General features: G+C 33.3%; 2 protein-coding genes across 3 annotated transcripts; one reads left to right on the top strand and one right to left on the bottom strand.

The window, feature by feature from the left end:
• Nucleotides 1-7,650: 7,650 nt before the first annotated feature.
• LOC143229266 (uncharacterized) lies at nt 7,651-11,124 on the top strand. The gene is made up of 3 exons (XM_076461378.1): nt 7,651-7,801; nt 9,358-9,615; nt 10,254-11,124. Exons 1-3 carry the CDS (start codon nt 7,754-7,756, stop codon nt 10,647-10,649), a joined length of 702 nt encoding a protein of 233 aa, XP_076317493.1. The 5' UTR covers nt 7,651-7,753; the 3' UTR covers nt 10,650-11,124.
• A 4,495-nt stretch (nt 11,125-15,619) lies between these two features.
• Nucleotides 15,620-34,936, bottom strand: LOC143229265 (uncharacterized). 2 transcript variants are annotated; one of them, XM_076461377.1, is made up of 6 exons: nt 34,753-34,936; nt 28,902-28,977; nt 25,590-25,633; nt 18,353-18,826; nt 17,571-17,768; nt 15,620-16,174 (listed from the first exon to the last, which is right to left on the bottom strand). In XM_076461377.1, exons 2-6 carry the CDS (start codon nt 28,963-28,965, stop codon nt 16,037-16,039), a joined length of 918 nt encoding a protein of 305 aa, XP_076317492.1. In that variant the 5' UTR covers nt 28,966-28,977; nt 34,753-34,936; the 3' UTR covers nt 15,620-16,036. The 2 variants fall into 2 exon arrangements, with proteins under 2 accessions (XP_076317492.1, XP_076317491.1); XM_076461376.1 differs by having other exon boundaries at nt 17,571-17,771; nt 34,753-34,935.
• Nucleotides 34,937-72,089: the final 37,153 nt, after the last annotated feature.

The following is a 72,089-nucleotide window of genomic DNA, read 5'->3' as shown; positions in this document are numbered from 1 at the left end:
TAACCTACAAGTTAAAGATGTCAATACTATAATCTATACTGGTGATTACTGCAGAATATTATATGTCAATGCACCTGAAAACTTTGATTATAATAAAACAAACTTTACAGAAAAGTAGTTATTACTTATCAAACAGACAAAATAACAATTGTTTGTTGTTAGACAGATATGTAACTATTAAAATATTACAAAGTATTTATTAACTGTTAATTAACAAATAAAAAATAGAAACCTACTGTTTGTTCACTTCATCCCGTTTGTGAGTGGATAAATAAAAAATGTACTTTATATCGCACTATAATTAACGACGTAATAAATATTTATAAAATAGATCCCAAGATGTACAGCAGTAAATCTGAAGGATTATAGCCCTAAAAACAAATTTGTATATCCGTGATGGACACAGCATAGTCCATTGTGAAGTTTTGTGGTTAACCACAACAAACCAATTATAAAATAATGTTTTAAAATTAATGCTTAATATTCTTTATATCGGCTTGATTTAATCAAAAACAACTAGTATTCTTCAAGCTTAAACTGTTCCCACTTCCACTTTAATTTTTTTTTGTTGGTCTCTAATTTTTTAATGTTCAGTAAAATTATTTTTACCACCCGGTGCCATGTTAGTGAACTATTATCGCTATTGTATTATTTTATGAATTGTTTAAGTTATCATTTGAAATACAGCGATATCTCTCTTAGTAAAGGGTAAAATATATATGTTTATTTATTTTAGTTAGTTAACCACCTGGTTAATTTTAGGTTACTACAATCGAATTGTGGGATATAACCATCAATCCTAAAATACACATACGACCCCAAACTGCAGAACGTGAATGTTTTATGTCTATTTTACAACAACAAAACACAAAGCATGGACATTTTGATACATGGTTTGGTATGCTAACAATAGACCACTGGTTTCAAACTTTGTTGAACTAAGAAAAAACTAATTCCAATCTCAAACTTTAAATGTCACTTTTATAACACACTTACAGCCTAAAAGTGTAGAGCTCGATTTTACAACAACAGGGAGCGTACCATGGACCATTTTGTGACACGGTACTAAACAACCTTCTGTTTAGCCTTTATGAGAATGTATTTTTAAAGTACTAGGAAAACTCGCGCAAGAAAAAAGTAGAATACTTGTTCGACTACTTTATATATACCTTATAGTATTTTAACTTGCCATACGGATAACGAATATAGAATTAAAACATTAAATCAAATACAGAATCACTTTTGGTTTATATCTTAAAAACTCAAATATAACTATTTATTAAGACTCTTAGATCACAAAGATCTTGGACAATTTATATTATATATTATAGAAGCTAAACATGCAACATACAACGGCCTTAAAATACGACACCGGAAGAAAACCCAGAAGTCTTATTAAAATTCACAGTAGACTGGGATATATATATTTTTTTTTCAACATTCTACTTAAGAAGTTGTCAATTACGGATTTCAAATTAATGTGTTTACACTTAACATTTCAGTTTTTTTAGGTAAACCGAAAGTCATTGCTCAGAAATACAATAATTTGTTAGATGGGCTGTATGATAAAGACAGAAATGCCCCTGAAATTTTAAAACTACAGAACAACTTTAAAAGCTAGCTAAGTATTAGGATCTTATTAATAAGCGTAATGAACATTTTTATCACAATTAATGAGAAAGTTGTCTATTGGTTATGACTAGTTGCAAATGCATGGTACATATTTAGCCGCAACTTCAAACGTTATCAATCTACAAAGAATTATAAAAATATTACAAGGTTAGTGTGTATTTCATACTTCTTTACTATTATCTATTCATTTCTGTTTTTACTTATACTAGTAACTCGTTCAATGAAACAACGACACCTGAAGGAATATTCTTTTTATTTATGATTCGTCCTGCAGAGAGATAAAACTATTATGTTCATTTGGAGGAAATATGAAGGTAATTTTATTTTTCTATAAGAAAGTGACGCATATGGTTGTTGTAGAAGCGTATTTTAGAGGCTGGAGGTGTAGTGACGTTTATAGAATGGTATCTATTAACTCCATACCCTTACAAAACTTTTACCTTCCATATGCTGGTGCAGTTGGCCCTGACTACTGATCTATGTATCCCTTGACGAATAGTGGATTAAACAGGTGGAGTAGCCATACATTCACCAAACTTCAATTTATAGATCATGTATCGGATGATCTTATGGGACACCCTCAAGTGACTTGAGACTCCAAACGGACAATGGAAACAGATCTTTCAAATTACGAATCGTAAATATTTCAATACTTTATCAAATCTGTAATTTAAGCATGCAAGGTCGACGCTAGTTTATCCATGCTGTCTCCATTGATCATACAGTATGTTAGATGGATATTTTAAGAATTCAGAAAACATAAGATCACCTCTACTAAACACTCACTAACGAACGTCAACTCAATAACTACAACTTGCTTTTCAGATCGGATGACCAACTGATCGTTAGATGTACGATTTACAAAACAGTGAGCTGAAAGTGTAGTTGATATTATTTTACAACAATAATTTCTGTCTGTTTTTTTCTAAAATATTATAAATAAAATTTATTCCGTATTTGTTTTGCGAAATGTAATTTATAATATAAGAAAACATTTCTGTTTATTTCTGTTAGAGCAAAGCCACGTTAAGTTATCTGCTGTAGTACGTCAAGGAGAACCGAAACCTGAAATTTAACATTCTAAATCTGTAAATTTACTGTTATCCTGTCGTCATTAATAAACGTCCCTCGTGTGAATAAGACAACTTCTCCGATTCTTTTATTTCTTTTCAAATAACATGCTATTAGTTTTTATTGTTTGAACAATATTAACTACCGTAGCTTTTGTGACTTTGATTCATTATATTTTAATATCATGTTATACAAGTCAATCGATCATGGAAGCAACAACAATATTTATACTGTTTAGTTGTATAATTTTGTGAAATATTAATAAAAGAAACCTCTATAATGTCGAAAACAACAATTAAATTCAGCATTTTTAGAATAATAAAGTCCTGTAAAAACACTTAAAAACAATACGACATGCGAGAAAAACATTTAAAAATACTCTTTTTCACTTAGAAACGTATTAAAATACTTTTTACTGCAAAACGAAAACATTAAAATTATGTTTACAGTGAGAACATGATTTAAAAAGTAATGTAGCAGTCGAACATAATAAAAGCATCAATGTACGCTAGTAAAACACATTAGAATATTGTTTACAATAACAAAGTAAAATAAATTATTTACAGTGAGAAAAATCAAAACACCATAAAGTGAAAAAATATATTAAAACTTTTCAATAAAACAATCTTTACAGTAAAAAAACATTAATAAAATCTTACAGTAGGATAATGTATTAAAATATTTCTTACAATAAGCAAAATTAAAACGTCTCTTATACCTAGCGAAGACATTACAACATTAATTTCAGTGGTAAATAATCACCATAACACCTTTCAAGTAAAAAGAAATCTCACAGTACCTTTTCAGGAAAAGAACATAGTGACACATTTGTTACCGTATAATAACACATTAAACACTCCTTGTAATAGGTCTGTTTTGTTCTGAGTTTCGCTCAAAGCTACATGAGGCCTGTCTTCATCAGCTGTAATAAACTAGAGGAAGACAGTTAGCTAACACCATCCACTAACAACTCTTGGGTTACTTTCTTCCCAGAGAATAATAGGATTGATCATCACTTGTACACCCCTTACGGCTGAAAGGGAAAACACCCAAACTGTGACTCGACTGTTCTAAACCACTAAGTCTAGCTAGTCCTACTTTGTAGCAAAAACCATTAAACACATAATGGTAACTAAAATTCGTTAAACTATTTTCTTACTAACAGCACACAATAAATGATTTCTTAAAGAGAGGGAACTTTTTAAAAGTATTTGGTTTACTGCGAAAACACATACTTCTTAGAAATACAGAACCCATTAAAATATTTTTGCCATGATAACCGCATAATAAACAATTCTTATAGCGAAAGCATTCCTTAACATATTTTTACAACAGAACATAAAATCAAGACTTAAGATTCAAATAATTAATTTAAACCAAAACAATTGTAAATAAACTATTTTTTCATTAAAAATCATTAAGTATTTCTTTCAGAGATATGCGAGGTCTGTTCAAAAAATACCCGGACTGTTTGAATTGCGCGGCTCCAGTTGGTTCCAGGGGAATCCACTTGGTGTCGCTAGGTTTGCACAGATCAGCTGATTACGACGTCATTTCCCGATTGCAGATATCTTCATTTGTGTATTAGCTACGCGGTTTTAAGTGAAGTGCGATTTCTTCGTTTGGCAGATTTCAGAATGAATGACCTGAAGGAGCAACGACTTGCTGTGAAATTTTGTGTTAAACTTGGAAAATCTGCGACTGAAACTTTTGCTATGCTTAATATGGCTTATGGTGATGTTGCTATGAAGCGTACGGCATGTTTCAAGTGGCATGAACGTTTTAAGGATGGTCGACAGCCCATTGAAGATGATGAGCGTCCTGAACGTCCTTCCACGTAAACTGACGACCCGCACGTCGACAAAATCAACACTCTGGTGCGGGCAAATCGACGTCTGACTGTCAGGGAGCTTGTTGAAGAGTGTGGGATATCAGTTGGATCTTGTTACGAGAATTTGACCGAAAAATTGAAGATGCACCGCGTTGCTGCGAAATTTGTGCCTCAGAACTCGTGAGTTTTTGGCCAAACACTCGATCACTGTTCTACCCCACCCCCCCTACTCACCTGACATTGCTCCTTGCAATTTTTTCTTGTTCCCCAAACTCAAAAGACCCTTGAAAGGAAGAAGATTTGAGACGATGCCAGAGATTAAGGCAAATGCGACGAAGGAGCTGGAGGACATTATAAAAGAAGCGTACCAGGACTGTTTCAACAAGTGGAAACACCGTTGGGATAAGTGTGTGCGTTGGGGAGGAGAGTACTTTGAAGGGGTCCCAGACCTGTAACTTCTAAATAAAGTACATTTTGTTTAATGACGTCAGTCCGCGTATTTTTTGAACAGCCTTCGTAGTATATGAAACTTTATAATAGTAAAATAATAATAAAAGCATTGTTTACAGTCATAATAAAAAAACAATTTTAAAGTGATATAATACGTTACATTCAGAAACACTGGCCATTGAAAAACGTTTGCAGTAACAAAATACAATAAAATTACCTCTTATAAGAAGAGACAACATTAAATTACTTTTTTCAATCTCAATTCATGTTTAAAAGAAGATAGTTCCTTAAACTCACAAGTGTTAGAATTTTTATTCTTTGAACTGTCTTAACTAGCGTTAATTTTAACTACTACTGTGTATTAGTACCGCACTGACTATTATGCTATATAATACAAGGGGTTAGGGGTTTGTTTGTTTGTTTGGACTACACAACGGGATAGCTGTGCTCTGACCACCATGGGTATTTAAACCCGGTTTATAGTATTTTAAGTCAGCTGACCTACGGTTGTACCACTGAGTGGCAAGGGTAGGGAGACAAGCAGCGAAGTGTCTATTCTTTAATTGCACTACAATATAAGATATTATTAAAACAACTCGCAGGATATATTAACGTTACATTATTTGCAAAGACAGAAAATATTACCATATTCTCTTTAAAAATAGGACAATAAAAATACCTCTTACTATAAGAACACTTATTCAAATAATAAAACACATTAAAAAAGACAGTTCGATAATACAATTATCACAGTAATAAAACATATTAAAGTCCTTCTTGCAGTTAAAAATATATTAAAATATTTCCATGTAAGAAGAACTCATCAAAGTACGTCTTAAAGTAATTATATTAAAATACTTCACACAATAAGAAAGCTGAATAAAATATTTTTTCAGTGCGAAAACACAATGAAACACTTTTGCGTAAAAAATACATATTAATAGAATTCTAGTTATAGAGATTTCCTACGGCGAATAGAATAAGTTAAACACTTAGCACTACGACAGAACACACTGAATAGTTCTTACAAAACTAAAAGGCCCAGCATGGCCACGTGGTTAAAGAACTTGACTCGTAATCCGAGGGTCGTGGGTTCAAGTCCCTATCACACCAAACATGCTCGCCCTTTCAGCCGTGGGGGCGTTATAATGTGATGGTCAATCTACTATTGGTTGGTAGAAGAGTAGCCCAGGAGTTGGCGGTGGGTGGTGATGACTAGCTGCCTTTCTTCTTGTCTTAAACTGCTAAATTAGGGACGGCTAGCACAGATAGCCCTCGAGTAGCTTTGCGCGAAATTACAAATAAACAAACAAAACAAAACTGAAACAAATGCATCAGTTATATTACAAATACTTACTACAGAAGAATGAAACAACTTTAAAACATTTCTTACTGTGCGAAAACTCGTGCAACATTTCTATTGTTACATTAGTAAGAAAACAAAACTAAAACATTTCTTAGTATAAGAAAATAGATCCAACATGTGTATTATTACAGTAGTAGGAAAACATATCAAACTAATTGTCACAATAGGAAAATAAACAACATTCCGATTAAAAGAAGACACAATAACACTTATTATAGTGTTACTAAGACGATGTAAAATATTTTTTAAAATACAAAAGCAGATTCAATGTTTGTGGAAATGAGATAACACAATAACACACTTATTACAGTAGTTCGAAGAAACATTAAAATTTAAAACATATTTTTAACTATCCTTGTTGAAAGAAGTTATAATGTATTTTATTATGTGGAAAGTACTATGGAACATTTCTCACAGTAAACACTTAAGACAGTAAATACATTAAGACACTTCATATTCACACTGAATAATTACTATGTCGTTCCAAAACATCTTATACTCATCTCTGCATACAAATTTCAAAATTGTGTTTCTAGTTGATCAACGAATCATATAATTATCGTCTTGACTTTAGTTTTATGTCTACAAAAATAACTCATTTTTATGGAGCGAATATTTTGACATTCTCAAAATTGTTAAGACTGGAAAATGAATTAGTAAACAATTCCGTTTAAATAGATGAAATGAAACATGTTCAAATGTGACATACTTTCATGTGTTTTCGAACCTACTATAGTTAAATAAAACCATTTTTTTTTATTGCAACACCTTTCACAAACGTACAACATCCAAGCCCTTAAGATAGCGTGAAGTGTCCTCGTTTTACAGTGGGACAGTCAGAACCACCTCTTGGTTCTCTTGTAGGTTTTGCTCCCGTTTATCAGGGACCTTATGAATAATTCACTCAGACCTATTCCAAGAACGATGTACTTCTTTGACCATCTCTACGATCCACTTCAATAGTGCACTTGGAACCAGGAATTGTGAAACCACCGTGTTTCTAGGTAAGCTGTCAGTGGCGTGTTTTATTTTTCTTTCCTCGGGCCTTGGGCAGAGTAAGTTTTCTCACTGATATATTTATTTCTCTTTGTATTTCCCGTTTAATGTATGTTGATTTGACCCGATTTTTTTTTCTTTTTCTCTTACCCTGCCTGGGTATTTTACTACTCTAAGGATATATCTCACCGTGGTTTACTTTATTGAATATTTCATATGAAATAGTAGGAGTCTGCTGACGTATTTGGAACGAACTCTAGAGCCCCGAGGAGAAGAATACGTTCTGGTGAACAGGAAGATCTCCTTAATGCCTAACATATATTCCAAATTAGGTGAGTGGTTAGCATTATATTAAGTATAAAAACACCAGCCACACACACGCAATTTACGAGTCTTAACACCAAGCCATGAGGTTTCTTATAATTCTTCTAGCCGCCTCTTTAGGCCTATCTCAGGTTAGTATTATATTAAGTAATATCATAATTTTAGTCTAACTTTAAGCCTATCTCAGGTTAGTATTATATTAAGTAATATCACATATTTTAATCTTACTTTAGGCCTATCTCACGTTAGCATTATATTAAGTAATACCACATATTTTAGTCTTACTTTAACACTGCTATACGTAAAACTATAATTAATTTCACGCTTTTTAGCGAGTACTATACATATATCCATGATACTTATTATTTTAATTTATAACTAAGATGACCTGAAGCTGTCCTCCAGCGTGTAAGTGGTAAAAATCCAGGCTTAAACGCTTAAATCTGGAGTTCAGTTTTCCGCGATGCAGACAGAGGAGATATCTGGCTGTGTAGTTTTATACTAAGAAACCCAGTAATGACGACATAAAACAATAACATGACCATTATTTGTAAAAACTTTATTTTTAGCTGTCCCATCAGGGGATTTCCTTCTAAGTTGGCCATATAAATCACATAATAATTTTTTATTATCGCATAACTTTTAACGGGCACTAACTTTGGGTAAGTAAAACGTAAGATTTTTTTATAGTGAAAATAGTTTTTCGCCATCAAATTCAACGTTACACATTGCAGTGTTATAAGTCTAATCAGAATTTGAAAGTTAGCGTAATTAATTGTTATTTTACGTAACTATGCATCTGTTTCTTCATGGTCTTAGCTACTTACTCAGAAACCTGAAGTATTATACTTTTCAAAAGCTCCATCTAACGATTAGTAACATGTAAAATTATAAATTCAAACTTACAATAACTAAAGCGTAATTAATACATTAAGCAATAATATATTAATTTTTAAGAAATACCCATAACTCGAGAATGATTCTCAATGACGAACCTATACTTTGGTAATTATCATGCTAGAAGTAAAGAATAGCATTAAAAACTTACACTGTTGTCATTGTCGTGATAGAATTAAAGACCAATCAATACAAAATAATACAATCTTTGTTGTGCCACAACTGAAGAACTAGCAACATAAAATGTACACTATTGTCATTATCATGTTAGAACTGAAGAAATTACACCTTGGTAATTGCTATAGAAGTGAAAAAGAGATATGCCACTATTTGCATAATAGTTTTTTTGTTGATAGAACCGAAGCACATACAAAGCAATACTGTCTGTTCTAATAGCTGTACTTATTATTGTAGAACAAAGAACAGAAAGATCAGGATATACAATCTTATGTTATTATGATAGAACCGAAAGACGACAAGGGAAGAGCATACACTTTAGTCAGAATTAAACTAAAACCGTAGGACAGGAACAAAAAGTGAGACGTGTACTTAATTTCTGACTATGTTAGAACTATAGAACAGGCAGAATGGGATGTACAATTTATTCATACTGTGCCAAAGTTGGCCAATGATTTATATTTTGGTGTGTATGTTTTTAGCAGTTAACAACTTATTTTGTTTTGTATTCACAAGTTGATACTTTTATATAATTTATTAACATGCTTTCATCACTTGTAATATTGGAAAACTTGGCCAGTGTTTGTTCGTAGTTTTCTTGTAAAACTTTTAGGCTGATTACGGCGACCCCTCGAGTTTTACCATACCTATTGTGTACAGACACCACCAAGAAACGATTCAAACACTCGATGGAAAACCAGCAGTGGCTGATGCAGCGATTCCCGCGCCCTCTGAGCAGGATCCAGATGGTGATGGTATTGTTGGTCAAGCAGGAAGTGACTACCCGGTGCTGAATGAAATTCCGGATACCGACTTTTCGTGTAAAGGTCAGCTTCCCGGGTACTACGCAGATGTAGATACCGGATGTCAGGTAAGACGAAAATTGAAATGCAAAAACAAATACGCTGAAGTGTAGTCCATTTTGTGTTTAAAAAAAGAGCAGGTTTGATAGGTTTGATATCAAAGAATTAAATATGGATACAAATACTAAGAGGTTTCTAAAATCAAGGTTTTAAATCACAATCACTGAAATTCAGTAAATTGTTGTTGTTTTGAATTAAGCACAAAGCTACACAATAAGCTATATGTGCTTTTCCAGCCACGGGTATCGAAACCAGGTTTTTAGCGTTGTAAGTCCGCAGACATACCGCTGAGTCACTGGGGGGCAATGCAGTAAATAAGACTTAGTCTAAACTTTATTATATAACTTTGAGAAACTTGTTTAATTGTAACATCATAAAACTAGTTACTGGAAGTTAGTACACACACAGAAGTATACACTTAGTCTTTATAATGACTTTTGAAGTGAACAAAGTAATTAACAACTACCACCTTAAAACTAGTTGACAATAATCATGTACGTTCACTTATGGTTATTATGTTTTCTACGTTCGAGAGATAAGATTGAAAGTGATGTGTAGAAAAGTACAGAACTTGACTTCTTATAGCTTTTGTAATGTTTTGACTGATGCTATGATGTACACGTTATATATATATGTACATAAAAAGGTATTCCACTTCTGTTACGGAGAGGAATTCCAAGACAGCTTTCTGTGTCCAAACGGTTCAATCTTTAACCAAGAAACCTTCACCTGCATGTGGTGGTTCAACGTGTCTTGTTCCCAAGCTACGAGTTTCTACGGCCTGAATGCTCAACTTTATATCATCCCAGAACCTGATTCTCAGACGAAGACGGAACTTCCTACTTCATCACCAACACCTCTTCTTCATCCAGTTCAGTCAGTGACCAATCAGGCCAAAAATCAGCGTGACGGAACAAGATACGTGCTCGTTAAAGTTCCAGTTTCAGAAGATGGTTATCCCCACCTTCCTGGAAATATTGCCGAGCACCTTAGTGGGTTACAGTTGGCGAAAGATCATCGTGGTAACGGATACGGTCGATGAGCCTTAATTAGCAAAATGTAACAACTACTAGATAACCCCTATCATTTGTGAATCATCATCAGACTTAACGACTGCTGATGAGTCGTACTAACATTAATTTTTTCCCTTCCACATAAATTATAAATATTTTATTTTTTTAAAAAGTACCCATCTTCTAAATCAAATACTTGATTTATTTAGTGTTGTGCTTTATTTGTTCTTACTATATTGATTTGTTTATATATACGTGTTGTTTTTCTCTAACATAATTACAGTGAATCTTTAATTATACAGTTGTTACTGATCATTACACACCTGAAACTCGAAGGAAATACTTATTCGAAAAGTGTTGTCCATTTTATTCTGTAATTGAAATGAAGTTTGTTATTTATGTGTGATCATAGTTGTTCATTATTATTTTATAAATGACATGGGTATATGTATTTTATTGGTTTATCTTGCATAGTGTGATTTAATAAATACTATTTTGCATGCATTTTTATCTTCACGTTTATTTTTATTTAAAAACTTTGGGTATTCTGGCTTGTTTTTAATTACTAGTGTTTTAATCAGGGGCGTAGCCCAGGGGGGGTTGGGGTTAACCCCTTCCCCCATGGACCCAAACTTTTTAGACAAGTTCAGTTGCCACCTGTGAAGTTTCATAAAGATCCATGATTGCATGGCAGATAATTGCACACACAACAAGTGGTCAAATGCAAATTTCTGATTGAACACTCTTTTAATACAACAAGTTTTGTCAGAACCAGAGAAATACAATCGAATATCTATAAAAGGCTCAAATGCCTGTTCGTTCTTGCCAGGACATATACAACAAGTTTGGTTCAACTTTAATATCACGGTGAATGTATAATGGTGCCAGGCCATTTAATCGATCTTCAGTGGTGGTATTTTTCAAATACGTTTTGAGTCTTTTGAGAGTTGAAAACAAATGCTCCACTGAGCTCGTTGACACAGGCAGCGTGGCAAATACTTTCAACAGTCTAGAAATGACTGGGAACATTTCTGTATTGCACATTGCATATGAATCTATGACATTTTTTGGTCTGTTGTTTGCAAGTGATTTGTACCAAACCCTAAGTTCACCTGCTGCAACTAGTGAGGTGCTGTCAATGTCATCCTTGTATATATTAACCAACTCTTTAATTTGGTCACTTTGTTGTCCTGTAGGTTCTGCCCTTCTGTTATAGATTCTGATGGTAGTAGACACCTGAAATTTGTAAGAAGAGTTTTGTGACTGGAGAGACGGTCACATATTTGTGAAAGAAAATAACTAACAAATTGTACAAATACAACAATACGAAAGTACTCCTCAGGGCTAGTGGTTTGTGAGTTAGCACGGTACATCTGTCTTTTAGCCTGCCTTGGCATTATGATGTCAATTTGAAGCTCACAACACAGAGTTTGAGCCTCACAGAAAATGTTAAATTCATTCACAATATTATTTCTGAGTGAACGGATTAAATCTTCCACTATTTCTGCGTGATGCATCGCAGCACCTAAATCAATGTTCTGTTGCTGCAGTAAGTTGCACAGAGGTAAACTAAAGGAAAACAATTTAGCAATGATAAGTAGAGTGATGATTAATTCTGGCTGTGTTATAAACACAACCTGATATGGTCTCAAGGGCATCTGCAACTGCATGGATTAATTCTAGAAAGACAATGACTGAGTCATGCCTCTCAACCCATCGGGTGGGGCAGAAACCTTTCAAACTTTTTTTTTATTCAGGTGCTTTATTCTCCACCGAAAGAGCCAAAACGTTGTTTCGTTTGGGTGTACTGAGAAAGTTTTCAATGCTATAAATTACTCCCATGCAATTTTGCACAGGAACTTCTTTACAAGCATCAGAAATTGCCAAGTTTAAGGAACGGGCACTGCAGTGTACTTAGGGTGCAAGTGGGAATTTATCAGTTATGTGTCTCTGAACACCATTGAATTTTACACTCATAGAGGTAGCACCGTCGTACCCTTGTCCTCGCAGGTAAGCCATGTCAATATCATATTTTGTCAGATTGGTTATGATAACATCAGCCAAGTTTCTGCCTGTCACATCATAAACAGGTATAAATGGCAAAAAATCTTCTCTCATTGCAACAGAGTTGTCATTGGCATGCAAATATCTAACACACAGCGAAAACTGTTCAATGTCTAAAATATCTGTTGTTTCATCAGCTAATATTGAGAAACACTTTGTAGCATTGACCCTGTTGACCAAAGCATTAAGAACATGAATATTACAGGCATTGATGATTTCATTTTGAATTTGAGGACTCAGATACGTAGCATTCCTCTTTGTACTCTTAAGGCTTGCTGAAAGCTTAACATCACCCTTTGCCCTGTAGCGCAAAATTGTCCGAAAATTCCCATAATTATTTATGGGCTCCTTATCCGTTTCACCAACAAACTTTGGACCAGGATCATATTTTCCCCTCAAAGCTAAACCCTGTCTCCCACACAGCAATACAGTATCAATAATAGGCATTAAATATTGCCGATTTCTGTTCAATTTCTTGCTTGTAAGTTGCATCAAGCTGCAAGTGCACAGGTGAACTTGTGTTTACGACCTGTAGAAAATTGTTAGCTTTTTCTTTGGTGTCTTGGTGGTACTGTTTCAATTCATGTATCTTGAAGTCTTCAACAGCCTTCTTCCAGTTTGTGTATGGAAATTTCACTAGTTGTCCCAATTTCTGGTTTCCAACACCAGCACCATCAGGAGCAAAAAGATAGCAGTACTTGCAGAAAGCACCCTTTTTGTGTTGACTGTAGAGTAGACATCTCCACTGTGAAAGCCAACGATGCTGAAAACGCAGCTTTCTTGGCCCACACTGGGGGAAAACATAATCACTCCCTGGCTTCCACGCATTCTCAAGGAGGCATTTTTTTTTGTTTTAGTGTTTATCCAAAAGTGACAGAAAGACATAGTTCTAATTAAGTTATTTTGCACATAGGAAAGTTTGTTATAAGAGTACAATAACCTCGACGAGAAAGGCTTAGAGCTGTACTTCACAGAGCAGACCTAACATCCTGTGGCTGTTGGCCTACAATCACTAGCAGCAATGAATATTCAGTCTAAAACTCATCAGAGTGTTTGTATGATTTTAATACAAAATTAATATAATGAGGAATCGACTTACCTGTTTACCAATGCTGACATCATCAGAAATGTAATTTCCAATGTCCCAGACTGTACCTGGTAGAAGGCCACGGTGATTACTTTGACAATTCAGTTGACAATTCTGATTCAACCTGATTGGCTGCAATAGACTGATCAGGTTCAACCTCATGAATAGGTTTAAAGAACCCATGCAGTGTCTTTTGCTTTTTCAGGCTTGACATAGTAAAAGACTGTTTATTGCAACCTCTGTTTGTCAACATCACATTCACAGTATCATTGGCGTCACCTATAGTGAATGATTCACTACAGACAGCGCCAATGGTACAAGGTTAGTGCCAAGGTGCTGCCAGTCTGCCACGGTGCCACCCACTGTTTATTTGTGAAGTTAATTCTTGAAATCACAGGGAATCTAAACATACACTGTCCATGATATTTAAATACAGATTATAGACACCATACATATATTTTGCACTCTCCTGAGTAACTCTATATTTTATGTGTTGATGACAAGACTGTAGGCCTACTTTGCTGGGCCTAATAACTTTAAGTTATATATTATATATATAGGCCTATATATTTATTTATGATTAAAAAAATAAGACAAACACCTCAGTGTGTCATTCTGAAATTTGCCAAAAAGGTTGTCTCAGAATTCAGGCTTTTCTTTTATGTTTTTATTAAAAAAATTTCCAGGGGGACATGCCCCCGGCCCCCCTAGCATGGCTTCGCGCCTGCGGCGCTGGCATCAAGCACTGGTAAACCCAGTTTGAGTGTTTCTACAAAATAATGTAGAAAATCTATTCTTGAGATAGCATAAAATTATGACAAATATTTCTTCTACGAAAAATCTAATCCAATCTATAACTTCTACATAATAATGGGTATGATTACAGTTTGAAGGATATCAGTACAATATTCACTCGCAACTAGAATCTGAAATCCCACAAAATACACACACACATATATATGTATGGCATCACCTCTTTAAACGTTGATCTATAATTTTTTTCTTTGCTCCTCTTTAGGTACATCCGTTTGAACATTATCTTAATATTCGTCAACTTATTTCAATATGAACACCATTACAACATACTCGCCCTCTCAACCGTGGGTAGTTATGATGTAACAGTCAATCCAACTATTTGTTGCTAAATGAGTAGCACTAAAGTTGGCAGTAGGTGGTGATGACTAGCTTGCTTTTCCTCTAGTTGCGTTTTTCAACGTTCTTGTCATCCCATTATTTACACTTTAGCTCTACAAATGACCAAAATTTTGTGTTTTAAAGTTTATTTTTGTTCTACAAAAAGTTGTTATATTGTATAAACGTAAGATGCATCTTTATCACATTGTTAAAAGTTTTAGTAACTAAAAATATATCCAACTTTTAATATTTTTTTTACATTTTATTCACAAACTAAATTATTGCATATTAACAGGTATGAAGATTAAGTATTAAAAATGTATATACTTAATATATATATTAACAGAAAATATATAAAATAGTTATTCTTAGCTATTTAATTGTAGCTCATTAAACACTTTAGTAAAGTGGCTAATGTTACCACGTACAATTAAAGAATGGTTAACAACTTCTATGCCCGAGCTGAGAAAAAACACCGTTTTCAAGTCACAGAAAGAACGCATTTCTTCATTTTGATACCTGCAGTTAACTCTATCGGCACGGGAGTTTTTTTACTGCGCATGACACAAAGGTTTAATGTCTTACATTGAAAATTGTATTAATTACATAAGTAAGTAATGTACAAGAACAAAAATTAAAGGATTTGTCCTTAAGCCTTTGACGTGGGAATAAATATTTCAGAAGCAATTTGAAAAGAAACTTTATTGATGTGAAGTACCCAGAATAAAATACACAATACCCGTAACTGCAGAAGCTGTGTAATAAGTTAAATATTCATGTGACAAAAACTACTAATAAAGGAAAAAAATATGAAAGTGATAAAATGTGAAAAAATGTTATTCTGGGTGTCATTTTCAAAATGAACAAATTGCTCAAATGACAATTGAATATATATATATACAAACCAAATCTTGATTATCTTCTTTTAATGAATAATTTCTTATTCATTGGTTTTCATAGTTACCATATTATTCATTCTGCTATTTGTACGAATCTAAATTGAGAGTTCTAACCCTAACATTTAGACGATTTATCTTGGTTAGTGGAAAATCAATTGAATACGAAAAATCTACTTTTTTCAATTGTGTGATACTTAGAAGCTATTGCCATCTGTTGACAGGTTTTGGAGTTTCAATGTCGGAGGACCAACTCACAGCTGACGTTATACCACCAGTCACAGATTCCTCGTCGTTCGTTAAATATTGTGCCGTTTGGACACAGAAAGCTATGTCGAAAGTTATTATAGCCTCCAGGACATAGGTGCCAAACCTATAAGAAAACATCAGGAAATATTAATTTTGTGCATCACAAGAGTACCAGAGATTTATTTAATAATTTATTTGCAATGTTATGTGCCTTGCCTCGAACACTTGAAAAACACCGTTTTTTTTATTTCTAGCCAAACATTTTTCTAAACTTCGATCAAACTATAACATATTCAAGTATTGTTTCGAATCTAAAACTTTATATTTGGATGTATATTAATATAATGCTTATTTGTTAGGCAAAACATTAAGCAAGAAAAATTGTTTGTTTGTTTGGAATTTCACTCAAAGCTGCACGAGGGTTATCTGCGCAAGTCGTCCCTAATTTATCAGTGAAAGACTAGAAAGAAGGCACTAGTCATCACTGCCAACATTTAGCAATGAATAATGGGATTCGCCGTCACATTATAACGTCTGCATGGTTTAAAGATCGAGTCTGTTTAAGAGGACAGGGCTTCGAATTCCCGACCATCAGATGCAAAGTTAAGATCCCTAATCACCTGGTTATGCCGGGTCAGTATTTTGAAGTTGACAATTCACATTCGATGAACTTAAATAGTATGCATTTGTGGCAATTTGTTCATCAAAATTGGTTTTTAGAAGGGAAATAATGTTATTGTGTTAATTTGAAATATATCTTGAAATTTTCTTTTAGTTCATTGACAGGGTTAATGTTTATTTGATAAATTTTAAGCCCAGCTATAGTATACATTGTTTTTCCATAGGCTAAAAAAAGTATTTTTAGCAATTTGCTTCGAAAACACAACTAGATGAAATTAAGAAAACCAACAAAAGAAATGTTTATTGAAACAGAAAAACAAATTAAGGTCGTCGTTCTTCAACATGTAAGGCGTGTACACGTATTAAAAATATATTATTTGCTTGATTGTTAGTTTCTTTCGAATATTCACGCAGAGCTACGCAAGAGATATCTGCTCTGACCCTTTTTAGTTCTGAGCTGATATACTGGAGGAAAGACAGCTAGTCAACGGCACCCACACCCAACTCCTGGAGTATTCTAGTCGAATAGTGGGAAATGACTGTCACTTCTATAATTTTATTAACTATGGTCCCAAAGTGCGGATAGAATTTTTTTATGAAAAAAAGACACAAATCATGGGATTTCGAATTCAAAAAGAGCACACTAACCAAAAGGCTATTACACATAGAAAGAAGGATATGAGATCCATTAGAAAAGACTGAACAATGTTAGTGAAAAACCTTTTCGAAAATGTACAAGGTGGATAATTTGTTGATAGTAAGTCGTCATAAAACGTATATCTAAAGATAAAATATGAAAGACAATATACATGAAACAGATTTGAAGAAACTACAAGACAACCTGGGTTATTCAATACAGTAGTTGAGGCAATATATACCTTAAGTAAATTAGTACTCACTTGACAACCTGTTTCTGGATCAGCGTATCTCCCTGGAATTTCTCCACAAACAAATCCGGTAGCTGGAATGTGATTAAAGATAGGATAGTCCTTACCAGGTATTCCCTTTTTTCGATGGGCTGTAAACCTGCTGAAGGTCTTCTCTTTAGTAAACCCGAAATTTTTATTCCTCAGTTTGTTGGCGCTTGAGTTAAGAGACTGCTGTTAAAAATGAAACAATATCTGTTTTTTTTGTTATTATTTGTTTTAAAATAAGCAGTTGTCATAAGTTAAGATAGATTTTAAATTTATTTTCTAAAGTTAACAGGCCACTGTCGAATTATAAAATTCTTTATATACTAAAGTACATTAAAAGGTAGCTTTAAAATCGAGCAGGAAAAAAGAATTTAACTAATTTCTTTTAACCAAAACAAACACGTTTCTAAACTTATTCTTCCTTTGTTTTCATTTATTTTGTATCTTAATACTATACTATGAGGCTTATGTTTGTGTATTAATACTGAAGCAGTATTGTACAAAACAGGACAAGACATTTCAGTTAAGTTACTATAGCCAATATAACAGTACGTTACCATTGTGATTAATCAAACGAAACGTTCAAAGCAAAATATAGTTTCAAAGTTCTGTAATGCTACACACAAGCCAGTTCAATGTGTTTTCGATATACATCATACACTATTATCTCTAACTTTTTTATATTTTTATAATGTTCCAGTTTACTAAATAATTAATTGGTTTTCTATGTTTATACAGTTGTCCAATTTACTTTCTTAAACTCTAACCTTGTGCTTTCTTTTAGATAATATTTGTAAATTTCTGATTTTATAAAGCTCTTTAATGTGAGAGGGCGCTTCTGTTGTTGTTATGCGCCTTACTGACGGTTCTGGCACAAACCCATCCAAGCTGTACATAGCAGGCCGCGTTGGCTTTGGTTGTAGTAATTTCAGTAACGGTTTAGGTGTGGTTGAAGACGGGATGAGAGGACTAAATATCCGCGAAGGTATTTTTCTTCTAACAGGCCAAAAAATTAAAGGACTGTGTACTGAAGACGATATATCGAACGGATCCTCATCATCAGCATCATATTCAGGGTTAACAGTAGAATTGCTAGTTGTAGTAGTAAAGGTTGGTGCAGAGGTAGCGGGCTTAAAACTAGGCCGGAAATTAAGACGAGGAGGAATAATGGGGAACTTTCGATCTCGCCTGGAGAAGATGAATCTTGTAAAATTAGTTTTGGTTTCTTTTTCATCAGATTCCTGTAACGATAAAAAATAAAATATAATAATATCAAACAATTTTCTATTTATGACAACGCTATTATACTTATGTGTCGACGTCATTTTTTTTTTGAAGCTGCTGAGCGGAGGAAAAATTAAACAAAAAGAAAAAGGTGGTACCTCGATTTAGCTGTGTATTATATTTAGATGGATATCTAGTAATACTTAAAGAGGTAACGGAAAAGAAAGAGGTGATCTTAATATTGGTACTTTGTTTATTTGCAGTTAACACAAGGTTAAACAACGGGCTATGTGTACATTATTCACCACTGGTATAAAATCTGGTTTTTCGCATTACAAGTCCTCATACTCATCGCTCTGCCATTAGGTGGCAGGCAACATTGTTGGTGGTGTTTTTTTCAATGTTAAGTTTTTGTATATGTCACGCCTGATTCCTGGAAAGATATTTAAGGTATTTATTTATTGTTTATTTACAAACTAGAGAAGTTTAGCTTAGTGGAGTCTTGATTGTATGGTACCGTCCCCAGTTGTGAATAATCAACTACAGAAACTCAACTGACCAGCAACAACCATTATTACAAAGTATTGTGTACCCCATCGTGGATCGAGATAAATATGAGAGCTAATAATATTAAAATATTCGTTTTTGATACCAACGGTGAGCAGAGCACTAATTACCCACTATTTTGCCTTGTGCTTTCCAAAAATCAAACAAATAAACAATAGTTGTGGAACATTTTTAAATATATATATATATATGTTACTACTATATATTTTAGCACCAGCCATCTAACGTGATTAAAATTATTTTGACAATATTACCTCTATTACTCCAGTAAACTTGAAGATGTTGGCACTAAGCCTTGTAACAGCCCCTGCTCTCTTCCATAACTTCTTATTTAAGATCACTTTAGTAATAACGATAATTTCACTTTTATTTTAATATCTTCCTTCCCTTTCGATAAGATTTAGTGTGTGAACAAAACCCAAAGATTAACTTGACAGTTTTTTTTCAAAATTAATAAGATACACCAGATAGATGAAAAAAAAATTGTTTATCTTTAAATAGTATTCAACACTAATTTTGCTTCTGGAAGAAATGCATGGTCTATTGAGTGCAATTCTTCTCTCTAGGGTAATATTCTAGTATATGCTGGTTCAAAATTCGTTATTCAAATAGAATGCTTTACCTCTACCTTAATCCACTGCTTTTTGTCTAGTTGTTTTTTGAAGGCCTAAGCTTTATTGCCCACTTCCATATTTCTGTCATCTTGTTTCCAGTATTCCACTGTACGTATTTGATTGGCTGGTAATTTTTGGTTTATAGTAATACTGCTCAAACAAAGCCAAAAACACAGTTACTTCATTTGGCTCCTTCTTTATTATCATCATGACTTTATGTTGCTTCATCTGGCGATTACTTATTTTTGTTGCTGAAGCAGATACGTTGATTCCATACTACATGCTGGTCACGGCTGTTGCTTCATCTGGCGATTACTTATTTTTGTTGTTGAAGCAGATACGTTGATTCCATACTACATGCTGGTCACGGCTGTTGCTTCATCTGGTTGGTGAGGCTCCTTTGCTTCACTTTCTGGGTGGAAGCGTATATAGTGGGGGTAATATTTCTTATTAACTTCTCTCTCAGATTATCAATATGTGCAAAAATTGTCATGCTGTGGTCTATCACAATATCGAGCATTGTTAAGGTCAAACAGCCTATGGTGAAGAACAATGATGTCAGCATACGCTTTTGCATGATGTGTGGGATTTTATTCGACACGAGTGTTGTGGATCTATTTAATTTTGTTCATCCTTTTAAGTAAGCAGAAAATCTCTCCCTCTCAGATCTTGTACGAGTCTCTTTTTTTTTTTTTTACTACCTTTTCCACTAGTTTTACCTCTACATTGACATTTATATTAACATATATTAATGTGTTTTTACATTCATTGTGTGATAGTGTTCTAAGGATTTGGACATCACTACCACTGAGAAGTTTCTGAGGTCCTTCTCTGTTGTCCCTTAGTGGTACAGCGGTATGTCTGCGGACTTACAATGCTAGAAACCGGGTTTTCATACCTAATTTTGATACCTACGTTGTGTCTAATTACAAATAAATAAATCTTCTATGTTTTCCCTTTCATCACTGATAAACTGATTATTTCTACTAACTCTGCATGAAGAGAGAATTGTAATTATGAAATATATTAAACCTTCTGGACCTGTTTGTAAACTCATTATTTGTTACTTGAAAGTTCTGACTAATAAATCCAGTGACGTTGGCATTTCTGACTGTGGATACGTTCGTTCTCTGTTAAACTTTGTTATCAACTTCGTGCCACTGCCATCTCACCTACGCTTGACCATTTTCTTATAACTGGCTTATGTACCTCTGCAAGAAGTCTTTAGTCTTTTCTTTATTCCTCATAAGGCAAACAAAATGCATCCTAGTTTTGTATTCGAAAGTTAATATATAGTTTGAGAGACTGAGTAAATTAGTAATATAATGTAAATAATTTAATGTAACCGAGTAATATAATTGAAGTTGCTTTCATTTTGGGGGTGTCATAATCGGGCCTGATACTGATGTAATACTAAGTAACAATGATAATGTTGTTTCATTTTATATACTTTGTACTCAGGCACTAAGGAGTCTTATTAATCACTATTTAATTCATATGTATGTTCCATACCAGAAAACAGTCCCTCTCACTATAGGCTGTGATACATTGTAAGAGTAACAGTCAAACCCTTCTCGTGGATGGCTTGTGGATGGCTGACTACATACCCTTTTGTTAGTAGTTTACAATTAAAAACAGTAACATATATGCATTTAGTAGAACTGTTATAAATACAAATATAATATATGTAATCTACACTATTGCAACAAATAAAATGTAAACCTAGTGTAATGTTGTTTATTAATTATTTAACATAAAGTGCACAATCGAAGTAAATAGATCTAATTTGATAGAAATCACTTATAATAATCACAGGAAATTAGAATGAATATTAAATAGACTACAATTAAGAAACAATTCTGAAAATTTAGCTTAGGTAATTTTTACTCACTAGTGTCACCTAGTGATCCTTTTTATAAATATATCAATTTCGTCGTTTCTGTCATATTCCACAACACGTTAAAAATATTCTATAACATATATTTTGAAACCCAGTACCTCATATTTTACAACAAAAACTAAAATTTCATATTATTCCAGTTCAGGGTAAGTAACACTACGTATACATGTATTCTGTTACAACTGTCTCTTACTCTCTTTACACATGTAATTTGTTGTACTCATATTTATGTAGATGTCATCTACTGAAAGTATATCATTTTTATATAATATTTTAAAACTATATTTCTCCACACGTGTTTTTTAAATAAATTCTTGACTGGGTTATTTTACATTACTAATATAAAGTTAGTTTGTCTATTACTAACCACAGTGGGTTATCTGTTCTTTACCCACCTAATTTTTAACGTCATAAGCCCCCAGACTTTTTTCTGAGTCATCAGGACAATCCACATATAATCTTTTAAAACTATTTATCTCTCCCTTTATGTTACCTTCTACAACTATATCTGTTTATATATAATCTGTAATGGATATTTCTCTCTACAAATAACGTGCTACATCCATATTAAAACAATATCTATTTATAATTAATTTGTTACTACAGTATCTACCTACATACAATCTGCAATGCATGCTGCAAATAGTTCATTGTAATGATTCTAGAGCTAATCTCAAGTGAACTTAACGAAATATAAACATAGGCTTATCACGAGCTAATCATTAACATTGCGGCGAGGTAGTTTTCTAGATAATTAGAAATGTTTTAAATCCCCCTTTCTAAACCATTAGTTTTATTTATTGAAAAGCTGACTCCAGCTTGAACTTTGAAGCATCAATCAGAGAGAAGGCAACAGCACCCTACCAACAAACATCCACGCTAAAGGATTTGCTGTCACTCTTATAACACATGCATACCTTAAAGTACTGAGGTTATTTTGTGATATTGACATACAAAATAAATCTTAGAAGTATGAGTTACAAACCAATGAGCGTTTTATTAAGAAAATTAAGGTTTATTTGTACATAAATCTGTTTTTTTATATATAAAACGACTGCAAAAAAAGAGCATGTAATATTAGTACCAAAAATAATAAATAAATTATCGCATTACACCATAATTAAACTTGGGATTTATAAATAAATTAGGTAAGTTTGAACACAAGATAGCTTGTGCACTTTAACTTATAAAAGGTTTTTGGTTTATGTTTACTTTTATTTACATTCTGCGAAAAAGCTCGAAACGTTATTTCTATGGCAACACAACCTCTGTTTACCAGTCAAATATTTTAAGCTAGCAGTTAAGAAAATCACCATCTATAGCAGAATATTTTTCTTTCTTTTCGTCTTCTTTTCATTCTTTATTTTTTGAATTTCGCGCAAAGCTACATGGGGTTTATCTGCGCTAACCGTCCCTAATTTAGCAGTGTAAGACCAGAGTGAAGGCAGCTGGTTATCACCACCGACTACCAACTCTTGGGCGATCATGATTGGTGTGATGAGGATTCGAACCCGCGATGTGTCTTCTCATACATTTTTGTACTCAAGTAGGAATTTGTCTGTTTTTTTTATTTCTCGTAAAGCTACGCGAGGGTTATCAACCACCTCCAGCTCTTGGACTACTCTTTTACTAATGAATAGTTAGATTGATCGTACCATTATAACGCTCCCACAGCGAAAAGGACGAGCATGTTTAGTGTGACGGAAATTTGAATCCACGACCCTCAAATTACTAGTCGAGCGTCCTAATCCTGTGGTCATGCCGGGCCCAAGTAGGAATTTTCTTGAAGGAAGATTGGATTCGTTTTCTCCAAAGAAACAAGCTTTGATCTATATTTAAATCTGGGAATTTAAAGTTATGGTTTCAATTACTTATTTTGCTATTAATTTCGGCACAAACAACGTTTCTATGTTGTGTTCAGTGCCACTTATTTCTCTACAAAGCGGAAAGGTTCTAGATATAATTTTCGAAGTAGCAGGTAAAATAACTCAGAAATAAATAACATCATGTAACACAAATTTTGTTCCTGAATATTATGTGTTATTTCTTAATTGTTTATGTTGTAAAAGTACAGAAAATGGCCATTATTCCCTTCAAACATTGCTTTTGTGACCTGGATAATGAAATTTAGAAATTAACTTATTTTCTATGTAAAAACGGGCAAATTTGCTCATTTTCATTACATAAGATCTAAATAAAAAAACATATGAATCAAGATTTGCATGTGTATATACTAATGTTATACAAAAATGAACATAGATGTTTAGAAGTGAGTAATTTCTCGAGATTTGCGAGTGTAATGTAAATCACTTTCACGTATCAGTCCCTAAATATAGTCTCCCATCATGTTTTCGTTATACATTCCTTGGTAGCGGCGTTCAAAGTCCAGTATATCTTGGTGGAAGCGCTCGCCTTGCTCCTCTGTTCTCCTTGAATTTATCAAGATGAACGTCAAGGATATGAACTTTCAGGATCATCCTGCAGCCCATTTCGCCGCAGTTCTTCATCAGACCCTCAACCAGTTCCACATAATTTTCGGCTTTGTTATTGCCCAAGAAGCCCCTACCAATGCAACAAAGCTGCTCCAAGCTTTTCTTCCTTCCTACTGAGCTTCTTGGGGAATTTTGTGCACTCTAGGATCTTCTTTATTTGTGGTCCAACGAAGACACCAGCTTTGACCTTTGCCTCAGACAGGTTAGGGAAGAAGTCTCGAAGGTACTTGAAGGCTGCAGACTCCTTATCAAGAGCTGTGACAAATTGTTTCATAAGACCCAATTTTATGTGCAGTGGTGGGAACAACACCTTCTGGAGGTCCACTAGTGGCTCACACTTAACATTGTACCTCCCCACACAGAACTCGATCAGCTATGATAAAATGGCCACATACATAGCAGAATACGTCTGGAGAATGCTTGCAGCTTTTTGGTGCCACCTCTGATAAAATCAGATAGGTCTATGTGTTCACTCAGGCAGCTAGAACTAAACTGAAGTGGTGAGTGGTGAGCCCCTGTATATATATTACTGTAGAAAGTTTTAGAAAATTTTAAAAGGTTCTTGAAAATTCTCGTAACTTCTACAACATTCTAGAAAATTCTTATAAATTCTACAGCTTTATAGAAAGTTCTTGAGAAAAAAATTCTATATCAGCTACTCAGCACTGAATCTACCTAGAATATTCTGGAAAATGGGTAAATTTTAAAATTTCATTATCCAGGTCACAAAAGCAAACTTTAAAGAGAAAAATAGGTCTTTTCCATTTACTTTAGGCATAAGCACTTAGGAAATAACACTTTCTGCCCAGGAACAAGAAAAAGTAAAAATTTTGTTACATAGTGTACTCCTTTTGTTATTATTTTCCCCTAAACATATTATCAAAAGACACGCACAAGAACCAATATTTTGGTAACAGTTTACGGAACATGACAGAAGCAAGGAACCAACTTCTATCGTTTGGGTGAACAGTTCGTTGGTTTTTACTGGTTAGAGAAGTTTAACGACAACAGAGACACGATGCTGCCGTCAACCTCGTATCATGGAACAAAAAAAACTATTTAATTTTTTATTTTATTTTATTACAGTTTCACACTAATTTTACAAACTAAAATTTTCATTTGTCGTCTACTTAAAAAGAAACATATATTAAATAGATCACGATGTATATCATACTTAAGACAAAAGCTGATAAACTTGTTTACTTACCACAGACGATTTTTCTTCTGCAGAATAACGACTTGCCACGACACCTATAGGCAAAAAACATAGTATGAAAAATAACTGGTTAGCCTTTGAGATCTTTGGCAGACCTAATTTTATTTGGAAAAAAATCTATGTAAATATTATTGCTGTGTTTAAACTTTTTTTCCGGGGATTTATAGGATACTGAAATTTTCTCTTCTTCCCTTTTTTATTTAAGTAGAAGTTTTCTACCTGTGTTATAACTTGTTATATCTTTTATTGCCTGATTACATGGATCAAAAAATACCAGTCTGTTTCTAAAAACTACTGCACAAGGAGCTGTTTTGTTAAAGCAACTACAAAATATTGACATTTAAGTCTTTGCCCCAGGCATAACACTGAGGATATCAAAGCAAAAATATTGTTTTTCAAGTGAACACGAAAGAACGTAAATAATTGGTAACAAGCCTTTAAACTTCAAATTAGAACTCAAGTTTAATGTCTCCAACCTTTATCAATATCAACCCCAAGGCTTAACTCAGATTACCGTATCAACTTTTCCGACACTATAGTAACTACCCTAATAAAAGGAACAAAAATATTGCTCTTATACTCAAAACGAAGCTGGAAATGAATAGTTATATATTGGGTAACTGGAGTATTAAAACAACACAACAATATTTAAATGTTATATTGTAGGAGTGGTTTGTTGTTAATTTTGCTTAAAATATATCAATGTTAAACAGACATCATTTACAGTAATCAGATTAGTGATTTTTATAAAAGTTCACATGTTTTGATTATTGGAGTTTTTCATTATTGTGGTCAACTAAATACTTTTCCAAGTAAAAAATATTGATGAATGGAGTTAAATGTATACTTCAAGGAAAAAAATGGAAATTCCAACAGCAAAAAGAGAGATATAAAGATAACACAATTCTCGAAATCAAATGACAGCTAAAAGTTAGAATATTTTTGAAAAAGAAACTTACTATCCTAAAAATTTAATCTTAAATCGTAGACTAGCAATAAACACAATAAATCTGTGAATCAACTAAAACTTATAGTCTGATTATACAGTGATCATCCTAAGAATCAAGGCTCAGCATGGCCAGATGGATAAGGCGCTCGACTCGTAGTCTGAGGGTCGTGGGTTCGAATCCCCATCACACTAAACATGCTCACCCTTCCAGTCGTGGGAGCGTTATAATGTTACGGTCAATCCCACTATTCATTGGTAAAAGAGTAACCCAAAAGTTGGCGGTGGGTGGTGAAGACTAGCTGCCTTCCCTCTAGTCTTACACTGCTAAATTAGGAACAGATAGTGCAAATAGTCCTCGTGTGGCTTTGCGCGAAATTCAAACCAAACTAAGAGTCAAGTCGTGTCGTCCACTATAATGGTGTATCAAACATATAAACATTTCACTAGAATCTGAATGCCAAATCATAAAGTGACTGGTAAATAAAGAAACATTTTCCACGAATGTCAGACTCAAACTGTAATAATTTCTGTCTAAAAGTATTGTGAATAAAGAAAAGTTTGCACAAGTTACAACACTATATTTGCACAAGTTACAACACTATAATATAATTTTTCTGAGTTAAGAACCATTTAACATAAATCCTACCCTCAAATTATAAGTTTAATCCATTGTTTGAATGTCTACTGAGACAATTCGCACATTCTGAAGGTTAAATCCAACTTTAATGATAAAACAGAATTATGTCCCACAAATTTAGAAACCAACTCAAAATTTACAACATATGTTGTTGTAAATACATTATCCTCTCTCACAGAAATAAAGATTTCTGTTTTTTGAAGTTAAGCACAAAGTTACACAATAGGCTATCTGTGCTCTGCCCACCACGTGTATCAAAATTTGGTTGCTATAGTTTTAAGTCCGCAGACACACTGCTGCGCCACTGGTGGGCAAAATGAAAATTAAGGATTTGTTTTAATCATTGAATACTGACCAGAAAATATCGTATTTCCATTTATGCGGACAGATGAATAAGTTTATACAAGATACAGATAATTCTTAACATCACAAGTTTTAACATCGCATATTCATGACTGTATGATTATTTCTAACTGAGCTGCTAAAATAACTCGTTTAAATGGGTCATTGAGTTTAAAAACATCGTGAATCTCTGTTGATGATACATCACCTCTGGTCTACATAAATATAGTTTGGAGCAATTCATAGAAAGATTACGAAAAGAATTTTAACTACTGTCAGTAAAGCTCTTACACTCCTAACAAGTGATGGATAGGTGTGGAAAACCACGCCATTAAGTCATTAAAATTGACCAACATAATCGAGTTGGTCGTATTGTATCGAGTTACATGTCGTAACATGTTTACATACAACACAGCCTGAAGTGTTTCATTGTCTTAAAACTTTAATGGTACTGTGATTCGAACGATTACTGCTTAGTATTAACATAAAGAAAAGCCGAATGAGGTGATTTTTGGTTGAATGTTTTAGTTACTTATAGAACAAAGTTACCTGAGTCCTAGCTTAAAGCTTGCCTAATTTTCAGTGTACTAACTTCCAATAACAAGATACTTAGCAATTGTTAAAGTTTGAAATTTAATGCAAATAATTTTAGTTCGAATGTTTGAACCTTGATAAACCAGACCTAGAAATATAACCGAATTGAAATAGAATAATTCACAACTTAGTTGTTGTCGTAAAACGACCAGTAACTTTGTAGGATTGAAAAAAAATATATATATATATGTATGTTTTCCTCCTTCCAATTTGAGGTAATTTCTGTTATGATTAGTATACGGTTATTGTATAGTAGGCTGGAATAATGTGTGTGTTTTTTGTCTGTTTTTTTATTTCGCGCAAAGCTACTCGAGGGCTATCTGCGCTAGCCGTCCCTAATTTAGCAGTGTAAGACTAGAAGGAAGGCAGCTAGTCATCACCACCCACCGCCACTCTTGGGCTACTCTTTTAGTAACGAATAGTGGGATCGACTGTCGCATTATAACGCTCCCACGGCTGAAAGGGCTAGCATGTTTGGTGCGACTGGGATTCGAACCCACGACCCTCGGATTACGAGTCGAACCCCTTAACATACTTGGCCATGCCGGACCCTAATGTGTGTGAGTTACTATTGTACACGGATTGGTGACCAGTCAGTTTCTAGCGTTTTGTGAACTAAGTGGTATGAAAAATAAATGCAGTCAGTAACATGGATGTTTAAACCGTTTTAGACATCCTTATCCCTAAAAGAAAGAAAACACAACTATATTACGAGAAAATGTATTGATAATACGTTTTGTATATTTGGTATTTTAATAAAAGTAACAATATATTTACTCACATAAAGACATCAATAGCATCAACCAAAGCGCAGTTCTTAGCATTGGTCTGAGAGCCATGATCATTGGACGCTTTTCCTGCAGAAAATAAAAAACAGGCATTCGTTATCCGATGATAACTCTAAAATAGCAGCTATTTTAATATATTTCATATTTTAATGATATATGTAAGGTTCTATTTGTATGCTAAATAATGTACACCTAGTGTGTGGAATTATAAAAATAAATCAGGAAACATCAGAATGAATGCCTTAGGCTAAACACGTTTCTTTCCTCTGTTGTTGGTTGTTATTATTCATGACTCAGTTCATTCATGCAATAAACATTCTCTTTGATATGGTTACTAAGTCACAACACTCAGATTTCACAAATATACATATAAACGAAACGGGGTTTGTTCCATACGAACAGAATAAAATCACGTAACGAATAATAGAAATTATTAAACTAAAAACTTTAAAAAATAATATTTAATGAAGTAGAAACTATGTAATAGCAGAAGTAAACAAGCATTTAGTTATTTTTTTACGTATATTTTAATACGTTAACATGAATAGTGGCGCTTATTGAAGTTAAGATTAATATGCAGTGCACCAAACTTACATTTCAAGCAACCAGCCATTGATTTATTAACACCTCACAACTAATAAGAATCAAACATCAACCAGCCATTCATTTATTAACACCTCACAACTAACAAGAATAAAACAACGATCAACCAGCCATTGATTTATTAACATCTCACAACTAATAAGAACCAAACAACAATCAACCTGCCATTCATTTATTCTTTAATTATCAGACAAACCAGAAGAATAACATTCAATAGGAAAATGCAAATGATGGCACAAAACTTTTCACATATTTGTCATATCTTATAATAGCTTAGAGTGTTGCCCATGATATGTCATATTCTATAATAACTTACAGTGTTACCCATGATATAACGTATTCTATAATAACTTATAGTGTTACCCATGATATGACATATTCTATAATAACTTATAAGTGTTACCCATGATATGATGTATTCTATAATAACTTATAGTGTTACCCATGATATGACATATTCTATAATAACTTATAAGTGTTACCCATGATATGATGTATTCTATAATAACTTATAAGTGTTACCCATGATATGACATATTCTATAATAACTTATAAGTGTTACCCATGATATGACATATTCTATAATAACTTATAAGTGTTACCCATGATATGACGTATTCTATAATAACTTACAGTGTTACCCATGGTATGACGTATTCTATAATAACTTATAGTGTTACCCATGATATGACATATTCTATGCTAACTCACACATCTCCAACTATCTCTTTTCAACTTCTGGAGCTAGCAACAGGACCAAACTTAGCAAGCAGATTCGAGATGGCAGGATTGTTCTTATCTATAAGGTGTAGTCTCCTAACTGGGGAACTAAAATGCCCCTGGAAGGTCATACAAGCATTGTTGGTATCTAAAAATTGTTTTCTCAGGGTCGAACACAAACCTGGCACCAGAATTTGTGTTCGTGCTCTCCTCCCTCGGGATTTCGAAGGTACCATTGTGTATATTTATTTATTATTATTTATCTAACTCTACCCACAGTTTTACTGACGCGTTGCATTACATTACGCAGTTAAGACATGTTGCACGATGTACTTACGTTTTCGTGTATCACATGCTGCCCTTCTCTGAAAAGGTATTATGCATGCTCTAACCTTGTGATACGTTACGTAATGCTCAACAGTAATGGTGTGTTACGTGGCGTTCTAGATCTGTAGTATATCACGTGATGTATTGCATTTATGGTGTGTTACGTGATGCCTTACCGTGTGAGTGTGTTTTATAATGTAATGCAGTAATGGTGTGTTCGTGATACCCTACCATGTGAGTGTGTTTTGTAATGTAATGCAGCAATGATGGGCTCTGTGATGTCCGACTGTGTGAGTGTTTTATAATGTCATGGTATGATAGGTGACGTCCTATTGTATGGGTGTGTTTTATAATGTCATGGTGTGTTATGTGATGTTCTACTGTGTGAGTGCGTTTTATAATGTCATGGTGCGTTATGTGATGCTCTACTGTGCGAGTGTGTTTAATAATGTCATGATGTGTTACGTGATGCCGTGCTGTGTGCGTATGTTTTATAATGTCATGGTGTGTTATGTAATGTCCTACTGGGTGAGTGTGTTTTATATTGTGATGCAGTAATTGTGTGTTACGTGATGCCCTGCTGTTTGAGTGTGTTTTATAATGTCATGATGTGTTACGTGACGCCCTACTGTGTGAACGTGTTTTATAATGTCATGCAGTAATGATGTGCTCTGTGATGTCCTACTGTGTGAGTGTTTTATGATGTCATGGTATGATAGGTGACGTCCTACTGTATGAATGTGTTTTATAATGTCATGGTGTGTTATGTGATGTCCTCTGTGTGAGTGTTTTATAATGTCATGATATGATAGGTGACGTCCTACTGTATGAGTATATTTTATAATGTCATGATGTGTTACGTAACGCCCTACTGTGTGAATGTGTTTTATAATGTCACGCAGTAATGACTTGCTCTGTGATGTCCTACTGTGTGAGTGTTTTATGATGTCATGGTATGATAGGTGACGTCCTACTGTATGAATGTGCTTTATAATGTCATTGTGTGTTACGTGATGCCCTGCTGTGTGAGTGTGCTATATAATGTCATGGTGTGCTACGTGATGTCTTGCAGTCTTCGTGTGCTACACGGTACCTTTCAGGTCTGCTCTGAAACGGGCACTCGATTCACTATCGAATCATTTCTTTGTAAAAGCTCGCCCTTTAAATCATGGCGAAGTTATAATATGACGGTCAATTCTACAATTCATTGGTAAAGAATAAATAATTAAACTAAGGCGACCATATAGGTTAATTACCATGACAACAACTACAGTTATTGTATGTTACATGATGCTCATCAGTTATGGTGTGCTACATAGTGACTTTTACTTATCGTTTGTTACATGATATCTTACAGTTACAGTGCATTACGTGATGTCCTACAGTTATAGTATGTTTCGTATTGGCTTACATGTGTGGTGTATTGCTAAATATCCTACAGGTAACATGAAGATGATCCTAGGGAGGTCGAAACGTTTTCCTCTGCTTATTAATAAAATTGTTAATAGCCATACCAGCCGTTCTGAGATACATTTTTATTTCAAGTGGGTTCTCGTCATCAAGGTCCTACAGTTTTGGTATGTTATATGATGTCCTACACTTATGGTGTGTTACATGAAACAAAATAATTGTGATGTCTTTATTAACGCTTGAAAAAAAGAAGCTCAGTGGTTTGTAGTAAACTTATTGGTGTAAAACGTTAAACATTGTTAAATTAATACACTTTCACTCAGATTAAAACATTGTTAAATTAATACACTTTCACTCAGATTAAAACATTGTTAAATTAATACACTTTCACTCAGATTAAAACATTGTTAAATTAATACACTTTCACTCAGATTAAAACATTGTTAAATTAATACACTTTCACTCAGATTAAAACATTGTTAAATTAATACACTTTCACTCAGATTAAAACATTGTTAAATTAATACACTTTCACTCAGATTAAAACATTGTTAAATTAATACACTTTCACTCAGATTAAAACATTGTTAAATTAATACACTTTCACTCAGATTAAAACATTGTTAAATTAATACACTTTCACTCAGATTAAAACATTGTTAAATTAATACACTTTCACTCAGATTAAAACATTGTTAAATTAATACACTTTCACTCAGATTAAAACATTGTTAAATTAATACACTTTCACTCAGATTAAAACATTGTTAAATTAATACACTTTCACTCAGATTAAAACATTGTTAAATTAATACACTTTCACTCAGATTAAAACATTGTTAAATTAATACACTTTCACTCAGATTAAAACATTGTTAAATTAATACACTTTCACTCAGATTAAAACATTGTTAAATTAATACACTTTCACTCAGATTAAAACATTGTTAAATTAATACACTTTCACTCAGATTAAAACATTGTTAAATTAATACACTTTCACTCAGATTAAAACATTGTTAAATTAATACACTTTCACTCAGATTAAAACATTGTTAAATTAATACACTTTCACTCAGATTAAAACATTGTTAAATTAATACACTTTCACTCAGATTAAAACATTGTTAAATTAATACACTTTCACTCAGATTAAAACATTGTTAAATTAATACACTTTCACTCAGATTAAAACATTGTTAAATTAATACACTTTCACTCAGATTAAAACATTGTTAAATTAATACACTTTCACTCAGATTAAAACATTGTTAAATTAATACACTTTCACTCAGATTAAAAACTTTACAATACACTTGATAAACATGAAGAGAAACCACGACTTTCGTAAAACTTAAACAGGAAGGATTTATTTAAATGAGTTGAATCAAATCAATTTACCCAAAAGGCAGAAAGTAAGAAAACTAAAAATAAACACGACATAATAAAATTCAGAAAACGGAAAAATAGTTTTATATTTAAGTGTCTAGCAATTTTGATATATTGAGGGAATAGTCAAGTTGTATCGTATCAATCGTGAAACAGTAAACGTTATAAATATCTCACAAAAGATTGCTTATTTTTGAATTTCGCGCAAAGCTACTCGAGGGCTATCTGCGCTAGTCTTCCCTAATTTAGCAGTGTAAGACTAGAAGGAAGGCAGCTAGTCATCACCACCCACCGCCAACTCTTGGGCTACTCTTTTACCAACGAATATTGGGATTGACAGTCACATTATAACGCCCCCACGGCTGAAAGGGTGAGCATGTTTGGTGCTACGGGGATGCGAACCCGCGACCCTCAGATTACGAGTTGCACGCCTTAACCCACCTGGCCATGCCGGGCCAAACCAAAATGAAGGATTGCGTTAAAAACATAAAATCCAAACTTCTAATTATATTATGTTCTTATAACCAAAGGCAAGCCGAAACAAAAATAAATAAATATAAAAACATTGCAATAATTTAAAGGATCCCAGAGTACAAGTTATATTGTGGGATATAAAATGTACCCTAGGTTTTGGAGGTAATTGAGGAATGAGGACCCACATTACGATGGGGATACATCGTCTATCAGTCTTAACCTCCATTTGCCAGTCTCACATAAAGAAATAAGATAAAGGAGTAGCAATAGATATAGCAGTTAGGAGAGCAAAATGTGGAAGCTCAAGTCCACAAAGTCCAACATCTATATCACTCTTCATTGTGTGCAGACAGTTGTGGGAAAGGGACTGCCCTCCAAAGTAAAGGAGAAGAAGATAATTGAAAAAATAAAAATAAGAAAATTATATGTTAGGTTTATCCCTAAGCATAAAAAAAAATTTGAATTATATTTTAAATTCATAATGGGATAACTATATCGTGTGTTTGCGTAATGTCCAGAAATTCTACAGGTATCTCATTATTGAAATCTTTGAAAGATTTATTGTTTAAACAACCCTGAGCTACCGACTATTACTATCCACAAACAGTTTAGTTCATTCAACACTCTTAATAGACCCTTGATAAAAGTAAGCTGTTGAAGTAAAAGGGAGAACATTTTACACAAAACTTACGTTAAAGTTCAGTGTTCACATTTAAGTTAACTCACATGAAATTTCAATAAATCAGGCTCCTTCATAAGGTATATGACTGAATTGAATAACGATATTATACAAAAAAAAAAAAACGAATGAAGTTAGAGCTAATAGAGTGGTTTCAGTTTTAATTCCAATTTGCAAATTAAAGTCGAACATCGTGATAGCTAGAAATTTTCTTATGAAATAATAAAACTACGTGAATTTACCTGACGATATGAGAGGATAGAGCAGTATATTTACCTGACGATATGAGAGGATAGAGCAGTATATTTCCGTAAACACTCAACGCAAGTGAAAAGAACCTCTTGTTGTTTCATCACAAGAACAAATTCAATAAATGTCCACTTCTCTCAATCCGTGAAATAAATAACAACTGTACTTTCTATTTCAACTACCGAAATTTTATACTGACAGTGGGCGCGGCCTACTTTCTGCGCTCTCACAACTACAGACACGAATGCCATCTATCGACCTAAATAATACATTAATGAACCGACCAGCCATAAGAACAATCCGAACTAGCTACACATCCTCCAGAATTTCTAAGGATCACGAACAAGCACTACAAAGAATGAGTTTGTATTGCAAACGCTATTATATTGTCAGTGTTAACTACTTTTGTGGGTCAACTAAGTATATGGGTAACAACATCTCAAGTTTCCCTGAGGAGAAGGAGAGAGGTGCATTCATGCACCAAATGAACGAAGTCCTCAAGGCAACAGCATGATCTCCATATTGACGAATGGCTGCTCACTTGAAAATAAAGTGTGGATAATCAGCATCAACCATCTTTCTCTTTTTTCTTTTTTACAATATCTGCAACTAAAATATACATATTTTTTGTAATATAAAACCAAGGGTAAATAGTTGTTTTGTATTTCTATCTTAACATTAAGTTTTTAGTGTCAGTCAGTGTTTGGCACGTGGCGACGGTGAAAATGACAGTCGGTAATCTACTGAATCAATAATGTATATTAATACTTATTCATTTTTTAACTCTTTATGCCGTTAGCTACACGTTTACAAATGGCACTCAGTTTACACTGACATTTCGAACGCTAATCCTTTAATCATTTTAGTTATTTAATTTGATATTTATAAAAAATAACAAATACGAACTTTTCTGTTGTGTTTTGTTTTTTGCTAGACAGATTTGAATATTTTTGTCAGCATATTTCTTCATTCTTCTTTACCTGTATATAATTAACAGATTCCAGTAATGAATGGTACAAATATTCCAAAACTATTAAGCAGAACAACTGTTGTGAATGAAGACAGCTTCCAGGATATTAAAATTATCAGTTGGAATAACTCTTGTCGAGGTCCGACATGGTCTTGTGGTTAAAACACTCGACTCGTAATCCAATGATCGAGGGGGTCGAATCCCCTTCGCACCAAACATGCCCGCCCTTTCAGCCGTGGGGGCGTTATAATGTGACGGTCAATCCCACTATTCGTTGGTAAAAGAGTAGTCCAAGAGTTGGCGGTGGGTGGTGATGACTACTTGCCTTTTCTCTAGTCTTACACTGCTAAATTAAGGACGGCTAGCGCAGATAGCTTTAGTGTAGCTTTGCGCGAAATTCAAAACAAACCAAACTTTCGTCGACAGGATCTACGTTTTGTGTTTAAACTTGCTAGTGATCGAATTCATAAACCTGCTAATGAATGAGACGATATTAATTAACTTTTCGTGAAACGACGATTAAGAAAAGCAATGTCATTGAGGTCTAAGTACTTAAACATGTTAAAGACCATAATGCATAAGTTTCGGATTGCTAAGAGATTTGTAACAATTCTACTATATATTATACATAGAAACAAAAAAAAAAAAATAGGCTGTAGGTTACATTCTCTTAGTACATTTATATAAAAAATAATTAAAAAAAACATGACACAGAAGGTAGTAAAAATTGATAAAGAGTACATTACTCTGGCCTTAGGGCCTTCAGTATAGATTAATCTATTATGCCTGTCCTACTCAGCATATTTAAGTCCTACTGTTCTTAGTAGTGTGTTTCGAGATCTTAAGTCATCAAATGACATTTCTCCTAATTTGCTTTATTTTTTTAAAATGTAGCTGTCGTTTCAAGGTAAATTTCAATAAATCGTTTAACATTTTACAAAAAAATTATATTGTTTCAGTTGGGGGCTTTGTACAATGTCTTCAAACGATTCACACTCAAGTATTTCTTTGTTATTGGTTTTTACTTTTAGTTCTCGGGTTATCTTCCGAATGACTAATGTTTACATGTATTGGTTTGGTGTTTTATGGCGCAAAGCAACTAGGCTATCTGCGTTTAATGTATATATATATATATATTATATGCATGCTAGCCGTCCCTAATTTAGCAGTGTAAGACTAGAGGAAAAGCAGCTACTCATTACCATCCACCGCCTATTCTTGAGCTACTCTTTTTACCCATGAATAGTGGGATTGATCGTGACATTATAACGCCCACACGGCTGAAAGTGCGAACATATTTGATGTAACGTGGATTCGAACCCGCAGCCTTCAGATTACGAATTAAGAGCCCTAACCACCTGGCCATGCCGAGTACTGGAATTGTAAATATTAATTATATATTCTAACAGTCAGAAAACTTTGATGAACTGGTGTGACATATATAGCTAACATCCGTCTCCGTGGTAACGAGAACAGATTCGAGAATATAGATGACTGATTGTTCTTGCGCTATGAATCGTTTCTTATAGCAACAGTAACCGTTCCTGAGTGCACTCTTACTCTGATGTTGTGTCTCATATTAAACCGCAGAAGATGACAATTAACTAATATATATACATGTGTGTGTGTGTACGTACTTCATAATATTTTTTGTCTGTTTTTGAATTTCGCGCAAAGCTACTCGAGAGCTATCTGTGCTAGCTTTCCCTAATTTAGCAGTGTAAGACTAGAGGGAAGGCAGCGAGTCATCACCACCCACCGCCAACTCTTGAGCTACTCTTTTACCAACGAATAGTGGGATTGACTGTAACATTATAATGCCCCATGGCTGAAAGGGCGTGCATGGTTGGTACGACGGGGATTCGAACCCGCGACCCTCAGATAACGAGTCAAACGCCTTAACCCACTTGGCCATGCCAGGCCCTACTTCATACTAACGTCAATAATATTTCATTATAAGTCTTAGCTGCCCTTTCTTTCTAGTTCGAAATTGTGAATAAACACAGGATTGAGGCAAGATCGTTCTATTATCTTCACTTGGTAAGAAGCTGTGTATAAGATAGAAAAGTTCATGTTACAAACTGCTCTTGAACGTTTGTAGGTCTGTTCTTAAAGCCGTTCCCTTCTATTAAGTTTTATGTCCACTGATAATAAGCCCACCTAAGGGTTATCTTTCACAGAAAAAACATACACAATCCACACAAACGTGGATTATACTTGCTAGTTTATAATACACGAGATTGAATAATACAAACACATACATCTACCTATTAATTTATTTGGCAACGAATGAAGATTTATATTGATAATATGTTTACCTTTCCACAACTCACGCAAAACTACTTTGAACATTCTGTCAGAAAATATAAAAGCATCATAGTTATACTAATAAGAACAATAAAACAAGAGTTCTGTAAAATATCCTGTTTGTACCAACGGGTCAATAACGTACAAACTAGTACAACAACATGTTATTTGAATAAGAAATATGATCATTTTCTAAATCATTTGGCGTAAATGTTTTCAGTTGGAGTAACAACTATCTGTGCTCCAAACTATTTATTTCTTTCCCACGAGTCTTTACGTTTCCTTTCAAGCTTGCGTGTTGCTTCGCGTCAGTTGAACATAAAACAGCTGCATGCATCATTGAATTAGTATAGATTATTTATCAGTGAAAGTTTGGCCTTACTGGTTTTGTAACAAATTACACCACACAAAGAATACCGTATTTCTAGAGTTAGAAATTTTGTTACAAAAACTATGTACAAGTTTGAATGGAAACATGGTTGAATTATCCAATTTAACTTTTACGCTAAAAATAGTTTTGAAATGCACTTTGTAAGCACAACATAAAGTAAAAATAGAAGAAAGTGTTCTACTTTATTAACAAATTATTGCCACAAAATTGGAGCGCCATGTACCTGGACGTAAAAATTACCGTAATTTGTTCTGCGTAAAATGCGAAACAAAAATGGTACTGAAATTGAATGCAAGTGGTACGTGGTCTAACAACAGAGTTGGTAAATTTGTTATTTTATCATATGAGCGCCGTATCTTGCTTCTGCACGTACGTATATTAACTTTAGGAAATTACACCAAACAATAAAACACAAGTACAACGTGGCCATTTGAAAAATATCAGCCCAATCATTCAGAAGACTGAGGTATTATATATATATATAATTAAGTGTATCCTTTACGTGAGTATACGTGAAACAAAGATTCAATTACGCATACATACTGCCGTTTAAATTTAAATTAATTCCAAAAATTAAAAAAATTCCAATTTTTCAGGTAGGAAACAATCATGAATCTAGAGCTTTTTCAGTGTTTTGGTTGAATCGAAAAACACTTTCAATACATACATAAACAAAATATAAATATATGTACAGTGTTCTAAAATTAACTATTAATTCCACTCTGTCGTTCAGAAGCGCGAACATGGATTGAAATTAAAACTTTCAAATGATCACTCTTTCATCAAAATTATCTAAGGAAAACCAATAATATCCCTCTTCAGATGAAGTCAGCAGCAGAGTTCAAAAGGAAAACGTTTAGGCCCGTTCCTGATCTATGATGTTTATGGTTTGAGCGGAACGTAAGACATTATAAAGTTTCTATATAAAATAACTTCACAATCCAATCTGAGTGACTGAGTCACATAATTCAGCGTCTTTAATAGTCGAACAGACTATTATTATTTGGTTCTTTGTATTTTACTGAATTTTTTTTCTTTTCATATTATCACATGTCCTCGCTGATACAGCGATAAGTCTTCGGATTTACAACACTAAAATCAGGGGTTCGATTCCCCTCGGTGGACTCAGCAGATAGCCCGATGTGGCTTTGTTATAAGAGAACACACATATGCAACTTTAATTTCGTCCTCATGAGTGATCAACTGAAATCTGTTTATTTAAGATGGATGATATGTGTGACGAGTTTCTTGTACTTCTGTTTACAGTCTGTTAATAGATGTGTTCTTCTGCTTTGATTACGATTACAGTATGTTAGTAAACATATTGTTCTGCTTTGGTTATGACTACAGTTTATTATTAGATATGTTGTTCTCGGTTACGATTGCAGTATGTTAGTAGATGTGTTGTTCTGCTTTGGTTACGATTACAGTATGTTAGTAGATGTGTTTTTCTGCTTTGGTTACGATTACAGTATGTTAGTAGATGTGTTGTACTGCTTTGGTTGTGACGAGAATCTGTTAGTACATGTATTGTTCTGCTTTAGTTATGAGTACAGTCTAAAATTAGATGTGTTGTTCTGCTTTGGTTACGATTACAGTATGTTAGTAAATGTGTTTTTCTGTAGTAGATTTATTGTTTCTTCTATGAGCGATTTTGAAGACTGAAATGACTCAAACATCGATATACAAGCATAAATACATTATTTAAACAAAATTCAGCCTCTATTTATACAGGTTCCAAGCGAATTGTGAATGTTTCATCACGTGATCACATCAATGATTCCAAGATGCTGGTGTTAGGTTGAGCTTTTGAGTTATTTACAGAACGAACATTTGTCCGTAATTCAGTGACACAATGAAAGAAAGACGTAAGCTTGTATTAACCTTTAATCTTTAGATTAGCAATGTTCGAGTTTCATAAACACTTCCCATGCATTCTTTGATAAATGTACAATAAATTTACTTTACTTCATGAAAGACAAATATTGATCTGGCAGTCTACACAAGTGTTTTCGACAACACTTTTTCTCTTCCACGTCTTATTCTCAAAATCATAAAACTACCATTCCGCCAACCATTATTAACCCCCTCTCTCAGCAACACAGGGTTACTTTATGAAACAAGATTGGACTGCCTACATAACTGTTTTCACTAGCCTGCTTTTCTATGTTTAATTTTTAAAATAATAAAAAGTGGTAATTTTATAGTTTTGATTGGTTTGTTTTGAATTTCGCGCAAAGCTACACGAGGGCTATCTTCCCTATCCGTTCCTAATTTTGCAGTGTAAGACTAGAGGAAAAGCAACTAGGCATCACCAGCCACCGCCAACTCTTTGGCTACTCTTTTACCAACGAATAGTAGGATTGATTGTCACATTATAACATATCCACGGCTTAAAGGGCGAGCATGTTTGGTGTAACGGGGATCGAGCCAGCGACCCTCGGATTACGAGTCTAGTGCCTTAACCACCTGGCCATGCCGGGCCTATAGTCTTGATGCTAACCCTACTTTCTCAGGAATACAACCATTGTTTTATGCCTCTTATACGTTGTATGGTATTGATTAAGGGACACCACCACAAACAATCACTAAATAAACATGTTGTGAAAGAAGATAATAATATTCTCACAAATCTTATTATTTATTACAAAAAATTACTTATCTAAATCATCCCTTTAATTAACAGATAGTCTAAACTGAATCATAGTTAAATGGGCATTAATTTTTTACAACATTCGATGTTGCGTGAAGCAATCGTATGTTCATTTCTCTCACAGTTGACAACAAATAGAATCTAGCATAGTCACGTAAAATAATTTCGAATTTTATCGCTTTAAACGCTGTGTCGCAGTAGGAGGTATGAAACACTGAATTATGTCGCATATTAGCATATAAGTGATCTTTGATCATAATCTCATTAGGACTTTAGATATTAGTGCTATTTCATCCACACATAGATTCAGAAATAAATTTTTATCATGGAGTTGCTTTACTTAGAAGATCAACTGGTAAAGTGTAGAGTAAGCTTATTCATAGGCACATTTAGAACTTCATCAGAAACCCTGAAATACATTTCTGGGAATTCATGTTAAAAAAAATTGACTTCATGACAGTATGAATACAACGTGAAATACTAGAGTACAAAAAAACAGCAACAAAAATACAACAAGAAAACATTTACATACACATGTACCTATATAGGAAATAAACACATTAAATGTATTTAAGAAAAGGATACAATAGTTTCCACTTCCCCTGGGCAACAGACCATACAATCTGTTTTCTGCTGACATACTGACTGACAACGTACAGTGAAGATGACATAGGTGCCCTCGAGGGATAACATAGGAGGGGCCAGATCTGAATACTAACTCCCTATGATACTTCCTGGGTACCGAAAGGGTACATACTATGTTTGGTCAAAATAGGTCTGGTTTTTCGCCTGTTAGAGCGAACGAAAGAACACAAACAAGTAAACTTTTGTCAAATAATGAATTCCTCTATTCATAGAGAGTGAGTTATATAACCATAAATAATTCAGATAGTAAGAACTCATAGTGTTTAAAATAAGGCAAGAAATTCTTTAAGATATCACGAAACCTACAATGAATTTTCAAGTATATAGTATATCGTCTCCTTGAATAAAATATACTGAAACTCAAATTTTTTATGCCTTATAACAATATTCCATGAACTTTCTACGAAACAAGAAACATAAGGAATTAATAGTGAAATTAATTTTTCGTGACGACATTAATCATAAGCAAAAGTGCACAAACCCCCATTCTAACAGTGTTATCACGTTTCAGAGTAATTGTGTAAAAAATATGTATAATCCCTCTCTGTTTTGGCGTATCTTATCTTATGCAAACACTAAGTACTGCGCCTTAATCGTCAAAGTTTCTCTCTTTTTTCCAAATTAAGAATTAGATGGATGGTCTTAATCTCTTTCTTCAAACAAAAGAAAGAGTAAAAGAAAAGACGGGAGTGAATTTTTATTGTTGTTTCGAAACAATGCTGTACTTGATACATGGATGGCTAGGCATAGCTAGGACTACGCTGGTAAAAGTGCAAAGCTTAATAAAAGCTCGATTAAAATGATCCTCTGATAACAGTTGTCTAGAAGATTAACTTTTTACAGAAGTCAACGAAAGAAAGATGTGTGGCTCACGTGCAAGTCGAAAAGAACGTAGATAAGAACAACCGACATCTGAGATTCAACCAGAGCTTTCATGTATAAATTGGTGTGTATAATCAAACTTCAGATACTAATTTATCCGATTTAAACAGTTAAACCATTAACACCAAACTGAAGTGACAAACCTTTGGTTTATATGATTTATTTTGTATTATTCTGTGGTTTAAAATAGGTTAAATTTTATTAGTTACAACAATCTTCAAATTCATTTGCTTTAATAACATGTTGAAACATGTTATTATGCACCTAAAACAAAATTAATGTATCAAAATGTAGTTTTAATTTTTATTTGAAAAAAAACAAAAATATTTTGAGTGCCGAAACACTAAAGTAGAATAATTTAAAATAAATATACAAAAATTTTAAAACATAAACGCAACGTCAGCTCAAACTGAAAGCAGGAAGTCAATATAAGTTGTTACAGTAGTGTTTTTGTGTGTGTGCTTAATCAAATAATAACATGATTTGATAAAACCGAATACAAACAATAAAGCATAAACTGGTTATCTTGATTGAAAACGTCGTGGAAGCAGAACTGAACTAATGTTTTGCTCTAGTTCGAAAACTACACATATTACATTTCTTTAAACACGTGGACATTCTCAACTTGACACTGCTTTTTCCATGGAAGTAATCTAAATAATATTTCAAACGAAATTATGGCTTATCCAGAGTCTTATAAATAGATATACATCTTACAGTTTTGTTTGTATACTTTAATTCCACAACTACGAATACGTACATACTACGTTTTACATAACTTGAATCATACTTTTCGTGTGGTAATTTATCCCAACAAGAGACTATAGTGAATCATCTAACCAAAACTTTGAATTTTTATTTACAATGAAGTAATGAAAAAGGTGTAAAGAAGACAACAAAAGACACGTAAAAGTTACCAATGAATTGTCATGATATTCTGGATATTCTGAATTTCTTCTTAAAAAAGAATGAATTATGAATGAGATCTTAGATATCTCGTGAACAACTGTCAGTGAGATCTTAGATATTTCCTGAGCTCTTTCTTAAGGAAAAAGATGAATTAATTGCGAAACGAGGCTGGGATGGCCAGGTGGTTAAGGTGCTCGACTATTACTCTGAGTGTCGCGGGTTCGAATCCCTGTCGTACCAAACATGTTCGCCCTTTCAGTTGTGGAGGCGTTACAAGTGACGGTCAATTCCATTTTTCTTTGGTAAAAGAGTAGCCAAAGAGTTGGCGGTGGGTGGTGATGAATAGCTGCCTTCCCTCTAGTTTTAGACTGCTAAATTAGAGACAGCTAGCGCGAAATTAAAAAACAAACAATTCTGGAACTTAGATATCTTCTGATCTCTTTCTTCAAGAAATATCCAGATGGCGCTAATTTCGATTTGCAATAAAATTAATATAAATGTACGTTATTAATATTTACGTTATTTTATAATACATTCCATAGGCGTCATTAAGTTCTAAACTATAATCGTCCATTTCCGCGTTTCGTTACATATGACAATCCACGTGACCCAAGCGTCTGTCGATATGTTGTATCACGTCAACTATAAATTCATATATATTTGTGTGTGTATGTATATATATAACATAAACTTTTAACTGTTTCAACTGACGAAAGAACAACACATAACCTCGTGAGGTTTACTTGCTCATTACCGTAACCAATGTGTTTGATTGTAAACCAATAGATAATGAAGAAATACTGTCACTGACACAACGACCTCTCACTTTAAAATAACATAAGGAGTTTGAAGCCAGCGATAATGACTAGCACTTAAAGTGTTTTAACGATCTGAACTTCTAATTAAAAGTTTTCACGTGTTGCACATACCTAACGGGGGAAACTGACGGAAGGCCCCAAATGACATATTTTCAAGTATGAGTAGGCAGATTTATTTACATTGTGTTTTAGAGAGTTTAAACTGTATTCAAGTGTGACGTGATTTCATAATGTATTATTAGTCTTTCAGTTTCAAACGCAGTCCAACCTATCTTTCCTCTGCTTGCAATGCAAATTGCCCAAATCAACTCACCATAGAAAATAATATCTTTATCAACAACATTTCGAAACAATGTTTTCGACGGACGATATAAATACTACATTTTGCGAACATTTGATTAATTTCTCTAACACTTTGCTTAGAGAAACTCTGAGAATATGAGATTATCTTCCCTCAATAATGTTCAATAATGGTAAAATATTTTACACCCAATTAAAACATATAAGTACTATTGCTAGCATGATTACCTGCTGTAATCCAATAGTGCCTAAAACCTGGATTTTAAATAAATAATATGTGCATAGAACGAAGTCCACGGCCCCCGCTAGTACAGCGGTAAGTCTACGGATTAACAACTCTAAAATCAGGGGTTCCATTCCCCTCGGTGGGCTGAGCAGATAGTCCAATGTGAAGAAAACACAAACACACTTCATGTCAGAAGCTTTAGAATGTTTAATCTTTCTTACATTTATTTCAATAAAATTTACAGCAAAGAAGAAATAAAAGTCTTGCCAATAAATTTAACTTACGTAAAACTTTTCTCTTGGTTCGCTCTTCAAAAATCGTTTCATTCAGTTCAAATTTATCTGATGTTAAAAACTTCCAAATTGACCAGTATAGAATAAAAAGCTACATTTTGTTTATCATTTATATTGTTTATTTATAGATATCACTTAGAAATATGTGGTGTATTAAATTATCCCTTTAACTTTTAAAGGTACAATGATTACTTTTGGCCCATTTTAATTCATTTAGTGTATAAAGTTTGAATGACATTGGTACAGAATATTTTGTCGTGTGTGTATGAAGAATATATGCAAGCCTGCCCTCTCAAGAATGGAAACTTTTTACTTCTTTATTGATACAAAAAAAAATTTGATTATTCTATGCCGTAGATTGTGACAGCTTAGAGTAATGAGCAACCTCTCAGCGGCACACTGGAATGTCTGCGGACACACAATACTAGAAGCTTGGTTCCGATAATCGTGATGGGTAGAGCACAGGTAGCCTATTGTGTGGTTTTCTTTGCTTAACTTCAAACAAGTAATGAGTGGTATGAACTATAATAATATGGTTCAATCCTATTTATCAAAATCAACGAGTAGCAGACGAAAAATAAATTATTATAAATATTTCTATCTCTTGTGTAGGTTTAAACACAAAATTCTGCTCTTTGTGCGTATGGAACAAAATTCTTCTAGATTTCGAAAACCTTAACGTATTTCAATGGTATCACGTAATTTCGATCTTCGTTGTTCAAAACGTTACAGTTATGACCTTTTTAAAAAAACTTTTCGTAATCTGTTGATTTTACTTTTAAATACTGAATGTTCTTTTTCCTAAACATTATTAAAAGTGTGATTTTAAACACTTCAGGCGTAATTTTGGGTTGATATATTAGATAAAAATGCATACAGCCCACTATTTAATAGTTGGACTCCATCAGAAAACGCAATATACTCATAATTTATTATTATAACCGTAACTCCACACCCTATAACTTCCTCATGTCGCCAAAACAGACAATTAGAGGACAGGCTGCTGATGATGTGTTGGGTAATGAATGATATTTAATACTTACAGCTCGTTACAACCAACACATGTATTTTTCTTTCGTCTTATGACAAACAAATTAGTGACTAGCTATTCGACGCCCTAGTGCAATAAAAAAATAAGCAATATGTCAGTTACACCAGGGCATGGTTACTAATAAACAGCCTTTAGCTACTTATATGAATTTTAAGGTTAACGTAACCTCAAAATTCTCGCACTTTTTCCTCTTAAATCCTGTCATAGGGCGATGATCGATAACAATATTAACCTGCAAGTAGAAACCCGAAAAAAAAAACCAAAAAGTTTTATTATTCTTCCACACGAGACAGATTAAATTTAACTCAAGTCATTTTTTATGAACTTTCTTCTTTGTATTTTTGTCAGTCACATTCTTTTATGTACTAGATAAGTAACGAATTTCTTGCGTTCTGTGGCTAAATGTTGTGTTCATAATGAACCTTCGCATGCATTATTACCATAAGTAGCGTAGCACTAAGTCAACTAACTGCTGGGGTTGTGATATACAGCTGATCCTCAGAAAGATTATCTACAATTAACAACTCAGACTATTTTAACTTCTTTACCATGACTGTGACCACAACTTATATCCAAACCAGAAAAACCGAGAATTGTATTAATGATAAAGATATTTTTTCCTTTTTGAATTTGTAAGACAGCAATGAGGTAAACCGTCACAATAGTACTAAATTCATGCACTGTAAAAATTCACATGCGCACAAAAAATTAGGCGTTTTAAGGAGCATAATAATAAATTTATGTACATACCAAGAACGTTCGTCATTTAATAAACATTAGTGTATCGGCTTACAAGATTCTCTAAAAGGCACTGGAGTAAATCAACTATTAAAAACGTAATTTTATTGGTTACAAAGAGTTTTCCGTTAAATATTACGATAGTTAAACTTTTGTTGAATATCAGTTTACTACAGGTGATAGATTCTAAATTTTAGACCGCACCAGCAATAATAGAAACAAGAAATTAGGATTTACAAAGATTAACAAACGTCTCAAACTCAACAAGTTTCTGTAGCAATAGATACAGCTGTACAAAGTTCAAGTTATTGAACCACTGCAGTGTTGAAAACTCCAGGTCGGAACTTCTTTGTTCAGCAATTGTATGCAAAATATTAGAAAAAAGTTGTTTTGACAAATAACTTAAGTTCCCTTTACCCTGGTTCTGCGGTAACTAAACGTTAATCTGAGGGTTTATTGTTTGTTTGTTGAATTTCGCGCAAAGTTACACGAGGGCTATCTGCGCTAGCCGTCCTTAATTTAGCAGTGTAAGACTAGAGAGAAGGCAGATAGTCATCACCACCCACCGCCAACTCTTGGGCTACTCTTTTTTCCAACAAATAGTGGGATTGACTGTACATTGTAACGCCCCCATGGCCGAATGGGCGAGCATGTTTGGCGCGACGGGGATGCGAACCAGCGACCCTCAGATTACGAGTCGCACGCCTTAACACACTTGGCCATGCCGGGCTCCTGAGGGTTTATAATACCAACATTTGGGGTTTGATCCCCAAAGTGAACACAACAGAGACTGTTTATTGTGCAGCTTTTCACTTAGCAACCAACTCTTTACTCTCAAACAGATTGTTTTATAAAATAGTTTGAACTATTTATAAAAGATAAATACAAATGATTACAAAAAATAGATTATTTTTTTCTATAAATCAATTTACGCACTACCTGCAATATATTATTTCAATTTATTTACTTTTATTAATGTTAAAACCTATAATCCTTTATTGCAGTGCAGATTAAATCTTTATTCTTATTCTATCAAACCTATATCAATTTAATTTAACTTACGTTAAACACAAAATCATTTTTATTGAAAAAAATATTATTCTATATATGTCACCCCGCTGATACAGCGGTAAGTTCACTCATTCAAAACGCTGAAATCAGGGGTTCGATTCCCCTTGGTTGGCTTAGAAGATAGTCCGATGTGGCTTTGATATAAGAAAACACACACATACGTTATTTTGTATAAATTCATGTCAATATATATAATACGTGAATTGTCAAACTTACAATAAATACTATTTTATCATCAATAGCTACGGTTTTAGCATCTAAACCTAATGAAGTGTTAGCAGTTAATAGGCCTAAAGTTGGTAATATTCATATGAACTGTAAGTGTTCTTTCCACATTCATCTTAAGTTGTCCACTTCAAATTCAAAATAATATGTGTGTAAAAATGATATTTGAATTCTAATGTTTGAGTCTCAGAAGTCATCGTCCAGCCCAACTGACAAGCTCTGGTACCAAATGTAAGCCGTCTTAAGCGCTTTCTTGTGGGAAGCAAGATATATATGCTGTTTTACATACCTTTCACTTTGAATAAGAAATGGAAAATTAAGAGGAACGTAAAAAACAAAGCTGGAGTTCATGTGTTTTCATCATAAAGTTTATTAACAAGCCTGTCACACTTTACTTCCACTTATGCTAGGCCCGGCATGGCCAAGTGTATTAAGACGTTTGACTCGTAATCCGAGGGACGCGGGTCCGAATCCTGGTCGCACTAAGCATGCTCGCCCTTTCAACCGTGGGAGCACAGATAGCCCTTGAGTAGCTTTGCGCGAAATTTAAAAAAAAACAACAACAAAAAAACAAATCCACTAATGTTAAACCAACAATATTTCTCTGCCACAGATAAGAAGAATGGAGATTCGAACATTGGGTCTCGTTTAAAAACCATTACAATAGGTGAGAAACCGACAGCATTCTATTTTAATGGAAGTTTAACTACGATATTGTATAAGATTAACGACAAACTACAGTACTTTTTTATTGTTAATAAAAATTTAAAATAGTTTACTTTGTTACAAATCAACTTACAATGCTTTCGAACACAAACCCATTATTTAGCAACGTTCTATTTGTGAGTGTGTGTGTCGGGTCATTTCCTAAACATTTTTTAAGTATTAATAATTTAGTTTAACTCAGTAGTCTTGATCTAGAATAATATCAAACAATATCTGTGCTTGTGTGGAAAAGGTCTGAAAAAAAAGGAATCCTCAGTAGCCGCGGCACTTGAAATTCTTTTAGGCAGGATTATAGTAAATTAATCTATGATTTTTTTTCATTTTATTAGCTATATTTTGTGCGCCAGCAATACCAAGGGTGGGGAGCGCATATATCTGATTACTCATCAGCAGCTCTACAAGCCTACTCTCCAATTGAAATTATTTTAGACAGAATTATAACAGATTAATCTCCTCCTAAGTCTAAAACTGTATTGGATCTCAAATTGGTGAAAAGATAACGGAACTATGAGCTAAACATTTGTACCTGGAAAAAACTCGGAGCTATTCCACGAGCCACTATGCCGCGGCTGAAAGTAAAAGAAAAAAAATCTTAGACTTATATTAATAGCGCGTTAAAATAGTTTGAAAAGAGATGTTTAATGAAGTTCTTGTTAAGTTCTATCATTTTAGATCATAGTTAAATAACTTTTTATAAGTCAACAAGATCAGGAAATATATTTGCTTAATATCTAACAACATACAATGTGTAGTATGTATATAAGTGATCTTTTGAAACCAATGGTTAAAAAATGAATTATGTATTGCAATTGAAAATATGTTTGTTTGTTTTGAATTTCGCGCAAAGTTACACGAGAGCTATCTGCGCTATACATCCCTAATTTAGCAGTGTAAGACTAGAGGGAAGGCAGCTAGTCATCACCACCCACCGCCAATTCTTAGGCTACTCTTTTACTAACGAATAGTGTGATTGACCGTTACATTATGACGCCTCCACGGCTGAAAGGGCGAGCATGTTTGGTGTGAAGGAGATTCGAACCCGCGACCCTTAGATTACGAGTCGAGTGCTTTAACCTCCTCGGCCGGCCCATTGAAAATATGATTGGAGGAAAGAAATCGTAAGCCTTAGATAAAGATGGAGCTTGGAAACACAACTTAAAGAACGACAACAAGAATACTAGGTCCAAGTGGAAACCATATAGCAAAAGACGAAAAACTGAAACCTAGCACTCAACAAATATAAAAGATGAGTGGTATATCAAGCCTGAAATCTAACAACAAAACAAGCAACTCGTAATTCTAATAGCAAAATACAAAGAAAATACAAGAACTAGCTAGCTCTAGAGTAAAACCTAATAACAGAGTTATATCGCGTCTGAAAAGCAGACATTTTCAAAAATTCTTCTCTGAGAAAAATATTTATTCGTTCATTGTTATTTTTTGCATTAATCTTCGGAATTATTGAAAACTACAAAGACGGAAATTTTAAAAGTACAGCAATTTAGAGAAGTTTGTACTCCCACCCTGTGGCGAGGATAGGACAAGTAGCCTATACCCATCACAAAGAAACAAACACAAATTGCAGATTTATTTTATTTTTAGCAGCGCATAAATGCCTCTTTAATTACAAATTTTTTGGCTAAATGTTCCGTCAGCTTCAATTTAATGTCAACTTTTTGTTGATGTGTTCTTGAGTCATTGAAAACTTAACTTCAACTGAGTAATAGCAGGCTAAACTTTACACAGCTGTTTTTCTATCATTGTGTTTATTAAACCTAAATAAAGTTCTGTAGTTGTTTAAGAAAATCTTTTTGTTTAACTAATTCATTTTATGTTGCGGCCGAAGTGACAAAAGTCTAAGAATAGTTTGTTTGTTTGTTTGTTGTTGAATTTCACGCAAAACTACACGAGGACTATTTGCGCTAGCCGTTCGTAATTTAACAGTGTAAAACTAGAGGGAAGGCAGCTAGTCTTCACCACCCATCGCTTACTCTTAAGCTACTCATTCACCAATGAATAGTGATATTGAACATTATAGTGTTCCCATGACTGAAAGGGCGAGCATGGTTAGTGCGACAGGGATTCGAGCCCGCGATCCTCAGAATACGAGTCGAGCGCCCTAAACACCTGGCCATGCCGGGCCTTTCTAAGAGTAATCGAGATGTTTCTGTCCTTGTTGGAGGAATTTACTATGTACTTTTTAAGTGTTCAAAACGATATTTCTGTGAGAGAATAGAGGGGCATATAGAATTGTTCATATCATACCCATTCTTGAACTCGGAACAAAACATTCATTCTGCGAGTTCGTTATGTTTCTCTCATCCAGCCAGATATCTGTACAAACACGTGAGATAGAAGCATGAGGTTTGGCGTAGAAATTTTTCAGTCATGCAGGACAGGATCTCAACACCTTTTAGAAGCTGCTTCAGACCAGCTGCATTTCCATATTTGAGGTTGAGCTGTTCATCATCAGTGGTTCAGACTCTCAAGAGTTGCTCCAACATATTGGTTACAATATCTTGCTCGTGTTCATATAAATAAATCTTTTATCCTTAATCTAGCTTGACGAACTAATAGATCCTCTCACATGAAAAATCAAGTGACTTAATGCAATCAATTCATCCTCGAACTATTGATTGAATCTCTATAGCATTGTGCGGTCTATTTCTCTCCAATGGCACGTGTAGTGAAACTTCAAATAGATCTCCGTATTCCTGTTTCACTTTCTGGGTATTTCTTATTTTCTTCTTTGTATTTTCCAAGCTCCATGTTACTATCTTTCTTTATGTTTAGTATTTTTTCTTGAGCGTTATACACTTGTGGTCAGTCCCATTATTCACTAGTAAAAGAGCAGCCCAAGAGTTGGCGGTGGATGGTGATGACTGTCTGCTGAATTAGGAATGGCTAGTGCGAACAGCACTCGTGTAGTTTTCCGCAAAATTAAACAAAAACAAATCTCAAATAGGAAAAACAAAGTAATCACATCTGCAGAGACTGTGAACTGTATTCTACTAATAAAATCTTTTCACAAAGCACAATACCATTACCTATAAGTTGACTAATACTTATAAAATAGGCATACTGCCTGCAGTAACTTATGACCAAATTTCTGTTTCTGTCTAGAAAATAACATTAAGTATGCGTACCACTTCAAATATAGTCCCCTGGATGAACAGCGGTAACTTTACGGCGGACATTGTGGAGAGTGAAATGTGGTTTTCATAACTAAGGAACAAACTCTAAACATATGCACCACATCAAGCTTAAAACTGATTACTGATTATATTGATCATTGTTCATCTAGTAAGAATCTAATATTATACTTTACTTTATTTAGTATAGACCCAACTTAATGACAGTCGTTGTAGTCAAATATCTGATGAATTCACAACTGAAAGGTAATACTTAAAATCTCCGCTTCTTCTTCGTATCGCAATGCAGAAATAATATTTGTGGTCGTTGTTTTGAATTAAGCACAAAGCTACACAATGGGCTATCTGTGCGCTGCCCACCACGGGTATCGAAATCTGGTTTCTAGCGTTGTAAGTCCGCAGACATACCGCTGAGTCACTGGGGGGCGATATAATATTTAATCAATATTTTACAATATAAATACTGAGATATGACAGCTAATGATTATTAAGTAAAAACTATCCTTATAGATACTAGTTTAAAATAGTTTAAATTGCTTTGAAAGTCAAGATCACACAATGATTTTTATCAAAACTCTTTTCTAAAAATTATGTATAAACTATACTTTTTCAAAACATTAAGAAATGTACTAACTGGTACAAAATGTTAATTTAGTCCTTAGTCTGATAATCACAAAATGTTAATTTAGTCCTTAGTTTGCGAATCACAAAATGTTTTTTTAGTCCTTATTCTGCGAATCACAAAATGTTAATTGAGTCCTTAGTCTGCGAATCAAAGTAAATATTTTTATCAATTTATTCCCCACATAACATACTACTATTAAAACCTTCAGACCGTTAGATTCAAACGAAGTAACTGATTGGCTTACTTAAATAATTTGTGGAATTTAAGGAATAAAATTCATACACCATTGTCATTACAATTATTTATTATTTTCGTCTTTTCAACCGTGAGGAGTTATAATGTGAGAGTCAATCCCATTTTACGTTGATACATATAATATACTAAGAGTCTGTAGTGGGTGATATTCACTAGCTGCCTTTCCTATAATCTATCACTTTCAGACTGAGGACGGCTAGCACAGATAGTCCTTGAGTAGCTTTGCGTAAAATTCAATAAACCAACAATTCAGCCATTTTTGCTGTAATTTTAAGGCGAAATGTACAAGCTCGGCTGTATTTATTCCATCCACCTCGGCTAATCTAACCCAGGATTTTAATGTTATAATTCATAAACTTAATGTTGACCACATTTGTTCAGGTCACTATCAGGAAGAATAAGACTGTTTTGGAACCCTGTTCTTTCTCGACAGTCACTTAAGCTAAAAATCCAGTGTAGATGTATGGCTGGTACTCTGGTTGTGTGGAGCCATGGTAACGTTAAGTTAAATAAAGTTTTACACCAACAAAATAATTCGTACGAAAATTATTATTAAATTTACTACTGAAAATGAATGAAGTAAAGTTTTGACGTTTTTAATGTCTCGATAACCAGAAAGTATTTTTTTGTGTGTGAAACACTTTAGTTTCTTTGGAAACTTTTTTTCTATTCAGTGTACCACCTCATGCATAGATTAGTGTCACAGTTTTTCTTAGAAAGATAGTATATCCCATACTTTAACATAAAAAGTTTTTCGAATTTCGCTCGATGGCGTTTACATTTTTAATGAAACCAACCTATATTAAACATGTTGCCATAGATAGAAGATACGACCTGATACTCATTGATAAGCCTGTTAACAAGATAACTTGTAAAAATAATGTTTGATCTCACATCACTTTTAATTGTTTATAGGAAACTGTTTAAAAAGATAAAGCTATTTTCCTATCTTATTTCCTTAACATTTCAAACCGATTAGGTTAAACATTTTATTGAGATAACACATTTTCGAATCTTTCACAGATCTCTTAGCAGAAGTGTTAATTTTTTCTTCAATAAAAAAGAACAACTTTGGACAAAAAGTAAATTTATAAAATAATGTGTTAACGCAACAACATCTAGGTCCGTTAGACACTTCTTATCCTGAGGTGTCTGAATTAGCACGAAATTGCAGTAAAAAACGAAAGTTACACATTTTCATATGTAGTATAACATGATGTTAACCGTATACTATAGGATGAGACTGAATTAATGTGTACCCTAAATAATTAAAATGAACGAAATGTGAAAGATTCGGTGGAAATAATGAAACAGGCATTTTTTAAAATAAAAACGAAGATTCAGAAGTTTAAGTTCTCCACTTGTATTTGAATTAACTTTGTTCAAATATGTACATATTCAGATACATATTTATTGTTTATTAGTAATATATGTACACATTTCTCGAACATTATACCTTCTTTATAGAATTTATATATGTATTTATTGGTGTTTAATTTAAATAGATCGTTAAATTAAAATTGGCATGCAACAACCTCGTTATTGGAACGATGTATTAAAATGTATTGTGTGTTTATATATATATATATATTATAACCACAAATTTTTAAGCCATAAAGAAAACACATTAAAATTAAACAAAATACCCTGCACATTTTTAAAAAGATCATAAGGTACAAGCTACCACGTGGGATTATAAAATTATCCTAGGTTTTGGAGGTGACTGCAGAAGTAGGACCCACATTGCGATCGGGATACATGATTTTGTTTACTTATTTAGTTTCATTTGGATGTAATTATTTAATTTTACTAAAATATATATACACTTTTATCTCTTCCATTTTCATTCTGCCTACTGGTGGCTTTAACAAATGTAGTCAAAACTTGCAACAAAATATTCTTGTTTTGCAGTAATAAACAATGTGGTTTAAATTTTATATCATTTTGTCAGGTGCGAGTGCTAAACAATACGAAATATCAAACATATAAACATAGGAAGCCTCCACGAGAGAAGTTAATGTCGCCAGTTCTTCTTATCCGAGAGGAGTGGGGTCCTGGGCTCATAAACCTCCTCTGCCAGTCATGTGTACAATAAACTTATCGATTAAAAACATCAAATGCATGCAATTTAAATTATTAGCCAAAATTATAATAAAAGTAAATTTCTTTTACAAAAACCACAAACTAAAACTATTATGATTAAATTACAATTGTGAATATATATATATATATATGTAAGCTCAAATTTTACATATATATATAATTTATAACAATATAGACTAAAAGTAGAGTTGTATTTATTAAATCTTCAAAAACTGGTTTTCGTATTAACTTATTTTAATAAACGGGATTTCTTTTTTTGTTGCTGTAATACATTTATTTTACATATTTAAATCTTTATTTCATTAACGACAAATAAAAATGTTCATGTTAAAATGTTACAGGTATTGAAATAAGAGATTTGGTAGCAATTCATAAAATATTTTTTCGAATAGATAGTAAAATCTTTAAATTACTACTATTAATGAATGACCACGAACTACAAGTATATTCACATGGTACTATTAATGAATGACCACGAACTACAAGTATATTCACATGGTACTATTAATGAATGACCACGAACTACAAGTATATTCACATGGTACTATTAATGAATGACCACGAACTACAAGTATATTCACATGGTACTATTAATGAATGACCACGAACTACAAGTATATTCACATGGTACTTGTTTAAATGCTTGGTATATTTTGATTATATATTTACCAGTGCATCCACCATATATACTGACAATTTCCCTTATGTAATTTAATGTGACCCATCTCTTCTTAGACTCGTAATCTGAGAGTCGCAGGTTCAAATCCCCGTCGCACCAAATATGCTCGCCCTTTCAACTGAGGAGGCGTTATGATGTAACGATCAATCCCCCTATTCGTTGGTAAAAGAGTAGCTCAAGAGTTGGCGGTGGCTGGTGATGATTAGCTGTTTTCCCTCTAGTCTTACACTGCTAAATTAGGGACAGCTAGCGCAGATAGCACTCGTGTAGCTTTGCGCGAAATTCAAAAAACAAACAAACAAACAATCTCTTCTAAACTAAGTAATTAACTTGTTCTTTCCATGTTAATTTCCTGTCAAACGTAATACTAAAATGTTTAACATTTTCAACAATCTCTATATTAGTATCACATACTTGTAACTTTTAAACTCATTCATGCTTCTTTCAGGAATACCATTAATTCTAATAAACCAAATTAAATGTCGTTTCTACAGGATTTAAATAAATTCTTTATAATTATAAATTTATTAAGGCTAGTTATACATTTTCCAAAATCCTTGGTACTGCATAATTAGTTCCCCGATTGGTTATGTCATTTGCACATTGTGCAATATTGATAGTACCTGCATTAGTTGTGGGTAGAAGTATATTGTGCAATATCGATAGTACCTGAATTAGTTGTAGGTACAGATATATTGTGCAATATACAGGTATATTATGAATATACATGTTAAAGCGTAGAAGACTTAAAGCAGTACCTTGTGATACTCCTAGTTCGGTTACATAAGAATGTAACTAAATCTTATTTAATCTCATTTTATTTTACCCATTTTAGAAAAACTACACAATCATCTTGTTATGAAACAGATGGAAGTCATAAACTAACTTACAAATTAAACTATTTTGCCAGAGGCTTTAATGTTGTCCACTAACACCGCTATAGTTTGAATTTCGCGCGAAGTTTTTGTTTGTTTGTTTGAAGTTAAGCACAAAATTACACAATGGGCTATTTGGTCTCTGCCCACTACGGGTATTGAGACTCGGTTCCTAGCGTTGTAAGTCCGCAGACATTCCGCTGTACCACTCTCGAGTGGGGGAGGGTCACTCGAAGCTACACAATGGCTTTCTGCACTCAGTATCTATAATTTAGGGATGAAAGACTAGAGGGAAGATTGCTAGTCATCATCACCCACCACCAACACTCAGGATACATTTTTAAGGAAAGAATAATGGGATTAAACGTCATATTATAACGCCCCACCTCTTACAAATCGAGCACGTTTGATATGAGGGGGGTTCGAACACGCTTACCGTCAGCTTGCGAGACATTTATTTGCATGTAATTCATTATATTTAGTCAAACGTATTTCATTTTATTGCGTAAATAGCAAAGATTACAGTTCATCAGTTTTGTTTGTTTATTGTTAAGCACAAAGCTACACAATAAGCTATCAGTAGTCTTCGCTTGTCACGGGGCTACTGGGGCTTGGAGAGGTGAATGTATTCAAAGAAAAAGCACAGAACGTTACTTACAAGCACGCAATATTAATATGCATCAACCTGAATATCGAAAAGAATAAATGTATATATATATTTTTTAATTTCATTTTACTCCCCACGGTATAATATTTATAGAAGTATACTTGAGCTGTTTCATACTTTAAAAATGACCAAGAGTTTAAGATAATAACGTTTTTATAAATTCTATAAAAATGGTATCTTGAACTTGGTACATTGTTTTGGCTCGAGCTTAACCTAAGGCATTCGAAAAAGCTGCTAATTACCTAATTCATCATTTTTAACCTACATAAGTTTACAAAACACAAATAGAAACTATAACTTAAATTAATTTATAAAATATTCAGGCAGAACAGCCTTCGGTGGGTCAGCGGTAAGCCCGTGGGCTTAAAATAATAAAAATCTGATTTCGATACCAACTGTCATGAGGAATTTCTACATTCTTGAATTATGAAACAGCGTGATTAACTACCAACTGATATGAATATCTTCCACATATCCATAAACTTTGCGTGATTAACAACCAAATGAACTTGAATTGCTTCTATGTATTCTTGAAGTTATAAGACTGCGTGAATATCTACTAGCTGAATATGAGTGGTTTATATTTGCTCTTGAATTGCTTCATTTGTTGAATGATTCCCACTTGCAAACTGTTTCGAACACTTCAATGAACAAGAGTATTTGAAAACATAACAGCAATAGTATGACTTTTGACATTACCGTGTGACCTCAAAGGGGTGATTAACTTTATATATGTTTTAATCATTTAACGCTTATATCATCTTCTCTTGTAACGTATGATGCAAAACGTGTCTTTTCAAATGTACATTTTTTACAATACTTACTAAATGGTAACCATCGCTACTTTATCTAAAGTCTGATCTAAAATAACAGACCTTAGCTTCAAAATGACTTACAAGTAGAGCTTGAAGTTAAATTGAAAGTTATTGATTTAAAACTTTCGAACATTCGGTTTGGTCTTCAGAATATCTACTTTCTTTACTTAAACACAAGAAAACTGTTGTGAAACTTGGCTTCTTATGTAAAATTGTAAGTACCGTCTTTATTGTTATCGAAGTGGTAAAAACCAGGATGGATTCGAACCGGTGTTCTTCTTACGTCATGATACAAACATCGCAGGTTTTAGTCTTAAACTTCTATCTTTTTTAAATGGACTCCGCTAGGTGGTAGTTTAATAATAATGTCTTTGAGTGTTTGCATGTTTTTTATGTATGTCAAATTTTCATGCCTCTCACTATTTTTTATTCATAGAACAAATCTCTAGTATTAATCACTATGACAAGAAGGTGTGGGAAAAGTCAATTACAATTCTGAAAAGTTAAAAAACAAGTTAGATATTTCTAATATCTTGTTTGAACTTGCGTTCTTTATCTGTAGCCATTTGTATTACATAAGAAACTTTATCAAGACTGCAAGAATGCTCTAAGAATTAAAAATTATTCAGCAGTCGTTAATATGGCCAAGGATATAATAAGTTAATAGGTTGCAAGTGTCTTTTAATTCAATGTAATGTTTTAAAATGTTGTGTTTTTTGTCTTTGCTCCCCGTGGCTCAGAGGGGTGTGTTTAAGGACTTATAATTCAAGATACTGAGTTTCACGGTGGACGACCAGAAATAGCCCATTGTATCACTTTGTGTTTAACAAATAAAAAAAAATTAAATAGTTCTTAGTAGTTCAGCGGTAAATCTAATAGTTTATAATGCTAAAAATTGCGTTTCCGTTCTCGTCGTCGGCACATTGTGTAGTTTTACGCTTAACAGTAAACAAACAAACAAGTTTTCAACGAACGCTATTTATTATATTAAAAAAAAACTGAAACTACACTGACACCGCTGAAATTTTTTATAAAGGTAATTTACACCAATAAGGTACTTTGTAACCGCTGAAAAATTTTTATATAGGTAATTTACACCAATGAGCTAACCTGTCATCGTTGAAAAAAAAATTAAGAGTAATTCACACCAATAAGCTAGTCTGTCAAATTAACCATTATTTTGGCGAAAAATCTTTACCACAATTGGAAATGGCCCATATTTTAAAGAGCAAAGCCCTGTTTTAACTCTATTTAAAGTTCGCCTCCGTATGAACGCTCCTCGCACTGACCAAATAATTGTATTACCACAGGCTACTCAAAACCAGTTGAGTTAATATTTTGAATCAAGCTTTGCGGTTAGTTACGTTAAAATCAGGAACATCGACTGTAAAAGAAGGAACATAAATTATGTTTAAAACAATTATACAGTGTTCTTCGGGTAAATATGGTTGAATTATGTATGAGCGTTTTATTTGTTTTATTTTAAATTTATATTAAAAGTCCGGCAGTCATTATTTAAATCAACGATTCCCTTCTATGTTACTTCAGTCTTTCAAATTCGTAAGCTTGTGGACATGTTCAAAAGAAATATCACATCAGATAATTCATAAAACTTCTTTAGGTTGGTGAAGAGTACAATGAGTCTATCAATAGTCAAGGATAATTGAAGTATTTTTTAAACTGAATTACCATATAAGATACATTAAGGTCATTAATCGTCTTCACGTAGTTTATATTTGTATATATGATATCCTTTATAAATGATAATGAACAGAAATATTTTATTTGTCTTCTAACCGTTTGTTCGTCCCTATCCAGCTATCTATTTAACCTCGTATGATGCAACGGCGCAAGAAAGTCATATAATTGCTTGATAGTCGAGCTATGTCATTCATATTATTCATTCTATCACGCGAATTGTTCTTATTTTCTGACCCTGTCGTAAAGTCAGAGTATTTTCTAAAATGAGTAAATTTTCTAACTACTATCTTGATAATTGTATCTAGAAATTAAAAGTTCTTTTAGCATTGAATTATGAATTTTTATTCGTTGCGTTAATTGCAAGGTAGAGTTAACTGAATGTAACTGTAAAAAACGTGGCTCCTCCTTATAAGAGCGCGCAAAACTCAGTGATTGGCTGTTTATCTAAGTAGTTAGCTAATAGCATTCTTCTTAAGAAGTATTTTGAAAATACGTACACAAGTAAAATGTCTTAGTAATTTTTAATTGCAATAAAAAATTCCATCCTTAAATGGAAAGTTATATTTTTGTCAACTAAGACTATAAAATGTTTTAGTCACGCATGAACTCTGTGAAGAGATGTGATACCACATGCTTGAAAGGAAAAGGAATGTGATAACACAAGTTTAAAGGGAAAAGGAATGTTATACCACATGCTTGAAAGGAAAAGGAATGTGATAACACAAGTTTAAAGGGAAAAGGAATGTTATACCACATGCTTGAAAGGAAAAGGAATGTGATAACACAAGTTTAAAGGGAAAACAAATATGATATTACATGCTTTCCATTATTTGTTATCTGGACCAAAAAAACCATCACAACAGTCTCCTGGAAAAATAGTTCCTGTTACTTAGAACATATTAGTTCTAGTAACTAATAGATAGATCGATGAAAAAAAGGCGATTGGAAAACATAAAGATATTTAATACATTACCTTGGAAAGAGCAACTAAACTAATATTATGAACTCATAGATAACCGAAATAATACTAGCTCAATTTTGAAACCCGACTTTAGCTTTCGAGTATTTTTTAATAACAAAACACAAATAGATGGTTCATGATAAATCCAATTATGACACAAAAGTATCCTGGATATTAAAGATATATTAATATCAAAATTTTTGGATTGTCACTCCTTGAGTTGTATGGTATTAACTCCTCCTCTTAGCGATAGCCTAGATTTATGTCACCAAATGATTTTGTTCCTTACAACCCTGAAGGGTATAGCTGATATTACACAATAGCCTTAATCATGTGTAACGATATGTTTTGCTTGTAATAACTCTTAAGGGCCTCTTACAACTCTCCTCGCTACGGGTCAGTATATCTGTCTTATTGGTAAAATAAACAGAACATATACTGAAACAGAGTTCACCCTATATTAGTTCTTTCATATCAATAACTGAAAAGAAATGCAAAGTAAGCAATTCCTCGCCATGTTTTCATTTCATCAGTAAAGGACCAATAATAATTATCCTAACAACGTTCGCTATGCATCTGTTCTCTCTGATCAGTAACAGCTCAAAGGCATTTATGTAATAGAGATCAAAATTTTTCATATTAGTTACAGTAAAGGAAAGTATCACGTAACATAAATTACCACGTATCAAAATCTCTCATATTAGTTACAGTACAGGAACGTATCAAGTAACATAAATTACCACGTATCAAAATCACTCATATTAGTTACAGTACAGGAACGTATCAAGTAACGTAAATTACCACGTATCAAAATCTCTCATATTAGTTACAGTAAAGGAAAGTATCACGTAACGTAAATTACCACGCATCAAAATCTCTCATATTAGTTACAGTACAGGAACGTATCAAGTAATGGAAGTTACCACGTATCAATATCTTTCATATTAATAGCAGTACCAGAATGTATAAAATAATAGAGCTTGCCACGTATAAAAACCTCTCATATTGGTAAAGAGCACAGTGTATTAAAGTCTTTCAAATTAGTAAGAGTACGAGAAAGTATACCGTAACACAGATTACCACGTATCAAAATCTTTCATGTTAATAACAGTACAGGAATGTATCTAATAACAGATCAAAATAATATACAAAACGTATCAAAATCTGCTACATTAGTAACAGGAACGTGTCATAAAGACGTCACTCTGCATCGTTTATTTCATGGTAATAACAAAGTAAGAACGCCAAACGTACAGTTCTTCACCACGTATTAATAATCCATACAAGCAGCACTTGTCATAACAAAGTTCTCTCTTATCAGTAACAGACCAAGGATAAGTTATAGAAATCATCATGTATCGTAATATCTTACATTAGTAACAGAAAGGAATGCAACATGTAAGAGAGATAACTTCATATCAATATCTTTTATATTAGTAGTATGATAGGAGTACATAAAGCTATGTTTTTCAGTTACTTGAAATATTACGCATCATCACTAATGCCATTAACACCTAAAGTAAAGACTGACACGTAAAATAAATGATTATTTGAGAGCACTTAACATTTATGTACATTGTGATTCAGCTCAGAAACCAAAACACTTTAATTGTAATGAAATAACAATCAACTGTTTTCTTTCACATAGAAGTCCATTTTATTTCTGTGTATTACGGTTAAACAAATAAATGGGAAGGAAGGAACACACCTAAATAGATTGAAAAAAAATCTAAATCATCAAAATCTAGATGTAGACACGTGAGACTCTTTAACAATGTTTAACATGCAGATTTGTAGATTTCAATGTAATTTTTCTTATGATTAAACATTGCGTAAAAAAGTCGCTTATTTGATTGATTATTTGGAATTAAACACAAAGTCACTGAATGGGTTATCTGTGCTCTACCCACCATGAGTATTGAAACGCGGTGTTTAGTAGCGTCAGTCCGCACACATACCGTTGTGCCACTGGGGCGCATGTAAAAAGATGTGATTAACTCTTTTGCTGAAGTTGGATTTGAAATCTAAGCTCAGAATTGTTAGTTTATTACACGCAATGTCTACAGATCCTTCTTCACATACTTACCTCAGTAAACTACACGTCAGATTCCTTATATATACTGCCCTTTTCCAGCTCTGATGGTGCAACGGCAAATTTAGGGTTTATAACGCTAAAATTGAGTTTCAATACCCACTATGGGTACAGCATAGATAATTTCCTTTTGTACCTTTGTGCTCCATAAAAACAGAACAACAACAAATGATTATAAGTGTCCGCAATTGCTTTGTTAAAAGTGTAAAATAAAGAATGTGTTAATATTAATACTAATGATGCACAAACCCTCAAGAATTTTGTGATCACGGAATGCATTCAAACTGTTCCACTTACATCACTCGTTAGTTGATTCAAATGTTTCAAATGATAACAGTTTTAACACTTGCTAGTGGTATTCATTAAGCATAAAAAAACAACAAAAAACTCATTGACAACGATAATAAAAGAAACTTACCCGGAATGGTATTATAGAAACTTACCCGGAATGGTACTATATTTTAACACTTTCTGATCCAAAAAATGACTGATAACACCAGGCTGATACACATGTAACTGAGTATCAAAAGTTTGTTTCGGACTGAGATACACCGGAAACTGATTAGAACTGTACTACCAGATCTGGCCAAACAAACCAGAAGTTGTTTCTTGTCTGACGAAGATTCAAGAGAACTGGCAGGGTGACCCCCCCTTCTCCCGGCTCTCCAGAGGGCCTTCGAAGGCCGGCAGCAACTATAAGAACTGTAGCTGCTAGTCTTCATTAAACCACGATTCACGATAGAGCTAGGCCTACTTTTTACATTTGCTATACTCTCGTAAAGGTTAACGGATCCAAGAACATTGTCCCAAATTCGCGTTAAAGTTCTCTGAAGCCTTTTCCTTCGTCACTTTGATTCTAAACTGCACATTTCTTTTCTAAAAGTAATCCCCTTTATCTGTTTAACCTCGGGCTAAGTGTAAGCTTTGATGTTAAATAGAGAAAGCCAAAGCAGAGGTTTAACCCACAGAAACCTTCTAGGTCGTTACCCTTTCACATGATATAAATAGTGTTTCGCTTTCACAACTTTAACTCGCATCTTATTAATGATCTTTTCTCGTGCACTTTTGGTCTACTTTAATGTTTTCACCATTGAATCGGACACTTCACGTACTTGAGACAAAATCTTAAGACCTATATAAAGATACGCTGAACGTCTTTGTTATAATCTTCTGTATTTATTGATTATACTCAATATACAAAATAGAAAGAGAGAAAATCGGTGTCGGTTACAATAGGCTGATAAGTTCACTAATACGTTTGGTTAGACTTAATATTTCAGTTAGTTGTGTTATTCATCAAAAAAATCAGTTTTCACTATAATTTTCTAGGAAAATTAAAAATCAGTCAAAGAGAATACTTAACTCAAGTACCTCCTAAAAAGGAGTAGTTTTATTTTACGTCATTCTTGTGTTATTTCCTTGAATAGTCATATCATAGAATATGACAAGGAAACTATTTTATTCCTATTTGCCAAAATCAGGGGTTCGGTTCCCTTCGGTGGACTCAGCAGACAGCATCGTGTGGCTTTGTTATAAGAAAATATTGGATTGAGGAATAATTCGTGAGCGTTTTTAAATAATTTCATTCAAGCATTACATGCAAGACTATACAATACTTCAATGCATGAACACATTACACCCAAAACATTTATTATGATACTTTATTTCATGTAATACCTAGGTATATAGTATGCATTGTTTTAAACGAAATTGCAAGAAATTAAATGCGAAAAGCAGATGGTGTCGAAAATGCTCGATTTTGTCCACTTGACATTCCATTTAATGAGCTGAAAACGAAAGCAAAAATTAAAGACTTATGAAAATCAAACACACCATCTATTAGAGCAAAAAATTATCTACCAAATGACATGAAATATTTTGCGAAAGCGTTTCATTTATGAATATATTTTTTTACTTGAAAAAACGCTCACGAATTATTCCTCAACCCAATACATATACACACACATTATTGTTATTACCGGTTAATAATATTTCTTTCTCTTTTTTTTTACTGCTGCCAACAGGGGGCGATGTTCTAAATCATATTTGTGGTGGATCATAACGTTCCTTCTTAACGTGTTGCTGCTCTTTATTACTCCCGTGGGAAGACATTTTATCTTTTAATCAAAGCACACTATTTGTTATTATCGTGAAGTAACATGCCGTTCTTTCTTCCTAGATTGCAGACGAAATACTATTTGTTATTATTGTGAGAAGTACACTGTTTTAGGTTAACACTCTATTATTGTTGTAAAGTTGCACTTATGATTGGAAAAGCATCTCACTTTTTGTAACCAAAGCTCTGCGAACTTATTGCAACTGTGTTCGTGTATGTGTTTCCATGCTTGTATCTCGAAAACTGATAGACCATTGTTCATAAAATATAATTACAAAAGACGGATCTAGTACGAGACATATATATGCAAAAACGGCTCGTTTGGGTTGAGAAAATATTTTACATAGCTTCTATGTTCTCAACAAGTGGGTTTCTCAACATCATTGACTAGTACGAGACAACCCTCTCCAAATTTGACCCGGATTTTGGATCACATTAAAACATTTTAATAATGAGGAGATAGGGCATATCCGGAGATAAGGCATATCTGTCCGTAGTTTTCGGTTAATATCTCTATAAAGTGTGATCGAAATTGTGCCAAGTTTCACGGACACGTTAAGGTTGAGACTCCTTGTCCCACTAAGAAAACATTACCGGAAAAACAAAATGGTTTCAGAAAATTTTGGCAAACAACAGATCACTTAATTAGATTGGAAAAAACCGAAATAGATAGTTTTAACAAAACAAATAGGGCACGGTTATCTGTCTTCTCGATTTAGAGAAGGCTTTCAATACAAGCTGGTGCTCAGGTCTAAGGTTCTGGATGTTAGAGATGGAACTACCACCCAGAGTTATTCGCTGGTTTTCAAACTTTCTAGAGAATAGAAACGGTTGGGTAAATGTCAAAGGCACCTACTCAGAGTATTTTACTCCTGAGGCAAAAGAACCTCACAGAGAGATAGTTAGCCCCATGCTCTTTATTATATATGTAAGCGACAGGCTATTAAACTACCAAAGTTTCTTTGATAGATTGTTTAGGCAGAGTATTCATGATGAAACTTTGTAGAATGGACGGCAACTACCTGTTGTGGAGACACAAGTGTAGCGGAGAACTTGAAGACGAATGGCGGAAGACTTTCGAAACGTCGTCATCTACACTTGTGTATCCACAACAGGCAGTTGCCGTCCATTCAACAAAGATTTACCAAAGTTTCTGTTTCACTTCACAATTTGCAGACAATGTAGCTGTTTGGAAAAGTTCCAAAACTCCATCAACAGTGGCCACAGATTTAAAGCCCTCATTAAACAGTATGACTGAATGCTGTTCTAAGAAACGAATAGAAATTAATATACTAAAAATACAAATCTTAGTAGTGTCAAAAGTAAAGAAACTAATTACAATCAACACAAAATCTATCTTAAAAAAACAGTTATCCAAACAGCTACATCAACAAAATTTCTTGATCTTATCTACAACACAAAATTAACCTGACAAAAACATAAAAATAAAATTTAGTGTATTAAAAGGGTATTTAAGCAAATACACTTAAAATAAGCCAACAACATTAAACACATTGGTATATATAAACTATCTATATAGCGAGCGTATCCCAGTGTAAATGATGGACGTTCGAACACAAACAGGAATGGCTATGATAGGGGTTTTGAATTTATACCAATAAACATTTGTGTTGCGTTTAACATTTAACAGTTTACCCAAATAAAAAAAATTATTAATAACACCACAAATGCGAGAGAAAGAAGTAAAAAATATACGTGACCTACCCAGGTCCACTGAAAGGACCTAAATACTAATAATTAGAAACAGGAAGCGAGCATACTGGTCTTCATCATTGTTGTGAGATCATATAGTTGTTCTTAACAATAGTGGAGAGGTGGTATAGTTGTTATGGGGTGTTGTAATTATTATTTATTTTTGTTGTGTGGGGTAGGTAGGGCCAAGAGTGGTGTATTTTAGCCAGTCCTCAAGGACTTCAAATTTAAATACTTGTCCTTGTTTTTTTTCTATTTGTTAATTTTCGCTAATTATTATATAATGTTAATAAATGTACGTCAAATAAGAAAACATTCAGATTATGTTTCACTCTTCTTTGGAGCTAATGATGTCTTATTTTCATGTGTCATCATCTTTTATTTTTTTATAATCAGGAGTCTTAAACGATCTTATAAGAGGGCTTTGTGGTAGAACAGTTTTTTGTTTTTTTTTTTTCATCAGTAAACTATATATAATTATGTGTGATTATTATTGCGGGATGGTATAACTGTTATTTTTATCATTGTTAGGCTGTATTAACATTCTTTATTTTTTAGGTAATATTTTTCTTTATTATTGTTATTTATTGGTATAGTTATATTTATTTACTGTTATAAGATGATATAAATGTGTTTTTTGTTGTTATTGTAGTGGGTGGTATGACTATTATTTGCTATTGTCCTTTTGAAATCTATGAAGTATATATCATTCTTTTATTTTGATATAACTGTTTTTTATTATTTTCCTAAGACAATATAACTGTTATTCGTTACCCTAATGTGTTGGTTAGTAGCCATCATTTTCTTTGCAATTGTTTTGAGTGGTATATAACTGTTCTTTATTATAATTGTGTGTCGACGTAATGTTTTTAATTAACATTTTAGTAGGGGGGTAAAATTATTATTTGTTATTCTTGTAAGCTGGTCAGTTTTCGTTTTCACCCTATCAACATATATCGCCTTTTTGGTTTTATTGTTTGCTGGGGTTTGATAACTGTTCTTTGTTATCGTTGTATGGAAGTACAGTATTGTTCGCTATTACAGTCGCACCCCCGCCAGTACAACGGTAAGCCTACGGATTTAAAGCGCTAAAGTCAAGGTGAATCAAACTTCGGTGGGTTCAGCAGATAAGTCGATGTGGCTTTGCTTTAAGAAAAACACACGCTATTGTAGTAACGTGTGTACACTTTTCGTTTCTTTTTTTTTTTGTTATAGAGTGACAAATTGTTCGTTGTTCTTTACTTATGGTGTGACATATCATCCACCTCAACACGTATCTCTTTCTAAAGAACTGACACCTGAATTTATTTGTTACTTAATACAAAAAATGAAGATGAGAAGTGTGAAATCAGACTTGGTTCACTCGTTAACAAGAACTGGATGTTGATTAGCTGAGTGCTGAAAGTTATAAAGGTAAAACTTTGTTTCAATAAGTCTCATAGAAAATAAGTATGTTTGTATTTGTATCTTGTTCAGGCAGAATGGCTCTTCAAATTTATGGATAAACTAATATTAATACTAGTAGTCAATACAGTAAAAATTAGGAACTTGTATGGTTACCAAAATAGTAGTTAAAGAAATTAGAAAGTTGTATGGTTACTAAAATAGTAGTCATAAAAAGGATATTTGATTTGAATTTCGCGCAAAGCTACATGAGGGCTATCTGCGCTAGCCGTCCCTAATTTAGCAGTGTAAGACAGTTAGCCATCACCACCTGCTCTTTACTAACGAATAGTGGGATTGACTATCACATTATAACTCCTCCACGGCTAAAAGTGCGAGCATATTTGGTGCTATGGGGATTCGAACTCGCGACCCTAAAATTACGTGTTACCATGCCGAGCTGAAGATGAGTTGTCTTTCTAAAACAATTTGAATATGTCATTACAGTTACATGTTGCCGCTCATGGAAGTCGTGAAATATTTACTATATACATATTTATTTCACAGCGACTTAAGGACTGTTCCACATGATAAAAAATTTTGGTTACAGTGTATACCATAATCCTTTCCAGGGAAGAATATTCATATAATGTGATTGTTATACAATGCAAAGCCAAAGCAACAATGTAAAATGGGATAATATCTTGATGATGAAGTGATCATCTATAGTTATGAAGTACCATTAACAAGGTATAAAGAACAATGGTTTTATTTTTTTGAAAGCTTGCGAGCTAGAAGTGCAGAAGTTATCTTTATGAGAAAGATAGTCAAAGAAACTGGAATCAAACAGTTTTGTTTAATTACGTTCATGTCAGGTCCCATGACGTAGTTCATACGATCTTTCATACCTTTGATCTGATGAAACGTGGTCTCGAAAGGCGACATCCCTGTGTAATATATTATATTTAGAAAACTTGTCAAGATCTGTGATCTTAGATTAACCTCGCCGTCTTTAGCAGAAGCTTGTTACAATGGAAACTATGATATCAGGAACAACGTGTAATCATGTATCAGACCAAACACACTTTCTTTAGTTATTTCATTAGAAGTCTGTGGTTGTTCCTGTTACTTATTAACTGCACACGTTGTGGTAAGATATTAATCACACGGTCGTTACTACTGTGAATAATTGTGGTTATTCTCCGTATCTTAGGATTTTGATAACTTATGCTAAATAACCAACATTTGGCAAAAACTAGTAACAAAATATGACATTCCAGTTAATACCAAATTTATTCAAAAACCAGGCACAAAACTAAGGTCTATACTATGTAAAAACTACACTGATAAACACAATACCAACATTATTTATAAAATACAATGTGATAACTGGCACAACTTCTATATTGGAGAAACAAGTAGAAAAATGGAAACCAGATTCAAAGAACACAAAAAGTCACCTACAAATGTTTTCGAACACTGCAAATCAAATAAACACAACATAACCATAGAAAACACTCAAATATTAAATAACGAAATAAATATAAACAAACGCAAAATTAAAGAAGCCTTACTTATACAACAACACAAGCCCAAAGTAAACCAATACAAAGGAACACCTATATACCTATATTAATAAATATAACCAAACATCTAAGCATGCCCGCTACATTTCTACACTCAATTACACAACCGCCTTCAAATACGTGGTCAGCTATCGGTCAGTTATCTCTTTCTTTGTGAACCTGACGATGACCGAAAAAGGTCAAAACGTTGTTCTCTGATTTATTAGTAAAGGTGTTAATACCCATACCAGCCGTCCTGAAATATATTTTTACTTCAAGTGGGTTTCTCGTCATCGTGAATCTCTGCTACGTTTTCTTGACCTAACTTGTTACTAGGCAACCGCAGGAATTGAAATTATAATACCTGCCCAGCCGAGAAAAATAAATTGAAGTAGGCTTAGGACAAATTTAAAAAAGAAAGTGTTTCATTTTATTTATTATTACTTTTAATTGCAAAAAATATTTTAACAAATTTTGTTTCTCTATGGTTTTAAAACGGAATGCAATAATCGTTTGATAGCTTAACAAATGGAAACAAAGTGTATCACTGTAATTTAATCTGTTTTTAGAAATGTTACAGAGTCACTCCGAACAAAAAAACTCCCCAGTTGTTAACCCTGTGAACCTGATAACTCTATGTAAAAATAATCATACCAGTTTTATTTTGGTCTTACCCACGTGTTGTATCACGTAAACTCTGTTTAGATTGTGTCTAACCTGATGATTGTTTTATTACCGTTTTCTATTTGAAACATCTAAGACCAAACTTCATTTTCAACTATTTCTGAATGTTTCACTAATAGTTATGAATATTACTCAGTTCGTTACTTCTGTACTAACGATACAACTGACACAACAAAGAAATTAGTAGGGTTCATACGTCTAAAAAGAAAAGAAAACTGCGTACAAACGTAATTCGAAGTTGCGTCTCGGAGTTTATTTTTTCTTTCTTCCATTAGTGTTGATTGTTAAATGACAATTCAAGTTATTTCATAAACCTACTAACACCCTAAGAAAATGGTTCAGTAAAAAACGTAGAAATTATTTGTTTAGTTGGATCAAAATTCTGTTAATTAATATACGTGACAGTAAGTCCACCTCTTCAACAGAAAACATGTATCTCTCTCAAATAACGAAGAAAAAAGTAATTAATTATACCATTGAGTTTTAATCATTCAAAATTAGAATAAATATCTCTTTTATACGACAGGATACGTTAATTATTTAAAATAGCTAAAATCTATCACCTAACAACGACCCATTATAATATACTATAATTTCCCATTGTACTCAAAATTCTACTTTTAATAAACATGTGATTTTAAGCCTTCGATCATTGTAGCATCTGAACTAACGATATCAAACACTCCCTTCAACATTCATTAATACAATGTTTTCTCTTTGCTATTACAAAGTTGAAACTTAAATAAATTTTATGTGAAGTTGGAAATGTCAGAAGAGTTTTGATAAGAAACTGACGAATTCCTGTCGTATCTGCTGCAAGCATTTCAATCACAAGCCTTTTGTTAACAGATTGTCATCATGTTGTTAAAACGTCCATCACCTGCCTGTCGCTGAATCTTTAATCACGTGTCTGTTGCTAACATGAAAATCACTCAGTACAATTGTTTGGCTGTCAGACCAATAACGTTGAGTAAAACGTATGCATTTGTAATATACACTAAATCTTCTTTATGTCTATAAAACATATGTTACTAAAATATTTTCAATTGAGCAATTAACATCGTTTTTCTCGTGTACATACAGCTACACCAGTAAATAATTTGATGTTCCTTCTGTCATTTTCGGTTATAAAATATCAAAACGTCTGGACATAGCAAAACAAATTCAAGAACACGCGAGTTCTTTTAACATGACATCATCAAATAATAACAACAAAAACGTAAATTTCCCGAATTACTTTTGACTAATTGTATATCTCAAAATATACCAAACCATATCCTTCATATACACGTTTCTAATGTTTCAATAATAGAAGTTTCCTTAGGAACAACCAGTTTTAAGATTTCACTGATAAATATTTTTGTTGTCTATTATCTATTTTTAATTCAGAAATTGTAAACTTTTAGTGAAACGCAGATACCAAACGTACTATGTCAAATAATATTTACTCAATGGTTGAATATTTACGTATTGGGAATTTTATTAAAGTGTTTTCTATTGATATTAGAAAAGTAATAAAGTTAAGTAATTTTTTATTTAAAATAAAAAAGATATACGCCACCCATATTACAAAGTAAGCATATTAATACTTTAGGAATACGTTTCTGTTAATATTTTATGTAATAAACGTCTATAAACTGTTAATATTTTATGTAATATATTTCTATAAACTGTTAATATTTTATGTAATATACTTCTAGAAACTGTTAATACTTTATGTAATATATTTCTATAAACTG

This window comes from Tachypleus tridentatus, chromosome 10 (assembly GCF_004210375.1).
Source record: "Tachypleus tridentatus isolate NWPU-2018 chromosome 10, ASM421037v1, whole genome shotgun sequence".
In the NCBI taxonomy this organism is placed as follows: domain Eukaryota; kingdom Metazoa; phylum Arthropoda; class Merostomata; order Xiphosura; family Limulidae; genus Tachypleus; species Tachypleus tridentatus.
The sequence above is the reverse complement of the archived record's forward strand: the minus strand, read 5'-3'. Positions and strand labels throughout refer to the sequence as shown.

Coding starts and splice junctions, on each gene's coding strand:
- LOC143229265 (XM_076461376.1), bottom strand. CDS start 28,965: ATGATCATGGCTCTCAGACCAATGCTAAGAACTGCGCTTTGGTTGATG. Junction 25,634..28,901: donor GATGCTATTGATGTCTTTAT/GTGAGTAAATAT, acceptor TTTTGCCTATAG/GTGTCGTGGCAAGTCGTTAT. Junction 16,175..17,570: donor ATCCAGAAACAGGTTGTCAA/GTGAGTACTAAT, acceptor GTTTTCTTATAG/GTTTGGCACCTATGTCCTGG.
- LOC143229266 (XM_076461378.1), top strand. CDS start 7,754: ATGAGGTTTCTTATAATTCTTCTAGCCGCCTCTTTAGGCCTATCTCAG. Junction 7,802..9,357: donor CCTCTTTAGGCCTATCTCAG/GTTAGTATTATA, acceptor TAAAACTTTTAG/GCTGATTACGGCGACCCCTC. Junction 9,616..10,253: donor ATGTAGATACCGGATGTCAG/GTAAGACGAAAA, acceptor GTACATAAAAAG/GTATTCCACTTCTGTTACGG.